Raw genomic sequence first — 72,089 nt, forward strand, 5'->3', positions numbered from 1 at the left:
GGCTTCAAATAAGAGAAGGCATTTCTGTCCAGTGAAGAGGGGAACACTCCTCTTTCAACAACCTAGGGCTGGCTCTTAAGAGGCAGCACTGAGAGCAAAGGAATGAAAATCAATCTCTAGAGTCCCCTGGTTCTCCCTGCTTTTTCTATTTTTCTGATCAAGAAGCACAGATCTTGACCACTGTGTGACCCAGTCAGTTGCTTGTTTTACCTGTGAACTTGGGCCCAAGCTTGATCTTCCATAGTCCCAGGCACTGAGAAAGCTGTTTAAATTGTAACTTGAAACATAGAGAGGTTAACCGTGTTGCTACACACATCAAAACTGGCCCCCACCCTGAGCCAAATTCCTAATCCCTATATGAACTCCATACCCAGGCCCTGCCCGGGCAGACATATTTAGGCAGAATATCCCCACAGGGACAGCTGAAGGACTCCATCTCATGGTGTCCTAAGGAGTGCTTTCCATGGGTCATTCTAGAACTGAGTACATCTTTCTTTGGAACCCCCAAAAAAGTCCCTTTCAGGAGCTGCCTGGCCACCACTTTTGAGGCAACTCCAGGCATGGAGTTGAGTGGATAGAGTATGACTGCCTCTGGCTGGCGAGGACCATATTGCTGCCATTCCTCCTGGGGACTCTCAGAGTCATCAAAGGAGCACAGAAATGGCAGTACTGACACTGTCTCATCAGGGAGACGGGGAAGGGTAAAAGAAAGACAGGAGGAAGTTGATCAGAAAGTTTTGGGGAACAAAACAATGAGAATTTACATATACACATATATATTATATATAGTGTATGCGTATAGAGTGTGCCAAAAATTTGTCCACACACTTCAGCAGGTCGCCGTACTAATAAATATCTGAAAACTAATGGCCAGCATTAGCACCTCTCATAAATGCAGAGGCCAAAGGTAACTTGTATCAATCTCATGATATCTCCACATATTTAATATTAAAATATTTATATAAGTTTTGCTTTTCCTGATGTATACATTGGGGAAAGTTATTCAGTGTTCATAGTGCTTAATTTCAAAGGGTGCCCAATTGCCAGTGATGTTCTGGGCACCTACTCAGGTTCATGAGTCATTAACAGAGGTCAGAAACCAGGGGCCATGAACCATGAACTTTATAAATAAAGTTGAATGGAACGTAGCCTCGCCTCTTCATTTATGTACTGTGTCCGTTTGTGTGCCTCAACATCAGGACTGAGTAGTTGCCTTGGAGATGGTATGGTCACAAAACCTAAAATATTTACTCTAGCCCTTTACTGAAAACATTGTTGACACTTGATTTAAAACCTGGCAAATGGCCTGACTGTTGCTAAATATATATTAAGTAATTGAAGGCATGGATGAGTAAATGGACCCTGAGCTTGAAAGAATGACCAGAGATCAGACAGTCAGGTCATCAGGTTCAAAGCAAAGCAGAGAATGAAGCAAACATCAGGTCAAAAAATTGAAGTTCTGGAAGTTCAAGACCAGAATGAGTACTGGTAGAAGACAGAGCTAAGCTGTGTGTGTAAGGTGGCAGTCAGGAAATCCTGAGGCCAAGGCTGGAGTGCAGATACCATGATTAAGCTAGATGAGCCTTTTGGGCCTGGGGCCATGACAACAAGAAGAGCTGCCATTGCTGCCGTGGTCAGCTCCTCCTGGCTGAGTGGGTGCCTCCTAAGCTAATCTGAATCAGTTCTAGCCAAGCAACCAGTCTCAAATTTGGGACCCCAAGGAGAAACTAGGTCATCAGGAGGGAGGTCTGGGTCACCTGAAGAAGACTGAGCAGGACAACAGCTATGTGCTCCATGTCCCAGACTAGACACTGGCTCTGGAGGAAAGTCAGGAAAAGAGACAAAGGCGTGAGGCAGAACAAGAAAGAAATCAGGGGAAAGGAAACCCATAAAGACAATAGGGAGACAGGACATTGCTTGGGAGAAAATAATCAGATCTTTTCTCCTTGCTAAATAAGATGAGCCACTCTGGAAAAGGTTCAATAATATGACAGAGAACAAATAGAATGCATTCTTTTCCATTATTCATTATTTCATTGCATGCCTACTGTGTCTGGTTCTATGATATGCCTTAAGGGTAAATACAATTTCCCTAGGAGCTAATTTTCTGGTATGGGGCAGGCAGAAATGGAAGCTATATACCCTACAGTCTAAGCTATGAAGGGCCAGCACAGAGGGGGAGGGAATTAGGTAGGGACAAGAGGGCTTCTGAGGGCCTAATGAAGTTAACCCGATGGGGAAGAGGGAGAAGACAAAGGTTGTTCCAGGCAGGGGTAGAGCATGTACAAATCAAACAGGTGTGGAGGGAGACACAGAGAGAGAGAGGGAGAGAGAGAGGGCGAGGGAGAGAGGGGGAAGGAGAGAAAAAGAGGTGGGGGTGCTGAGCTCTTAGGGGTGGGAGTATTTCTAGATCTCTGAGCCTTTTAGCACTGGTAGATAACTGCAAAATGACAAAAGTTGTGTATCTTTGGGGCCACATCCTAAAGAGTTTTGAATGTCATGCCAAAAGGTGTTTGGTTTTATTTAGAAAAATACCCGTGAAAGGATCTTTAAGTGGATAAGTGAGCTGATACTACTAGCATTTCAGAAAGAGTATTAATATAAGGAGCCCGAGGGTAGAGGAGGACAGCCGGAACCGGACAGGGTGCCCTCTTTACACCTCTGCCTACTGCCCCTCCTGGAAGAGCCTTTCTACTTTAGACCTGTCAGAACTCCAGTAGTTCCCGTCCCCTCTAGCCAGTTTTCTATTTCCCCATACCTTTATTCCTATCTGATGTTGCATCTCTCTATATATATTTTTCTGTTTGTTTCCTCTCTCTAAAACTTATATTTTGTTCCCTAACACCTAGAAGAACATCTGGCACATAATAAGCTCTCAAATTTTACTGAAAAGATGAAGGGAAAATAATAAAACTCTTGTCTTTCTAAGAAATAGAAAACCTGGCTGTGGGCCTTGGGTCCAAAATCACAGAAGACGTGTTGCGCACCTTCTCTGAGCTGGGCACAGTGTACAGCATTCCACATGTGTCAGCGGTACAAAGCAGGCATTCCCATTTCACAGATGAACTACTGAAGCTCAAAGTGACTAGGGGACTACACCAACATCACGAAGTAGGAACATCAGAGTCAGGACATTGGAACCTAAATTTAACTCTGGTGCCTATGCTCTGCTCTACTCAGCCACTGAGACTGACATTTCTAATCCCAAAGAAGACCCACTACCCCAGCTTCCCTGGCATCACCACCCATCCAGTTTCTTCCCCTGTGACACGCAGCTCTTCAGTCCCTCATCCGAAGATGCCTCCTGACTCCTGAGGAACTGCCAAGGACCCAGGGTGGGCAGGGCCCTCTTGGCAAATGAAATAGAGCCGTAAGAGGCCCCGCTTGGTGGTGAAATGAGGCAACATTTCAGGAAATGCAGAAGGATATGGTGTCTAGATTCTGGAAATGCTGAAAAGTGACCAGGGAATTGTACTGATAGGTGAAACTAACGTGGAGAACCTGACTCTGTGGAAATGACGCTAAGGTTTTTCATTTTGATTTGTTGTTACTTATTTATTGAGTTGAAGGGCTGTGAGAAAGCTGGATACACTGGACATGAGCTCTGTGCGGCAAGTGAAGTGACGCTGTGCCCTTAGTGACGCTGATCACCTTCTGATTTCGAAGTTCCAGCGCTGGCATAATGCAGCCTGTGCACTAAATCGTTCCCAGGAGCAGCTTCCCAGGGTGCACAGCAGGAGAGTGGATGGTCTCACGGAGACTCAGCACACCTCTAGGTTGGTCCAGCCCACCTTGTCCTGCTGTTCTGTGAGCCCCAGAGCCACTGATTCTGCTGTGGCTTATGAATTGGCTTAATTGTCCCTTCTCAAGGGACTTTGCTTAGATCAGTTCATCAGAATTGGCCAACTCTGAAGCTTTACCTATTGTTACACCCTGTTGAATTCCTTCAGAGCTCTTATCAAAAAATCTTTGATATCTTTAATACTTTCAGTTTTTGGCAGATTTCCAGAAGCTGACGGCTGCTGGTGACTGGGCAACTCAGGAGAAAAGGTTGGGGGCGAAAAAGAAACAAAGCATGGGGGGAAGAGAGGGTGGGTGGAGGCGTCCGTGGATTCTCACACTGTGGGAGTCTGGCTGAGTCTCAGGAGAAGTGCGAGATTCCAGGGCTCAGCAAAGATTTCTGTTGTTGTAGACACTGAATTTTCTGAGAACTTGAAGTGAGAAACTCCTGAGAAGGCAGGAGGCCAGCCCTTGGCTCCTCCTCCAGGCAGGATTTATTCCTGACTCCGTGGCTGCCACAGGTGTCCCCTAAGCACCCAGCCCCTGCCCTGTCTCCCCTGCCCTCCTGGTCATTTGGCTATTTCCTTCCTATCCCCCAGGAATTGGCTTAACTGTCCCTTCTCAAGGGACTTTGCTTAGATCAGTTCATCAGAGCTGGCCAACTCTGAACTTTACCTATTGTTACACCCTGTTGAATTCCTTCAGAGCTCTTATCACAAGTTGTAGTTAAATATGTGCTTTTACTTAAATATAGGCTGTTTCACCTCTAAGCTATAAGCCACAAAGGAAGGACCAGGTGTGATGGCAGCCACAACATCTTTCCAGCAGCACTTAGCACCATGCCGGGTAAGGGGTACGGGGTGAGATGGAGAAAAGGAACTGTCCTCTGGAGAACTGCGGGGCTTGGGGATTTACTAGACAACAGTTTTAAACCTGTTAGGTGGCTTCAGTCAAAGGTGTCATTTCAGCAAAGCTAGTGGGAGACTAATAATATATTCCTAGCTGTGTGACTTCCAAAATTAGTGACTTCTCAAAATGTCAGCTAAGAGCAAGTGATGCTGGAGGGTTTGGGTTTTACCTTGGTAACCCAATAAGGTCTAATAAGAGCAATGGGTGTGCTAATAATGCAGGTAACTCTGAGTCCTGAGACCTGGGTTGCAGCTTTTTCTGGCCCTACTCTGGGGTAGCAGCTGTGTGATGCTGGTGCTGCTTCATCATCTACCAAGTGAAAATTTAAAAAAACAAGCCCTGCTTGCTTCACAAGATTATTATACTCTTCAAAGAAGATAAGGCACATGTACAGTAAAAAGCTCTGAAAACTGTAAAATATATGAACATATAATATTGCTATGGCTTCTTAGTATTCTGTGTGCATCATGATGAAGGAACAAACCAAGACACACTGAATCACCCTGTCCTTTGTTTTTCTGGGACACGCTCTCAGAGGGTGTGAGGCCATGTGGTGTAGGAGGTAGGTACTGGGGTGAGTAATGTGGGGGCAGCTATGTTCATAACTCAGCATCCCGAAATACCACTAACCTGGTAACCTGAGACTAGCGGTCAGAGTTGAAACTAAATGGCTTTGATGGTGTGGAGGTTGCCAGGAGCTCTGGAGCTAAGGAATAAGGCGACTGGGCAAAAAGAACATCATTTCCCCAGAAAACTTCAATCTGAGAATTTCTTAGGTGGATCCAAAAGAAATCTAAGAAAACCCTGACACTAAAAGGAAGCATTGTTTGAAACTGAAGATAAAGCCTCTTAACATACCTACTTTATTATCTTTAGATCTGGCCTGAGTGGGCCCCCAGGTACAATCAGCCCATCAACATGTTCACTGATTATCCACATAGTGATACAAGCCCCAGGCAGTGAAAGTACCAACAATCTAATTAGAAGATTAAAATATTAGATAGATAAATAGGTAGATATACACAGGACATACACACATGGAAAGAGGCACACATAGATACATACATAAATTCAGGGCTGAATAGATACGTCCAAGCAAGAGAAGGAATTAACAATACCTGAGGAAAAGAACAACTGAGCATCTACAGTGTGCCAGGTATGATGTGCCAGATAATTTCAGACCTGGTACCACACTGCCACTGCTGAATTCTTTTTTTTTTTTCTTGGTTTTTTTCCGGTACCGGGAACTGAACTCACGACCTTGCGCTTGCCGTGCAGGCGCTGTGCTGCTGAACTAAATCCCCAGCCCCACTGCTGAATTCTTGCAGCGACACGGAGGAATTCTCATTCCCACGTGTTGGGTAAGGGACAGATCCAGAGCGACTGAGCAACTTACCCAGAGCCAGCCAGCCAGACCCTGTCCCTTTATCTGAGTCTCACTGTTCTGGAGTTACAGAGCACCCCTTAGGCCCCGCCTCCCACTCCCCACCCCAACCCAGCCTCTCAGCTCTGAATTGTCTTTGTTATCCATGAGCCTTTGTTTTATGTGAGAACAGGCTTGGAAATTCTGAGAATATCCCCAAACTACCCTCCATTCATTAAAAACCGAAACTGGCTCCTCAACCATTCCTGTTCTGCCCGCCTTCAAGATTCCCAGGTGAAAGTGGGGCCTTTCAGGAGGAATGAAAGAGCTTGCTCTTCAGGTGCCCACTCCCTACTGGCCAACCAGCACAGAAATATTTTCGACATTGGCCAGGCTCCAGAGGTACACTAAGGAAGCTGGTTTGGGGCCAAAGACATCTATGGTGCATTGTAAACTGAGGTCCTCCCCTCCTGCCCACTTCTTTTTACTGCCTACAGCTGCATCCGGGCTCTTTCCCTGTCTCCCACCTCCCCGCCTCTAGGACCAGCAGAAGGTTATGCAGAAGGTTAGTTAATATTGCGAGGGAAGGCGGCACCTCTGGACATCTTGCCACAGGTTTATCTCCCTCCCTGCCCTTCCAGTTGACTCCTTTCCTGGCCCCCAGCTCTCTTGCGTGTAAAGCCAAGTGTCAGGGAGTTCTACCAAGAGACTACAGCCAAGAGTGAGTTTCAGGGCTACACGGCTATGATGAGGGTTCAGGGCCAGAGGAATGCTACTGAATCACTTCTGCTAGGAAGTTCAGCTGGTCGTGAAGGACAAAGACCCCTGTATCTAAGATGCTTCTAATGGGGCTTTGTGGGGGAGTTTAAACACCCTCGGTGAGAGGTTTGGGATGCAAAAAAGAAGAAAGGTGGAGAAATCTAGTCAAATTTCTGCCAGAGTCTCTCTCACCTCTTCCTGGGCTGATCTGTTGAGATTCTACCCACTACCCTATTGCCCTCTATGTCTGTCTTTGAAACTCACCAGTCTGGAAATCACTAGGTCCTGACAGAAAGTCTTGTTTCACTAGATCAGGCTTTCTGTTGATTCACAAAAATGTTTTTAAATGCATATGTAGGAACCAGAGTTTTAAAAATGGTCAAGTTCCTGTTTTACAGATGGGAAGCTGAGGACTAAAGAGGCAAACCCACTTGCCCAAGGTCGCACTGCCAACTCCTATTCTACTGCCCCAGGATGGAGAGGCGCTGTCCAAAAGCAGAAAGAAGCTGGCATAGTGGGTGAGGTCATGCACTTTACTTGGCTCTCATGAGTCATAGACTCAGGAGCCTTTCTTGGCAAGGGTCCAGGATCGAGTCAGGGATGTGAACTAAGAATCAAAACTCTTGGCAGGTAGTTGCCATAGCAGGAGCTGGATCATTCCCAGGGTCACCCAGGACCAGTCAGAGCTCTACTCAGGGAGGATCTACAGGAGGCTCCACCCAGCTGTTTCTGCCCAGCTGGTTCAGCAGCTCTGTCTTCCCCAAAGAGTGAGCCACTCCACCACAGAGTGGCTGCGTGCTCACATCCAAGGGGTCAGAACTGACATGAGGAGGATCCCGGGGACCCAGAAAAGTATGCCCTGCCTGAAAGTCCTGCCTGGAGAGCCCAAGCACCAGCTCTAAAAGAGCTCCAACCGCTGCCTGGTAAGGGAACTCCTGGCCCCTCGTGGTGCATGGAGGGAGGGGAAGGAAGTTTATCCAAATATAAGCCCTCCCTGGGACTGAGGAAGGGAAAGGGGCCAGGCCTGGAATTTGCTGACCCCTTACTCTGTCCCTAGTCCTATTATAGAGTGATCCCCTTTTTAAATGGAGGAAGCTAAGCTTCAGGGAAAAGTTATACCGCCTCAAAAGAAGTGGCAGAGCCAAAATTAGAGTTCCTCCCATCCGACGCTCTGGCTTCAGCGCTTGCCTCTGTGCTGCCAGCCAGCCTAACCAGCAGACATGGGTCTCGCCTTGCACTTTACCTTCTGTAATTTTCTTGGGGAGGTCCCATGCTACCAAGTCCCTTTCTTACCTCAGCCTACTTCAGGCTCCACTCATGCTTTCCAAATGGCCTCTGTCTCTGTTGAAGTGACTGACGACCAGGAAACTGCCCAAGGAGGAAGCAGACTAGGGTGTGATATGTTTGGGCTTCACAATATTTATGCAATGCTAATTCTAGAACAGGAGCAGAAACTGCACATACTGGAGTTACTTCTGTTTCTTAGAGCCAGTCCAGGAGGAAAGTGCTATTAGCCCAGGTGATCCTGGTGACCCTAATGTCCTACGTTTGATCCTGTCTTCCTTGAGGCGATGCTAGTTAGTTCACACTCTGGGTTAGCAGCACGAGTCTATTACAAAGAACTTGATCTTAGAGTTCTCTCAGTCAGGGTGGGATTAGTGAGCTCCCCGTGGAAGACATGGAAAAGAGGAGAATGGAAAGTAATGTTTATGTAGTATTTTTTATTCCCATTTGTCAGATGGGAAAATAAAGGTCTAAAAGGTTATATGTGACTTGGATGTGTCTGAATCCAAAACACAAGCAAGTACAGAAGATATTTTAGCCCCAGGGAGACTCCTGGAATCTCTGCCTATGGTGTGCTCAGCAGATGCAGCCAGCCAGATGATTCCAGGCAGAACCTGAGGCGCTGCCCTGTCAATAACCTTTGAGGACGCTGCCCTCTTGTGGCTCTCTACTAAAAGATATTTGCAACACCTGTGTCAAAGCTGGCAGCCTGAGCCTCCACTTAGACTGGCGGATACATAAAGCTCCACTTAATGACTGGCTCCTTGGCTGCACGGTGAGATGGCACCAACCCCCAATTACCACCTGGGACTTAGAATGGGTGCAGCACTCCATCCCAGAAACAGGTTTGGCTTAAGGAGCAGGACCAAGTGTAGTTTAGCTTAGTTTGGGGAGCTAAGCATCTCCTCCAAGAAGCAGTACAAAGAATAGGGACCTGGGAAACATAGATTCAAGACATGCCCACTTAATAACTGTGTGGCCTCCACCGCATCCCCTCCTAAATCTGAGATTCCACTCCTGGACCAGATGACCGTGAAATTAACTGGCATCTAGCATCTAGCAGGCATGTAGAAGGCTTCTCACCTCTTTTCCTTTGTAATAAAGTGAGACGTGCTTGGCAGCCTAACAGAGCATGCAGGGCAGGAAGGCAATCACACTTTCCCTTCTAGCCTGGGAAAATCTTCCCAGAGTTTGAAGCCTCTTGGAAGCTTCATAGAATCAGTGGCCCATGCCTCAAAAATTTTCTCTTCTTAAGCCACTGGGAATACTCTACTCAATAGGATGCTTGGAGCTAAAACCTAGATGGTTCTCCAACTTACTTGATCAAAGACAGTTTCCTATAAGATGTGGGGAAATTAAGCAATATCCCTAAAAGAGGAGACAAGTTAGGACAGACTAGGAAGAAGCTGCAGATACCAAAAACTGGGGGAAGAGACTGAGTGGGAGTGCGTTAGAGAGTGGTGTAGATAACGTCCACTTCTCTGCCTTACAGCTAGAGGGTCTCTGACCGCCTATGTATGGCTGCCAAGTACAACACACCCCAAGAATCAAATGACTGTCTCTGTGACTTCTATCTTAGCACTGTCCCTTCCTCCCCCAGTAGAGTGGATCACTCACTTCCTAAATATGCTCCTACCTCTACTTCTGGTATAGAATGAATATATGACATAGGATGCCTCAAGTCACTACTTGCCTATCTTCTGCCCCACAAGGCAGGACCTATGGGGGTGCCTTGTGTGTCAGGTTCATGGGAGGAGCCTTTCAACTCATGAAACTTGTGCAGGGTCCATGGGAGCCACTCCATGGACCCTCTGCAACTTGAAGCTTGGGACAAAGGAAAGAACAAGGACTGGGTGAGGACTAAGGAAAGTAGGAATGTGATCACTGGTGGATTGATGCTACTAGTTTTTTATCCTGATATTTTTAAAATGAACTTCAAGCTGGGCTAGTTAGACCTCACTAGCCACATTGAATTTATAAGAAACTTTTTAAATTTTACTTTTTGTGGCACTGGGAATCAAATCCAGAGCCTTATGCAGGTCAGACAAGTGCTCTACCACCAGGCTGCATCCCTGCCATTAGCTAGTATTTTTGATGAGCAAGAAGGAAAGACCTGAGATGGAAAAACAGGACAGAGTGCAGAATTCTAGAAGTTTACATATGTGCAGCATTTTCCTTACTGATTTTGTAACAGTAAAAACTTTGGAAATAATTTAGTCTTTATAATTAACACACTGAAGGTATGCAAATACTAGCATGTTTAAATTATGAGATACCTCAAGGCCATTGGAAAGAATGAAGCCAATCTGGAAGAGCTGACTTGGAAAGGTGCTGCTAATTTTTGAGAAAAAGCATGTTCCTTGGTGCAGTGACTAAGGACTAAGGTCACCACGCTTGGATTCAACTCTGCCCTGCCCTTGTTAGATAACTCTGGGAATGTGTCCTGTCCCCTCAGAGCTTCAGTTTTCCTTTTTGTAAAATGAGAATAATAGTAACCACTTCAAAGAAGGGCAAAGATTTTAGAGGTGTTTAGCACAGGTAAATATGTATTAAGTATTCGATAAATGTATGATATGTGGGAAAGAATACATAATAAAAAACTGAATACTATCATCCTAATTTTTTCTTTATGTAAATATATATATATATATGTATGTATCCAGATAAAATAATTGTTAACGATAGATATCTTTGAGCTATGAGATTAGAGAGGAGAAATGGGGGAGGGACTTACATTTCCTTTGTTTTGTTTTTGTCTTTTTAAGTACATTTTATTTTTTTAAAGCAATTGTAGAGTCCCAGTAAAACTGAGCCCCTGCCCCCGCACACACATACAACTGTCTCACTGTTAACATCCCACATCAGAATGCTCCATCTGTTGCAGTCTGTGAACTCACACTGAGATATCATTGGGATTTACACTTTCATGTTTATTCATTTCTGTCTTGTTTTCTTGTTTTCATTTCTGTTGTGAGCAGGTACTGGTTTCGTAAGTAGCAGAATATTATTTAATGAATGGCTGGATCTGACCAAAGCTCTAGAATTTTCTAGATTCTAGTAAGTGGCCTGGTTTCCTGAGGTTACCAGGGAATGGCCCAGTTAGGGCGTGTCTAGAAGGGCATCTGAGCCTGAGAACCCCTGTTCTGCTGCCAGAAGCATAACCAGCCAGAGGCTGGCCTTCCTGGCTGCCTCCTGCTCTCTCAGCGGGACATTTGACAGTAGTTGCCGCATCTGAGGAGGCCAGGCCCTGACCATGCCTATCCCTATGTACCCATCAGTACAGGCCAGCCATGTGGTTGCAGCGCTCCCAGAATCAGGTCAGAAAGGTCATGAGGGCGGTGAATGCCTTCAGGCCAACAAAGGCTCAGTCCTGAAGCCAGTACTGAAAGAAAAGAGTACCTAGGAGAGTAAGGCAGCCCTCTCTGGGTTCAAAGTCACCTCTAGTATTCACTAGTATAGGATCCTCTCCATGACCCCCTGTTTCGTCTTCAGAAGACAGGACTAACCTGCCCACTGCACAAGGGAGCTATGAGGATAAAGCTAGAACACAACCTATTTCCTAGGCCTCAACTCTGAGATCAATAAAGAACAATGGGCTGGGGCTGGATGAATGTACAGTTAAGGGTGTCAAGACAAGATGCATGTAAGAACAGTCCTGAGGTTCTGCAATATGCAGGCCAGGCTACATTTCCTGGCTACAGGGCACCATTGTCTAATTAATGGCTCAGCCTTTATTTGGGGTGCATTTAAACAAACCTTATCCTCCATAATGATGTACTACATTCCTGAATGGCAGGCAGGGGGCAGAGGTTGTACTAAAAAGTGTGGAAGGATGGGGATTGTTCCCCGTGCATGTTGGGAAAATGTTGCTCCTGAGGACCCCAGGAAACAGTGGCCAGGCTGGCCGTAGGCGAGCACACGGTTTCTCTCCTGACTCCATGCCCCGTCTGTCTCCCCAGGTTGTTCTTACACGAGCCCCTCTTTGTGAACAGATCCTCAACATGAGCTACAGTCTCCACTTGATCTTCATGTGTCTGAGTCTCTTTACACAGAGGTGAGCGTTCCTACTTTCAAACGACCTTGGTCAAATCGCTTCGTGTATAACCACGGGGTGGGAGAGGTGGCAGCATTTCCTACTCACTTATGACCCAGTCGCTTCACTTCCCTAAGCACTGAACAATTATCACCTCCCTCATTTATTCCATGTACAGAGTGAACATTCCCAAAATTATAGGTAGATGAATCTCCTGTGTTTTCTGAGAAGACGCTTGCAGATTTCCCAAATTATTATGACATTTTGATTTATTTCAAATGGATAAAGCACAGAGATGCTAATTTACCAGCTGAAAATTAAGGTGTTCCCCTAGGAAAGTCACTGGGGGTAGACAGGCACAACACACATGCAAAGACAAGTTCAGTTTATGTCTACACATGTTTATTCACACATAAATGCAACAAAAACTATCTTCTTTTTCAGGATGTGTATCCAAGGGAACAAGTTAAACATGGAGGCCAGCAGAAATGACAAGCTCTCCCTGCCTGGCTTTGACAACCTCACAGCAGGATACAACAAATTCCTCAGGCCCAACTTTGGTGGTAGGTTATGCCTTGTGACCAACACGTTAATTCAAAAGGACAGGAGCAGAGACAAAATGCAGCAGAAGTTTCAGAGACTTCGGGAGGTTTTGGTTGATTCTATGCTGGTGATGATAATTAATGTCAATGATTTTTCATATTACTTTGAAGAAAGCACTTTGCCTCTCCACTTGCAAGATAAAAGCATACTCTCCCTGCTTGATGAGGTTGCAAGAGCTCCCAGCAATTTCTCACGGTCTTTCTTCTGCCCCACTGCCAGAGTCATTATTCATGAAACTCACTGTGCACCACTAGCACTACCTTGCCTGGTCTTCCAGCTTGCCCCCTCCCAGCTAACTCCCCTCAGTGCCACCTGGATGGCCCTTCTGGGTCTTTGGCCTGCTCAGAACACTTGCATGTGCCCCAGCATCCTTACCTAGAGTCCAAGTGTGTCGCGTGCTTCCCAGCCCAGCCCCTATTTGTCTGCCATTTTGCTCTTCCCCACCCCTCCCCCTCCGGTCCACAGTGTGCCTTGACTGGTCCCTGGCATTGCCCTTACAGAGGTTTGAATTCCTTTTTCAACTTGAGTTCCTGGGAAAATGGCCAATTTCCCTTCATGTCTCAGAGCAACAGCGATCTCCTCCAAGAAGTTCTCCCTGGTTCCTCCAGGACCCACCCTTTTCATCACACTTTATTTGGATCACACCTCCAAATCACTGTACTTTGTTTTATGATGGTCTCTGCTCTGGGCAGCAGACCTTGGAGGAATCTTGCTTCATTTACCTCACTCACCCAAGCAGAAGCTTCCTGCTTGACATACCAAGGTGTTAACTAATATTTGTTTAAAGAATGAGGCAAAGTTAAAGGGAATAAGCCCAGCTATCTACTTCATAACAGAAAGCAATAGAAAGAACTTTAGAATAAACCTGAGCTGGCTCCAGGTTCAATTGCTTGGCAAGTGCCTTAGGCTTGCTGAGCCTCAGTTTACCTTTCTGTAAATACGGAATCCCACCTCCCTCACAGGAAAGACCAAATGGTGTAAAGAGTGTAGGCACAAAGCACAGTGCCTGCCACGTCAGCAGGAGGCCTTCTACTTTCATCCCTTCTCCTTCCTGGCCCTCCCTACAGATGAGAAAATTCTCCCATCAGATCAAGGATTAGTGTCAGCCCAGGGCCACTGCAGGGCAGATGCTAGGAGGGTAACCTCTTCAAGATAGTTACTGGGATATGACGTCAAGAGTGAGGGAGGAGAGGTAAGCTGGGGAGCTCTCAGACCACAGTTTAGGTCTGACCTGTAGGGAAGGAGAGAGGGAAGAAAGGAAGGCTGAGTGGAAGTGTCATACACAGCAGTGCAGCTCTAGGAGAAAGTGTTCTTGGAAAGGCCACCTTGGGCCAAAGTGGCCCATCAGAGGACTCTAAGCTCTGTGCCTCTGGGAACAGGACTGCTTTAGTGTCCCTGCTGTGCTCAGGACATTCGTTGGCTGAGCCCATGGGGCAGCATGGCCTCAGAGCAAGGGTGCTGATAGATTCCAGAGCAGTTACACTACCTGGAGATCTGGGAGATGCATGGCCACAGAGTTAGGATTTGAGTTCTTAGGTCAAGAAATCCAGAGAACTTCCACAATCCCTCAGTTTCCCAGGCCCTGCTCAACACTAATGTCAAGCGGTGAATAACTGGGTTAGGTCCACTCGGCAATTGCTGTTGCCTCCCAAGCCTCAAACAATTAAGTCAGGACCCTGCTCTCTTTGTTTCTAGCCTCTTTAGCCAACAAGACACAGTCCTTGGGCAAGGAGGTCATGCTGAGAGCAGGGAGCCTGGAGTAGACCTAAGGGAATGTGAGGCCCAGGCCCGCCCTGGGGCAAAAACTGGGGCCCAGGGTCTTCAGTCTTGCTTGGTGCCTTTTTGGTACTCTACCTCCTAAAAGACCTCACATTTGCTTGGCAGCCAGGAGGCCCACAGAGGCACCATTACTCCCAAAACTGTACATTCAGCTTCTGGAGTGCCAAGCTCCTAAACACGCAAGACTTCTGTGGGATTATTAAGAGATCAGGTGGCACAGAACAAAGATTTGTAAGCAGGCAGTAAGGAACATGACCCAGGAGCTGATCTGACCTTCTTCCTAGGAAGAAGCTGCCCCCTGGTGGCACAGCTTACTTTCTAATGCCAGAAGAAAGGGCTAGCTCTGGTCAGAAAAAAACACCACCATAGTCAAGCCTGCATTAGACTATCTAGAAACACTCACACATGCACGCATACACGCATGTGCACACATGCACACAGTGGGACAGGGATCTTTTGTGTTTTCTCCTCTGTATTCTTCAGGGAGGCAACTGATTGAAAATGCATTGTATTCCAGGCACTTAAAATAGTTGCTATAGCTTCCAAAATCATGCCATCACAACAGGCCCTTATTTGAGTCTGTTTTGTTCTACTATAACAAGAATATAAGAACACTGGGAAATTTATGATGAATGAACATGTATTGGTTTGCAGTTCTAGAAGCTGAGAAGTCTGAGGTCAAGGTGCCAGCACCTGGCAACTGCCCTCTTGCTACACCATCACATGGCAGCCAGTGCCAAGGAAGAAAGTCAGAGACAGTAAGAGGGGGTAAACTCACCCTTTTGCAATGGTACCAGTCCTACCCATGAGGGAGGAGCCTTCACAATCTAATCACCTCTTTATACTGTTATAATGGCAACTAAATTTCAACCCAAGTTTGGGAGGAAACACACACTCAAACCATAGCAGCACAGGTAAGAAACTAGCACAGAGAGGTATAACAATCTGTTCAAGGTCACAAGGCTGTTCCGTAGGCAGCATGGGATTCAAACACCCATCTCAGACTCCAGCTCTGATTTGTAATGCTGCACATTGATGCTTAGAGGGGCAGAAAGCCTTTCAACACCTTGCAGTCTCTGACTGCTCTCGAAGAACCCCTCTTTCCCACCAAAGATTAGCAGTCAAATATCTTGTACAGTGATATTGGCTCTAAAACTCCATTTCCAAATTCCTACCTACATTCTATGGCTTGAGTTCTTTAGATTAACAATGAACTTGCTTTGTCCAATTCCTATCAAGCGGATGTTTCCAAACTTCCCTTGGTGGCCCACCTCTCCTCTTCCCACTTAATACATTGCCACAGTCCCCTGAGCACTGAGCGCTGTTGACCACAAGGGCATGCTATTGCATGTATTAATAGGGTAAGCAGAATAATGGCAAGGTTTATGAAAGACAGGGAGAATGCAAGGGAGATACGCTGACGGTAGGATACTGGAAGCCACATACTGGAAGGTAACATTTCGGAGCACTTTCTGGAGATGCTTCTGATACATTCCCGCTTGCTGCCACTCTGCAAAGATACTGTCACTCTCCTAGCCTCATTTCACCCTCTTTTTGATCCTATGATATCTTTACTATCATTCTCACTTGCAGGTGAGAAAACTGCTGCTCTGGAAGATTCGGTAATTTTTCCCGAATCACAGAGCCAAGGTGTGGCAGAGCTGTGCCTAAATTCACATGGTTCACACTCTGTGGCCTTTCTTCCATATCTTTGACCTAAAGAGGGACAAATGATCCTGGGCTGGCCTTGCTGAGCATCTGAGAATGGTGGCCATCACACTTTCATCTCCAGAGCTAAGACTGGTTCTCTGGAGTTTGATCCATTGACCAAGACTCAAGTGTTGAGGCCTAATAGTCTGTACACAGGCAGAGTTTCTGAAATTCTCAATGGTTTAGGGTTCCTGGAGAGTAAAGGAGGAGGAGGGAAGTGTCAGGAAGTCCACGAGAGCTCAACCATGAACAGCCTTCAAAATTTTCTTGTGGTAAATTTCCTTAGTCAAGGGGAGGGGAAAAAACATCTATCCACAATCATATTACCATATCTCAATCACAGGCAAGCATCACAGGAAATATTTTCCTTGGAAGAAGTAGCAAATACTTTATCATTGCATTCTTGAAAAAATGCACTAATTAATACTGGTGTGGTCTCTCTTCTGTATTATGACAACTTTGTATTTGTGCATATTTTTTCGTACAAAAAGGAGGCACACTCATGATTGCTCCTGAGAGGGGGAAACTAGAAATTAACCTTACTTTTTATAGTTTAGATTGTTTTCTAACAAGCAACTGTTACTTTCTAAAATTTTTCCCGACTGGGGATTGAACCCAGAGCTTTCACACTGAGCTACACCCCTAATGCTCTTTTATTTTTTATTTTGCAATAGAACCTTTCTGAGTCACTAATTTGCCTGGGCTGAGCTCAAACCTGAAGTCCTCCTGCTTCACCCTCCCAGAATGCTGCCATTACAAGTGTGTGCCACTGTGCCTGGGCTTACTTTTGCAATATTTAAGAGATTTGTTTTCCCAGTGTCCTGATGTATGCAGTGGCTGTGTGGTCCTAAGGGGAGGCAGAGGATTAAAATGGATGGGTGGGAAGAGAAAGACAGGTTTGTGTTTCTAGGTTGTCTTTCTGGTTTTTCTTCATTCTTAGGAGCACCGGTTCAGATAGCACTGACTCTGGACATCGCAAGTATTTCTAGTATTTCAGAGAGTAACATGGTATGTGTTGTCCTTTTGTCTCTCTCCTTGTGTTGAATGGGGATATACTTCATATCTACCCCCAAACAGAAAAGACTTACAGCCCTTCCCTAACTGAAGTAACAGAAGCTGGAGGCCCCTCCCCCAAATCAAGACAGTGGAAGATTCTTATAGAACAGGTTTTCTGCAACAAAGAAAACAAGGAAGAAAATAGACTCAAAGGCGGGGAGGCAAGAAACCAAAGAATGAAGTAGGGACATTTAGTGAGGACTAAAATCTGGGAAAACAGTAAAGATGTAGTGGGGAAGCCTGGTTCTCAGAGGGTCCTTTGAAGAGGGGAGGACACAAGAGGGGAAGACGAGCTGATGAAAGCTGTGATCCAGAGACTGCCTTGAGTGGTCCTCACTCATAAGACAACATATGGAAGATAAGGTCACACTGAAGGCCACTGGCAAAGAAGGCCCACTGTCCACTTCCAGTAAATTCTGGCTAAATGCACGTGAACCTCAGCAATTTTCTGTGGCCTTTGTGATCTCAGGCACCATGAGCTTGCATGGCTTGTAGGTCAAGGTCATGAACATGGGGCTGTCTTTGGGAAGTAGGAATTACTACCCATAATAAATAGAGCAGTCTATGCTCTTATTGCCATAGGCAACTACCCCAAGACTTAACTTTGTCTCTGTCTACAGTCACCCTTGTCTGTGTACCCCTGGCCTAAGTAGAAGTGGGGAGGGAAGTAACACATGGCTCTTTCTCTTCTACTTTTTGAGCCCCACCATCACCACCACTCATTCACTTCCACTCCCTTGCCTCCCCTTTAGGACTACACCGCCACCATATACCTCCGGCAACGCTGGACAGACCAGCGGCTGGTGTTTGAAGGCAACAAGAGCTTCACTCTGGATGCACGCCTTGTGGAGTTCCTGTGGGTGCCAGATACTTACATTGTGGAGTCAAAGAAGTCTTTCCTCCATGAAGTCACAGTTGGAAATAGGCTCATCCGCCTCTTCTCCAATGGCACGGTCCTATATGCACTCAGGTAAGCAGGTACCTGTGACTTTACGGCTGGAGGGGAAGCAGCTGGAATAAAAAGCATAGCTTGACTAGTTCTGACCCACACTAAAATCACCACTCTGAAGTCCATACTCATGCTCCTGCCCTTTTAGATCTTGTTCCCGTAACAGAAGGGCCCTGTTTCTATCCAGCCCAGCTCCATAGCATTCACTGTGCCAGGCACTGTGCTGAACTTTGAAGATACAGAGCTGAATAAAATGCATGCTGTCCTCAAGCACGTAGACATGTCATCAAAGGAAGTGCTGAGTGCTGGGGCCCAAGTTGGAAAGCAGGTTAGAGCTCTAGGGGTGATGTTATAAGATACTTCCACAAGATTCTGAGTCCGAAAGAATAGAAGGAAGTGATCAAGGGAAAAAGGAAGGGCACAGAGGATGAATGCAAAGAATTTTTCTTTCACGGAGCCCAGTGGATGGGATAACTCCAGAATGCACCTCTACTTATCTGAGTCATATTTGCACAAATCAAGGTGCGGTGCACTCACAGCCATAGGCTCCCTTGTACCCATCACCAAAGCCCTGAGGGCTAAAGTTCCTTCCATCTAATTGTTTATAGGGCCCATAGTTGGCTGGAACAGGAAAAGTGCTCCCTAGGTGCTACATGAGGCAGCCCACAGTGGAGCACTCATCCTGACAAAGGGAAACGCAAGCAGTGTGTACACTCATGCTCCCAGAGGCTAGGAGCCATTGATCTTTAATCCCAAGTAAAAGCCTGAAGTTACAAAGCAAGGGCAGAGCTAAGAATAAACAAAACTTCTGGACATAACACAGCAGCACTGGAGTTTGTAAAGAACAGTTCAGACCCCAAATCCTCTTTCAAGAAAGCTCCCTAGACCTCTCCTTTGACCCCCAACTCCAGCCAACATTAGTGTCCCCCTTCCCCATGTCCCAACAGCACATATGTGTATATGTGTGTACATGTGTGTCTGTCTGCATTACAGCACACAGTACAGTCAGTCGTGTGTAAAGGTTATGAATGATAGGTAACAGTTAACAGCCTGGCTCTGGAGTCAGATTTGGGTACAAATGCCTGCTGTGTCCTTAGAAGTTCTGTGGCTTTATACAAGGTCCTTGGCCCTCTGGGCCTCAATGTCTTCAGCAGTAAAATGGGAATAATAATATTTCATACCTTGTAGAGCTGTTCAAAGGTTTATGCATGTGACACACTTAGCCGAGAAACTGACTCACAGCAAATACTTAATAAAGTATCTCTGACATTTAGTTGAGCATACCTAGGTATTGAGCACTGTATTGTTCAGCTTTACTGTTGCTGAGACAAAATACCTGACAGCTGCAATTTATGAGAGAGGTTTACTTTGGCTTACAGTTTCAGTGGGTCTAGTCTATGGCTGGCTGGCCCCAACACAGAAATGACGTGGCAGTAGAGCATGGCAGAGAACAGCTGCTCACCTCAGGGCAGCTAGGAAGCAGAGAAAGAAAGAGGGAACTGGGCACAAGAATACACCTTTCCAGGTCATGCCACCAGTGAACTGCCCCCTCCAACCAGGCAGGACCCACCTCTATCTTAGTTACTTTTTCATTGCTGAGACAAAATACCCAACACCCACAGTTAAAGGAGCCAAGGTTATTTTACCTCAGAATTTGTAGAGGTTTCAGTTCATAGTCAGCTGGCTCCAACGCAGGGAAATTTTGCCTCTGAGTTGCCAGGCTTCCAATTTCCACCACTCTGGACCCAGCTTTTAACTGAGTCTCAGTGGTTTGTTGAGCATAGAAAACCTCTAAAATGCTTTGAATCTGGGCTCTAAGCTATGTATTTCTTTTTAAAAAAAATTTTAAAGAGAAAAAACATAACAAAATAACAACAAAGACGCAAACAAAACAACACAATAAAAATGATACAGAATTTCAAAACAAGATAATAGGAAATTAATAATGGTTATTATATTATATATTGTTATCTTCAACAAAGTTGCTCAGATAACCAGATGTAAGAATGCAAGACTAATCAAACAATTAAAGAGAATAAAAAATAACTTTAAAAAACATTAGAAACAATACAGAGCTTCACTAAACAAGATGGTAGGAATTCAACAATGGTTGTTATAGTGCATATTGTTGTCTTCAAATTAGTCGTTCAGATTACCAGATATAAGCATGCAAAATTGGTCAAAAAAAAAAAAAAGAGTCCAGGTGAAAATCCTTTTGGAGTGGTCCTTGGAAGATGATATATACTTTTGATAGTGTTCTTGTAATACCCTTTCTGAGCCCATTTTTTCTTTTCTTAGAATCACAACAACTGTTTCATGTAACATGGATCTGTCCAAATATCCCATGGACACACAGACATGCAAGTTGCAGCTGGAGAGCTGTGAGTATATATCCTACAGGTCCCTAGAAGTGATTTCCCAAGTGACTTGGATTTACGTATTCACTGAGTGTTCGATACCTTGTGATTTCTCTTTTTTAGTATTAATTCACAATGGATTCAGCCTTTCTGGCTGTACTTCAACACAAATTTAGATTTCTCTTGAAAAAGAACTTTCTAAGATTAGACCTTTTGGGACAGCCCATTATGCATTAGTATTAAATATACGTACCTACAAGTAGACAAGACAATCAAAGGAAATGATTAAAAGCAGTTAATGGTCTAGTCTAGGGGTCAGAAAACCACAGCTATGTACCAAATCCAGCCCATCACGTTTCTGTAAGTGAAGTTTTATTGGAGCGCCATCATGCCCACTGATTTACATACTGTCAGTGACTGCTGAAACACTGTAATTGCAGAGGTGAGTGACAGAGACTGTATGGCCCGTAAAGCCTAAAATATTAACTCTCTTTGCTGCACAGCTTTTAAAAATCTCTAATAAGCTAATTCCAGGTGAAATTCCAAGAAAGAATGATAGCATTTCCCAAACATATGTAACTATGGAATCTTGTTTTATGACTATTTCTATTTTATAGAAAACATCTTGATGAAAATGGATCTATATTTTGAAAGGGAAAGAAACTGCTAGGGAAAGGAGAAAAGAAAAAACAAAGGAAAAAATTATATATATACACAAGATAGCTAAGATAATTATACTACTAATTTCTATTGGTTTATTGAAAGAAACAGTTAATGCTTAATTTTTGACCAATTTTACATGCTTATATCTGGTAATCTGAACAACTACTTTGAAGAGAATAATATGCAATATAACAACCATTGTTAATTTCCTATCATCTTGTTTTAAAATTCTGTGTTGTTTTTAATGTTGTTTTCTTATTTTTTTATTCTCTGTAAAATATAGAAAAGAAAAAAAAAAAGAAAATGGATCTAGACTAGCACCTAATATTTAAACTTGTAATATTTTATTTATGCCATCTATCTGGCTACTCATCCTCAAAGGGTCTTTGATTCCAGGTGAGTTATTCATGAATCTATGAAGATATACTTATCTTCACCCACTGTCTTGGTTACTTTTCTCTCGTTGCTGAGACAAAATACCCAATACCCAAAATTAAAGAAGGAAAGGTTTACTTAACTCACAGTTTGTGGAAGTTTCAGTCCATACTCAGCTAGCTCCAAGACAGAGTGGCATATGGCACAGGGCAACAGTTCATGGTGGCGGAAAACAGCAAAGGCAGCAAGAGCAAAACAAGGAAAGAGTCGCAACTAGCAGGCTCTTTCCCTCTCTTTATATTGTATGCAAGCTATCCTCCCCAGAGTGGGTGTAGCACTCACACCCATAATCCCAGCATTGAACCATGGATAAATCATAAACTCTAGAAGCCTACCCCATGACTGCATGAGGCTTTGCGGGGACATCCAGACACAAACCATAACACCCACCCAGTCTTGCTCTACCAAAGTCAAATCAAACACAGGTCCCTACAAAAGCTGATGAAGAGGTCATGGACCTTTCGTCAGTGCCCTTTCCATTTGTCAACAGATGCACTCAAGGTTATCCTTTGAGTTCTAGAAAGCTTCAGAAGTGTTTGTCTTTTTTCCAGTGTAAGAACACTGTGGTTGCTGGGAAAACTTGCCTATTTATGACAGAGGAATTAGGGAAGCTAGTAGGGAAAAATTTCTAATAGTAGGTAACAAAATGTATTATAGCCTCTGTATGCTGTGGATCCAGTATCCTTAAACAGATGACCTTTCCTTTATCAACAGTGATGACAGCAACAGCACGTGTTCTTTTCCTGTAAATACTATGGCATCCATCTACCAGTTGCTTACTACCAGAGATGACTGAAAATCACACTGAATGTTTAAATTCTTTAAAAGTGTTACAGTAAGAAACACAGTGCCATTAATTGCCCTCAAAATACTTTCCCTCACTTTTAATATACTTATTCCATCATTCTTGCTGCTTTCTGAAGCAATTTCAGAAGTCTTCTTTTGTGAGCATCTTTACAAGGTGCGATGAAAAAGTAGGGTAAGAATGGCTTCTGAGTGCCATCCAACAGAAAGACGGTCTCACAAAAACATTACAGTGTGTCTTCATTCACCTTATGTACCACATCCAGTACCATGTGACTCCTGGCTCTTCCCTAAAGTCAAGATGACCATGAAGGGTAAACATTTTGAATTGATTTAGGACATGAATGTAGCTATCACAGCACAACTAAAGATATTCACTGAAAGAGCTTCTAGAACTGCTTCTGAAAGTGGCAAGACTTACTGAATAAATATGTTTGAGATGACAAAGGCTCTTTTGATGGGGATTAATGGCACTACATCTTCTACTGTAATAAAGTTTTGAAAATGTGAACATTCACTGTATTTTTAGATCACACCCCATGCTAGCCACTCCACTGGATGCTTTCCAAATACTCCTGAGATAATTTATGGTTATAAAAACTGATACTCATATGATTTACTTCGCACTTTCTCAAAGGGACCCAGTAAGTAAATAGCAACACTGGAACTGACATTCAAAGTAGTGCAAAGTTCAAAGATTCCCTAACTCAGCCCTTCCACTGGGCTGGAAAGTCATGCAAGGATTTTGTTTCAGTGGCTTGTTCGTGTTCTGAGCTATATATTTTTCCTGAGTATACTATAAAGACATTTTAAAGAGTAATATGGGGATAATGAAAAGCTTTTAATAACTACTTTCCAGTTTCTCTAGTGCCCATTTGTTATTATTTTCCCCAAATTGAGTAACTACATGATGCCTGGTTTGGATTTCCTAAATCCTGCCAGAATGTTAAACTGAATCACCATGTGATTTTTTTTACACAGTAGTCCCAAACATATTTGCATGTCAGTTCCTTTCCATCACTGAGGATCACAGCCAATGTTTTTTCCCTCATTTGTGTCCTAAGAAAAATATTTTGATTCATTCTAATAATCTGATTCTACATATTTTCCCACTAGAGTCTCTAGCAAGTCTGGGTGGGTAGTTGAGTTCCATCTCTCTGCCCCACTATTTGCATTCAATTTACCCATTTAATAACTGGGTGACTACTCTGTGTTGGATGCTGTGGAAGATGCTTGCAACACAAAGACAAAGATGATGTGCCAATCATCAAGAAGTCTCACGTCCCATAGAGGGTACAGGACTTAAATAATTATGAAAGAATAAGTGGGAACTTTAAAAAGTGACGGCCCTATGGAAGCTTAAGGGAGTTAGAGGTTTCCTAGAGGAAGCATCACTTGAGATCAGACATGAGGGATCAGTGGAAGTTGGCTGAGGGGACAAGAATAGAATGCAACTGGCTAAGGCATAGGAGCAAGAAGGAACACAGTAGAGATTAGAAAAGGCAAATAGAGGCTGAGAGTGTAGTTCAGTGATAGAGCACTTGCCTAGCAAGTGCCTTGAGTTCAATCCCTAGCACTACAATAAAAAAGATTGGAGAGTTGCGCACAAAGTAATCATTGATATCACAAACCTTCTAATCCTTAAAAGAAATCACTTGATAAATATAGTTTAGTACACCAATGCCAATATTTAGATAGTTTATGATGTGGAATTAAGGTTTACTCTAAATTGATGTGTGTCAATTAATTTCCTGGCATTGTTAAATAATCTCCTCTGTTTCTTACTAAGCCACTCTGAAATGTCCTTTATAGTTGGGCACCTCTAATAGGAAATAACAGCATAGATATAATTTGTTAACGTATCAAAGCATGGTTTGTTGGGGGGCTGCTGAGTCAAGCTCTGGAGATGATGGCACCCTGTACAAAAGGACACAAGTGAGAAACAGCAGAAAAGCGTGATATTATGAGGCAGAAACCATTTTTCAGAAGCAGGCATTTAATTAAAGATTCAGAAAGATTAATCATCTTATTCATTAAATGCACGCAGAAGCTTCTTGAAGCAATGCAGCTGTTTGGTGGCAGAATAAAAGTTGAGGTTATCAAAATAGAACTCATTTGAATCCCGCATAAAAAAAGTAATTGCCCTCCATGTGTTGTGACTGGGCTCATCTCAAATCCCAGGAGCAAGATTCTCCTGGAAACTTCAGCACTCTGCTTGCACAAATGTCATCCCAAATGAGCAGAAGAAGCTTTCACTGACTGTATATTAGCAGATATTTGGGTACAGAAACCTCACTAAGGGTTTTTCCACATGCCATCTCTAAAATAGAACTGATACTTTACTACAATTTCCTATATTCATTCACGGACAGAGGTTAGTAATGTAACAGTTGTGAGTCTCTACTAGTTGTAAAAACCAAGTATCCAAATAGAACATGTATGCCTAATTTTAATAGAGAATCTTCATTTATTTGGGATCCTGGCCCAGTTTAGACAGTAGCTTTGTACATTCTTGCATGCTTCCAAGGGAAAGGAGAGCTCACAATTTTTCCCTGAAAGTCCTCTAACAGCTTCTGCTTTATAGAAGGGGAAGATAACCCCTACTAGACCTTGGCTACCACAGACTGAAGCAGATGCTTAATTATATTTCTCAATAGCCATTGAAAATGAAAGCAGTATATTTTTCTATTTAGTATTACATATACTGTTGCCCATCCTTAGCTGTGTAACCTTGGATAACTAATCTCTCTGGACTTCAGTTTTCTTATCAGTGAAGTGGGAAACATAACAGCCTCTGGCTCAGTGAGTTGCTTTTTAAAAGAGGTTATTGAGGTATGGTTTACATATTACAAAATTCAGCCATTTGAAATATACAATTCAAAGACTTTTAGTAGACATACTGAGTTGTGAAGTCGTTTCCATGCTGCTGTAACATTCTCATCACCCCAGAGAAATCCCTTGTGCGTACTTACTATCACCCTCCTTCCCCCTCATCAGCTCCCAGGCACCACTAACGTACTTTTTGTCTGTGTTTGTCATTTCTGGACATTTCCTATAAATGCAATCAATACTGTGATCCTTTGCATCTAGATTTTCTCACTTACTAAAACATTTTCCAAGTTCATACATGGTGTAACATGACTTCATTCCTTTTTATTGCAATGTTATATTCCTTTGTGTGAAGACATACACACTTGTGCATCTGTGTATGTGTGTGTGTGTGTGTGTGTGTGGGTGGGTGTGTTCATGTTGATGAACAATTGATCTGTTAGTACTTTTTGGCTATTAGAGATAAAGCTGCTATGAAAACATTTAATGTGTACAAGTGTTTATATGATAAGGCTTTATTTCTTTTGGGCAGAAACATGAATGTGGAATTCTGGGTCAAATGGTAAATTTACGTTTCAGTTTGTAAGGAGCTGCCACACTGTCTTCCAGTGTGACTGTACCATTTCACATTCTTACCAGTGAAGTTCCACCTTCTCCATGTCCTCCCCACCAGTTACTGTCTGCCTTTTTTATAGCTATTCTGGTGAGTGTGAAGTGGTATCTTATTGTGGTTTTACTTTGACTTTTCCTAATGACTGATGATATTGAACATCTTTGTGTGTGCTGATGAACCATTCATATATCTTTTCAAAGAGATAGCTGAGAATTAAATGAAACGATAATGTTGTAAAGCACTTAGGAAGCAATTGCTTACTAAATGATAGATATTAAAATTGTTATCATCATTATCCATGGGCTTTGAGATTAAACTTTCCTAAGGAACCATGCTAGCTTTCTTACTTGCTTGTTATCCTGAGGAAAATATGCAATCCCTCTGAATCTGAGAGTTTTCGTGTGTGAAATGAGAAAGATATTATAGTTCCTCAATTCTAAGCACAGTATTTATTGAAAAATTACATTTAAGGAAAAAAATGCAAGGTCTTTTTTTATAGAGAGACTGTAAGATCTATCCCAATTTCAGAAAAAAAAATATCTATTTTAGACTTGAAGAAATACAGAAATGTCTACCTTGCAGATTTGCATACATAATAATGTAATGGGCAGTATGAAGGTTTCAGAAAAGGTAACTATTATTACTATTATCAACTACATTGTTAAAAATATTCAGAGATCTATCCAGCATGTATTTTGATAGATGTCAGTAGAGTGACTGCAGGATTTTTGTTTTGGTTTTTTATTTATACTAATGTGAGCATACTAATCCTAAACTCCCTGAAAACTCCGTCAAAGCTTACACTGCCCTGAGTACAGGCCTTTGTGTGTTCACTGGTATGTGTTCAAAGAATATCCCTTAAATAATGAAGGAGGCCACTTTTAAGGCTTATCACCCACCAACTTTAGACAATGTTTAACACACAACTAGTTCTCAATTGATGAACTAGGCAGGCAACTACACTCTGTATAGACATTGCAGTTGCACTTGAGAATTCATGCCAAGTTTTACATGGAATCACCTTTGCACTTAGCATTATCAGAGTAAAGCTCATACTACCTCCACATTGTAGCATGTTTCTGAACAATTCAATGTCCAACATCTTTGCACTTACCAGGGCACTGTTGTGTTTGTCAGGGGGGTATGATGGAAATGATGTAGAGTTCATCTGGCTGCGAGGGAATGACTCTGTGCGTGGGCTGGAAAACCTGAGACTTGCCCAGTACACCATACAACGCTATTTCACCCTAGTCACCAGGTCACAGCAAGAGACAGGTAACTTGTGTGACAAATTGTATAAAATTAAAGTAACTAAACCACGGTGGAGGGTCATACTCTGAATCAGAATTATCTCTTCATTTTACCTCTTTGTGGTCCAACAGCTCCTCAGTGGGGTGGAGTGGAGGGTAGGCCTGGGGTCTGCCCTTCTACCTACTCCACACCTGAGATTGAAATGGTCACCAAAGAGTAGACCTCTGGGACAGCTCTGGGCCTGCATTATTTCCTCCAGATAGTTGCTAATGACTATTCAAATTCTGCACCTCCTCTTGCACAAAATTCACTCACATTTCTAACTAGCACACTTGCTCTCTGCCACTGTGGAATCAAAATAAGAACAGAGCTCATGGTGAAGAAGACAGCATCAATTCCCAACAGGAGCATGAACACCTAATTACTGTAAGCTTGGCAGGAAGAATTACTTGTTCATGTTTTTTACCAGAGTTGGATCTTTTAGTCTTTAGTGGTTTTAGACAGGTATTTTGTAAATGATAAAGTTTCATAGAGAAGCAGTTGGCATTTTCTTCCCATTTCTCATGATAATATTTAAAGAATGCTTATCCTCAACAATATTTTTAGCCTGAAAAATTATCATGTATGTTAGTTGATCCTAGATGACATTAAAAGTCATACATATACCAAGATCATGAATAAAAATTAGAAACTGAAGACTATACATTGAAAAAGATCAAAAAGAAATGTGATTGTTTCTCCTTTTGTTATTTTCCTAAGTTTAAGCAATAAGTGTGTATTACACACTTATTTTACAATGGATGGATGAAGGAATACACTTTATTTTTAAAAAAAAAAAACAAGTTTGCAAATTGGATTTATGTTGCCATCGTTTACCAAATCTGAATTCCTAATTTTGATTTATGCAAAAAATTGCTTCAGATTACCAAATTATGTAATTGCAGGTAGCTCATACTTACTTTAGATACAAATGAGAGTTGTTATTTAATCAAATATTGGTTCTAAGTGTTTTGTGCAAAACTGAATTTTTCTTTTTGGTTTTTTGAGACAGGGTCTTACTATGTAGTTCAGGCTGGTCTTGAACTCACTGTGTAACCTGGGCTGATCTTGAACTCACAGCAATTCTCCTGCCTCAGCCTCCTGAGTGCTTGGATTATAGGCCTGAGCCACCATGCTCAGCTGAAAATTGACTTTCAAAATCAAAGTATTAAAGCAGAGACTATAGACCAGTAGAACATACCTGGACCAAAGAACAAAAGATATGGTTTTTAGTCTTGCTTCTAACATCAACTACAGGTCCTTATTCAAGTCATTAGGAACTCTCTGTGTCTCCATTTCTTCACCAATGGAGTAAAATCATAAGCGATCTCTGTGGAATCCCATCCAGCCCTGAAATTACACACTTTTGTTTTATATTTCTCTAGTAATGTTTCTGTAGATATTTAATGATATCCTAGCTTCCTTTACTCTTCTATTGTTCCCCTTCTCCCCCGAGCCAGGCTTCTGTTCCCAGAGGACGACCCCTTCACCATTCCACCCAGCCAGACAATGGCCACTACTGCTCTGTCTGCTGCCAGCTCACCTCCCGCTCCCAGAAACTCTGTGGGACCAGAGCTTGGCACTTGAAGCCATGGCACATGTTTGTGCTACAGTAGCCTATTTATCATGCACAATTATATTATCAATAAACCTCCATCACTTACATTATCCACATCTAGGATACATTGGTAGTTTCCCAAGGATGGCCCTAAAGTACCATAAAATCTGGTATACCTCTGAAATCATCAAAAATTAAGTTATATTTAATATGTCTACTAGGTCCATTCCACAATAATCTTGAAAAATGAAGAGTCTCAGGTAATCTTCATTAAGTAGATATTTATTACACAATTATTTTGTGAGTACAGAACTGTAAGATGCAGAGCTTGCCCCCACAAGTGAGACTCACTGTCTAGTGAGGCAGATACCAAGGAAATCCATGGATAACAAGGCTGTAGGAATCTTATGATAGGGAAGAACATGAAAAGAAGAACATGGATGAAGGGCAACACCCTGTAAATCCCATTCCATACAACAGCAAGGTCATCTGTGAAAACATAATGATAGACAGTTCCTATTTAACTAGATTTGGGGGGAATAACAGAGGGCTTAATATGAATATCGTACAGTTCAACATTCCATAGGAAACTACTATGCCACTGCGTGAACAGACATGATTTCACATGTCTTGTGTGTCCTCTCAGGAAATTATACACGATTGGTCTTGCAATTTGAGCTTCGAAGAAATGTCCTGTATTTCATTTTGGAAACCTATGTTCCTTCCACTTTCCTGGTGGTGCTATCCTGGATTTCATTTTGGATCTCTCTGGATTCAGTCCCTGCAAGAACCTGCATTGGTAAGCAGCTCAAATACGTGATTTCTAAGATCTGGGTTAGCAGGTGCTTATTTTATTTTTTTTTACACCATTATTTTCACGGATACCAACAGGAGGGCTCCAAGAGTTAGTTTCTTAAGAGATTCTTTTACAGAGAAAGCGAGACTACTTTAGGAGTAATGCATCTTAAAACTTGTTTTACTGTGGCACATAAAGGAGAATTTGGGACTGTATGGTCCATTGTGTTGTTTCCTCTATTGACTTCTCTAAGAAGAAGATAGAAGGTGAAACATTTAGAAAACTACATCGCCCATAACTATACAAAGTGGACAAATCAATCCTGGTCATTGATTTTTCAAAATGGGAGATTTTCCATCTCTGAGCCCTGTCTTTACCTTGTCAACTTCTGAATGGAGACACTTTGCCAGGTATTAGAGAAGGGTTAACTAGCCACTGATGTGTGAACATTTCCTGCCTGTCTTCCCAGGAGTGACCACTGTGTTATCGATGACTACCCTGATGATTGGGTCCCGCACCTCTCTTCCCAACACCAACTGCTTCATAAAGGCCATTGACGTGTACCTGGGGATCTGCTTTAGCTTCGTGTTTGGAGCCTTGTTGGAATACGCAGTTGCTCACTACAGTTCCTTACAGCAGATGGCAGCCAAAGATAGGGTAAGAATGTTTAGGACCCTGTCTGTCATTCATCACTTGTGCTAGGTGCTGAACGTGCTAGGTGCTGAATCACCGTTCCCCCAGTGATTCACTTTGTTCTGGGGAGTCTCATCTTTGTTCAGCTGGGTACATCTGGAAGCCATGGTATCCCTTGAAAAAGGCCATTTTTTTTCACCAAATACAATGAAAATTAATACATTTAATTTTCTGGCAGAAAATAGCTGTTACCTACATAAAAGTATAACCACATGAATAAGTATCCATGAAAAATCCACTATTAAATCAAACATGATCGGCTGTTTACAAGTTTCAGATTAATACATAATTTCTATTTAATTCTTTTGTTACATTCTATATTCTTCATAAAGATTTATCAAAAACTGTATGAAAAAAATTAAATTGTGAAGTTTCTCAACCAGCACATTCCTTCACTTGTTGGGAGACTCTCATTATGTAAAGGTGAAGCATCATGGTCCAGCTTTCTGACCAAGATAGTGGTTATTATTTGTTGAGCATTTACATGCACCAGACATAGTAACAAGTCTTTTACAAATATTATGCCCATTTTAGATGCTCATAACAACCCAGTGAAGTTATTTCCATTTTCTCAGTTGTAGAATTTGAGGAACAAGAGGGTAAGTAAGATAGATCCAGGCATGGTGGCACATGCCTGTAATCCCAGCACTCAGGAGGCTGAGGCAGGAGGACTGTTATGAGTTTAAGGCCAGCCTGGGATACAAAGTGAGCTCAAGACCAGCCTGAACTGCATAGCGAGAACCTGTCTTAAAAAGACAAAAAAAAAAAAAGAGAGAGAGAGAGAGATAGTTCTGGGATTCCAACCTAAAACTTCTTGGCTCCAAACCCTGAAACTTTATTCCTTCTTACAAGGACCAATGGGCCATCCTCTTACCCATTACACTTTGTAGCCCTGGGGTTACTTGGAAGCCAAATGTGATAGATATTAGCACACTAAAGCTCAAACTAACAAGGAAGAAAATGATAGGGACTCAATGCCGGATAGGTTCCCAGTTTTAGCAACGTGCTGGGACTATACTGGGTCTAATAGCAAGGAAATAAGAGATCAGAATGGTCTAAAACGTTGCTTTTTCCCTTGTGCTTGGCTGTTGTGAACAATGTTTCACACAGTCTTATTACCCAAGCACCAAAGGCATGTGACCATGTGAACCAGCTGAAAAAGAAAATGGATTTTATTTATTTACTCCCTATAGGCTCCCTTAGGCAGAAGAAAGAAGTTTAATTACACCCCAAATCTATATTTACTATATTGTCAAGAGGGGGTTTAGAGAACTGCTAAGATCCTCTGCTGAAGACTCCAAGAAACCCTTATCTTGCTGTGTGTAGAATAGTTGGGGGACTGTGGAGTACTTGCCATATCCTAAATACCTACCAAAGTCTGTTTTAGTCCACCCAACAGCAGAATGAAATGGGTACAATTATTATCCTCATTTAACTATTCGGAGAAGCAAACTAAGTCATCCAACACCCCATTCCTGATAAATAGCCTGACCAAAAGTCTGAACCACATTCTTTCCAACTTTATCACACTTTCCACATTGTGTGTCGCCTCCATCATGCTGGAGAATGGCAACTCCCTAGAATCCCAGGGATATCCCTATGCCTATTTGTGAGTCAAAGCCCTCAAGACACAGCTGATTTCTATTCTCTCTCATAATCAGTTACTCCCTTCTTTCTGGAATGGAATAGAGCGTCACCAAATACCTACTAAATGCTTTATATAATTTATACCACTTACTCTTTTCATCAATCTCTTGAGGTGGGTATTAATATCATCATTTTGCAGGCAAGGAAAGCAATTGTTAAAAGGATTAAGGTGACTTGATTTTCACAAAAGTGAGACCAGGTAGGATTAAAGCCAACTTTGCAACCTGAGCATTTGCTATTTAGCACACTGTTCTGCAGGGAGGGCGGTAGTTATTCTCTCCATCTTACTTGCTGGGGCCTTACAGATAGGTGCCTACAAACAGCATAACAGGACTCCTAAGTATGACTTACTAGGTTGTTCTTGAGATTCTCAATGTTACCCTTTATTAAACCTAATTACTCAATACTTAGGCCTCTAAACTTTTCATTAGCTCATTACATAGTTATTTATTTTGCCAAGTCAAGTCTTCCAAGCTAATTACACTGTCTACGGACTAGGGGAAAGTGAAAGAAGCAGAAGAAGTCAATATTACTAACATCATCAACAGCTCCATCTCCAGCTTTAAACGGAAGATCAGCTTTGCCACCATTGAAATTTCTGGTGATAACGTTGACTATAGCAACTTGACAATGAAAACCAGTGACAAGTTCAAGTTTGTCTTCAGAGAAAAAATGGGCAGGATTGTTGACTACTTCACAATTCAAAACCCCAGCAATGTTGATCGATATTCTAAACTCCTGTTTCCTTTGATTTTTATGTTAGCCAATGTATTTTACTGGGCATACTACATGTACTTTTGAAGTGATATTGGACTTTTGCATGCCATAGATCTTCAGCACAACAAGGTAATTATGTAAATTGTATTTTAGGTCAAGTGTACACTACAGACTAATGGTGCTACCAGTGGCTAAAATAATATCAAAGCATTTTTCCACAAAGAATGAACTTGCAACCATTAGAAATTCTAAGTTTGTGTAGAAGTCTTAGCACTATAGAGTTTTGTAATAGAAGCATCAGCCTAATCCTCTTTCACCTTTATGAAGGACATCCTCATGGATCCCAGGGCTACAAATATACTCCGGGGCGACTGTCTGCTCAGTGGGGCTCCCTGGTCAGCATTTATTTCACATAAAATATGAGAAGGAGGACACTACATCTATTGAGTATTCCTCATGTGTCAAAGGTTATTTCTAAATCATACATGAGCCACTCAAAGTAGTCATACAAATTATTTACTGAAACTCTAGAGTGCTTATAAAATTCATTATTGTCTATTTAGGGAGCAACATTTCTAGTTTTTGTTTTTAATTAAAATGGGATGTGTGTTTGTGTCAATTCACTGACACTCAGCTCAATACCAGAATGAGTTTTTAATAAGGAGCATTATTTAACACCACAGCAGAATTGCCTTCAAGTTCCAATCAGTCCTATCACTGACAAATCAAATGTAAGTGAATAAAAAGTTAGTGGACCAATAATTATTCTAAAACATAAATCCCTTGTTTCTAATATATAATAGATTCCCAAGACTGGAAGGACTCTGAGACTTTATTTCTCTTTGCTATTATGTGTACATTAGTAGTAAACAATGAAAAATCCTTTTTCCCACATCAGGAATGGGAATGGAAGAATTTTTTTCATTTATTCTAAGAGTCATAATATGGACTGCTGCCATGAAGACTTACAGGATCGCATTCATTTTCTACCTTTACTCACATACTGGTGAGGTACTAAAGGAACCAGGTGGACACAGCCAAGGGTCCGGTGCTATTCTGCCATTTCAGATATTCTAACACAGAGAAACTTTTGTCCAGCAGCAAATTCCCTGCATCCTTGGAACTTTAATTGGAACTTTAATCCTATGCCCTAATGACCAAGAATGATGCCTATTAGAGAACAAGCTGCAGGTCCCAGGTAAAAGTGGCTTAACTCAAGTAGATTTGGCCTTTCTCAGATGCTCAGTTCTTCTGACTGGACGACTACTCTAACTGCCTCATCTTGCATGAGGAGGAGAATACTGGCCCCGAGCGCTAATGTTCTGAATAATAGTGGGACAGAACCTATGCACAGGCTGCCCATGAGCTGCCTTCTGTAAATCTAGCAGTTTCATCCTAATAGGAGTTTGTCTCTCCCTCTGCTTCATGGCCAACCTCAGCCAAAAGCACCAGAAGTGGTAATTTGTGAGTGTGCCAGGGAAAGGCTTCTTTTTCAGCCTCAATTATTTTAAAGGATATCACTCTCTTCAATTCTTTGTTTCCTTTTCTAATAGATTCCCCGGTTTACCCTTCCTTTCAGAAGTAAGCCACAGCTTTAAAAGATCATTTATTTTCCTTAATTTCCCATATCCATGGGCCCTCATCCTTTTTGCCATTATATTTATCACAATTCAGTTTCTGTGGGTTTGATCACTTGACCTTTTAACACAATGTTTATAATGGGAAGTGGGATTAAAAGAGGTGGAATGTGGTTGAATGGTTCAATTATATTTGTGATTTTTTTTAAAGTTTAAAAATATGCATGCTATGAAACCTCATTTAAGCTATCATGTAAGGATAACTATGAAGTTATAAAACTGTGAAATAAATACACCCTTATTAGCTATTCATTATATCAAGTAATCATCTATTGTAACATGTGTAATAATGGCTCAGTAGAAAAGTATGCACTATGTGCAAACTTCTCCATCCTCATGTTCCTTCATCCCAGACAACACACACACACACACACACACACATACATACACGAACTCATTTATTCGCTCTTGTTTCCTACACAGGAAATAGTAAATACAGAAGACACAGGTAATGTTTTTCTTTGATAGCTCTGCATTGCCTTGCAGTTAAACAACTGAGCCTGGTAATGTAAAAAAATAGAGTCTCTCCTAAACTATCTGTATTATTGTGGAATTCCTTTTTGCTTTTAGTGAATGATAGTGTTATAGAATAAGCTTTTGAGAGAAAACAATCTTTAGACTTCTTTATCTCTCTGCTTTTTATGCAGGCTACTACAATATTAGAGTTCTCAGTCAGAACTCCTAGTATTCTAGATTTGTTCCGCATATCCTACCTATCCAGAACTAAGATTCATTTTATTCAAAATATATGTTTCTTGTGTGAAAATATAACTCATTGAATTTTCCAAAGGCAGAAAACTAGGTAGGGATCAAGAATATTCTAACTCATGGAAATATAATTTTTAATTACCTTGGCATTCATAATAGTAATAGTCTCAATATAGGAAATTATACAAACATAAGAAGGCATCAACAACAAGTAAATAACCAAATTTTCATTTCAAATAGCAGAAAAGAGCTGGATATTATAGTTGACCACAAGCTGAAAATGAGTAGGCAATGTAGGAAAATACCAGTAGAAGAAGGATACTATATGGGCTTTCATTGCCAGACAAGTATAATGACAAATATAGTGATGTGTATATGGGGAGTCCAACATTCAGGATCAAAACCTGGTCCCTCCTCAGTGTTGTGTATTACTCTTACATAGAGCCATTTTTCTCACCTGCTAGCCCACAGCGACTTTTTGTCTCTGCATGATACATTTACTGCTGAAGATCCTTGCTTTTTAAAGCATACATTTTCAAAATTTACTCAATGTACAGAGAACTACACTCTAATACATTATCAATATAATTTATATCATATTAGTGACTTAACAAGAAAGACCAAATTAAATACTTGTTTTACCTAATTTTATTTTAAAATATACAGTTTGCAACTTTAAAATATACAATTATGTATAATTTAGTTTTTTGTAAGGAGTTTAGATATATAATAGAGTGTAATATATTTGGGCTGAGAAATCATTGAGGCCAATATTGGCTTTCACTTTTAAGAAGGATATACAGAAAAAGGAAAAGAGAGAAGAATGACAGAGGTGATTACAACAGTGGAAATGTTTTGCACGTGGAAAAGGAAGGCTAAGAAATAGTGGCCATCCTTATTAGGTTCAAAGAAGATTTTGTACAAGGGACATGCTGTTTCACTGTTCATCTATTCGCCTGAAGCCGTGAACTCAGTAAATGTAAATAGGCATAAATGAACTTGGGAAAAAGTAATTATTTAGAACAAAGAAAAAATACGGGTTGAATAAAGAAATATTCAGATCCTCCATCTGGAAATTTCCCATTTTACAATCTCTTCCTGCTGATTTTGCCATTATTTCTCTAAAAGCAGATGGTTTTATTCTAGTAGGTAAAATTGAGAGGTTGCAATTGGAAGGAGATGCCTCTGGATGCAAAAAGTTAAAGTACTGTAAAAATATCCTAACATATAAGTGAATGCTTAAGAATATTCTCAGTGGCCTAAGAAATTTAGCTTCAAAATTACCTCTTCTTAGGGACTTGAACTGGAATCATGTCATCCACAATTTTCAATGATTTGGATGTACTACAGGCCTTAACTATTCAATTTCTTTATTTTTAATCATATCTTTCCAAAAATTAGAGGAAAACAAATTCCATTTGGAAAACTGGAAAAGGAAATAGAACGTTAAAAGTAAATTAATAATTACATGTTTGTCCAATATCTGTGTGATGTTTGAGAACATAGGAATTTGCAAGCAAGTTACTTCTTCACTAAGTGAAAACTAACACCATTTGCCAAAAGGTCTTGGAGAGCTAAGTGAGCCATATCCATTATTCATGGCATGTTTTTATTCAAACAAGGCCAGGTAAATGTTATTATTAAGATCAAGAAATAGGATTTTATATTTCATCACTTGAATCTCCATATTCATCTAGAAATTTCTCTTCCTACCCAAAACCAAAATGTAGCTAACATTCTTTGAAGCTAAAAAAAAGGGTTATATTTTATCCTTTATAAACAATTGTGTAGGAAAATAGATACTATCACAGGTTGGAAATTGCTATCCATAGCCATTTTATAAGTTGGCCCCATCTAAGAATTTGGATTTTGGGAAGGTTCCCATCCTTCCCAAACTGATACAATGATCTAATGTGCCTAAAATATTTGAGCATACAAGGTGGTTTATACTGAACACCAGCTTTCTTTCTGGAGTCTAGAATTTTGGTACTTTGTAGGTGGAGAGTGCCTATATGACTATTCCTCAATAAAGTCTTGGGCACTGAGTTCCAGTGGGCTTCTTGACAGACATCAACCCATATGTGTTGTCATGTGCTGGAGAAATTAAGCACATGCTGGGTGGCTATGAGGGGAAAGACTCTTGGACTCTTAAGCTCTCTTTCCTCCGAACTTCACCCCATATTCTTTTTCCTTTTCCTGATTTTGTTGTGGATCCTTTCTCTGTAACAAGTCACAGCCCTATCTATAACTATATGCTGTGCCCTGTGAATCCACCCAGAAAATCATCCAGCATTGGGGTTGTCTTGAGGACCTGTACACACATGCTTTGGAGGAGTGGTTCCCAAACCTAGCTGATCATCAGACTCACTGGTACTGCTTTGGAACAACAGACCCTGGAGTCTCACCTCAGACCTGTGGGCTCAAGATTGTATTCTTCAAAACTGTTCAGATGTTTCTGGAGGAAAACTAGCTGGGAAGACAGATGCCAAATACCTTGGTAGAAAGCAAAACAGCTGCATAAAACTATATATTTTCAAAGGGAAAAGGTAATATTATATGTCTAACACATGCAAGAGTCCAGTTGAATACGATTACTGAATATGAATAATGTATAAAGCAGACAGAACACAAAATTTTTCCTTTGTTCCGTTGAATCTTCTATGTTAGTGCCAAGAAGGAACAGAAAAATGTCCATTTCTGATTTGGCTGAAATATAGCAAAAAGGCATCCAGTGATAAATGTGAGGTTGAGGAGTGAAGCAGGTGTAAGAGGTACAGGAGTTCTTCACTGCAACTCCCAGTATGAGGCACACTAAACCTTAATAGTCATGCAAATGAACAAAAAACTGTTTCAGGTAAGCAAAACATTAGACTCCATGCATTCAGAGTTTGGCTTAAACATGCCTTATACTACTCTCAAAGTCAAGTGTGACTCCAAAGTTTCATTAAGAATGCTTACAGGAAAGAGTGGGGAGGACTTGGCTGAGAAATGAGATCACCAAAGTTGTGACATAAAAGGGAATCTCTAGATTCAGACTCCTTTCTTGTTTGTACAGCTTCTTTTGCTCTGACCCACCAACTTATTCTGTGTCTGCACCATAGGCAAAGCCTTCTGAATCTAGATTGTATTATGCATATTGCATTGTAGATTAAGACACTTGTTTAATTTTCAAATATTAGAGAAAATCTCGAAGCTGGCTTTTTAGGGTAAACTGTCCTTATGGACATACTGAACAACATGGATATGTCCTTGTAAAAAAATAGAAATGTGGCATGACTGATCAATAAAGAGTTGGTTTCTAAAAGAGATTTCTCTTTAGAGAAAGTAGGTAAATATATCCCTGATGGATTTTGCTTTTCAATAACAAGTTATTGAACTAATTCACCAAAATATATTTTGAAGAATCAGAAAGTTCTCATTCATAAATCAAATCCTATCTATGGAACAAAACAAAGGAAATGGGAGAGGATGACAGTAGAAAGTGATAACCACAAATATCACCAATAAAAGTTAGACTTATATGCTGTGGCATTTAAAGCCACAAACCTTAGAATGTAATAATAAAGTGAATTTTCAGAATGTAAAGAAGTCCCAAGAGAAATTATTCATTTAAAAGAATATGAGATGTACCTTTTCTGGGTTCGTATATTGCTTACATCCTAACAAAACATTCTAATCCATTTCACAGTGGGATTCAAAGGCAAATTCTCAACAAGGGAAATAGAACTTTGTTTTTTATCTACTCCTGTAGTAATTTAGTATAATTTATTAAGTTATTTTTTTCATAAAGAATCCAGTTGCATACCCTTTCACACTTATCCCAAAAGACTAATCCAGTTTAATTTAGTGTAGGAGTTCAGAAATGAGAGTCAAGAGACCTAGACTCTGCCATTACCTTAATCTCTATTTGCCTAAGTTTCCTAATATGTCAAGTGGAACAAAAATATTTACCTTTTCTCTCTCACAGGTTTGTGATTGGGTTAAAAATTAAATTATAAACATGAAAGTACCTTGGAAACATGTTTTATAAGTCACACAAATGTGTCCTAATTCATTTGATACATGATTATGTATGCATTACATACCCCCTGAAAATTACAGAATTGGGAGGTAGCTGGTACATCATTAATTCCAGCCAGAATATGTAACATACTGGTAGGTAAGAGTCAGAGGCATCACAAGATATGTCCAAGATCAAGCACAGTACACGGGCAGGACTAGAAGCCGACATTCTGCATGAACACGCTATCTTGGTATAACAAAAAGCCACATCCTCATCAAGACTTAATGGCATATCTGTGGCCTGTGTCTCAACAATCTCTCTCAATCTCCCAGCACTGCTCTCCAAAAATTCAATCCAGAAATATTCTTCATATCTTTGTTACCAAATTGGATCATTCTTCCCCAAACAGGACTTTGAAAGACAGGACTTTGAAAGACAATTTTTTAGCCCAAATAACCCAGTTTTTAACTCTGTAACTTCCAAAAGCCCTTGCAGAGGAAGTCACAAAAGCTGACATCTTGCTCCCGTGCGCGCGCACACACACACACACACACACACACACACACTTTTAGTATCATGCTGCAAGAACATCCTATTTCATTTTTGCAAAGGTAAAAGGCCTCAGTACATGATCCCTCTCAGCACTATACAAGTGATTGTTTTCAAAATGTGTTTATATGTACACACAATGCCTTCCACAGCAATGAATCGTTTGCATCTTTAAAGGTAAGTTGTATGTCCTGACACTATAAATGGTGGTAAAGGTATTTCAAATTATCTCCCATTTGCTTACTGTATTAACCAAGAGAGTACATAAAGGGCAATAAAGTTATATCTTTATCAGAAAAGCATACAGTGCTTTGGTAAGCACTATGCTATCATACACTGTTGTCTGCTCAAAGTTTTATAATGTTTTCCAAATAGAACATAGGCATAAAATAACTTTTATGCAGTTTGCCGGAGTAAAATATTAAGAATAATCACCACAATGCAGTCAACATTGGTTTTCTCATTTTGCTGCTTCCCAGATATTTTAGATACACTTGGTATTATGAGTCACATAAAAGAACAGAAGTCTATGGTGCATAAATGCTGGTCAATAGCTACAATTTATTAAGTGGCAACCACATGCTAAGTATCTCATCTGCTCTATCTCTTGTCCTGACTATATGCTCATATGAGAATAATCCCATAAGGCAAATATTATTAACTATTTTGTAAATGAGGAAACAGTGACTCAGTGAGATTAAGTGGGTGGCTCACTGTTATACAGTTAGGAAGTGGCAGGACCAGGATTTAAACATAGGTATATTTACCCTCAGGATCCATGCTCATCCATAACACCGTTCTGCCTCATTCTTGCAAGTTGTTAGAAGTCTCCAGTATCTGGACCCAACACAGACAATATTACAGAAGGGCAAAAAATAATGAGAACATGCCTCCTTCATTTTTCTACCTTAGAAATGTCCACTGAACTTTCCATCTTCAAAGCCAGTAACTTACAGACTTCATTAAACGAAGCAAATTGAACCTTTGAGGAATTCAAGGAATGTACTGGAGAGGTGAGGCGCTATAGCTTTGGCCGAGTCCACTTGGCTTGAAGCCTTGGCTCTGCCCATGGCCAGTTAATTGTGTGACCAGATTTAACCTCTTTGGACCTTATTTCCCTCTCCGTAAAACAGGAAAAACATCCTCAGGGGCTTCGATGATGTAATATGTGCAGCGCACACAATGATGCAAAGTGTGCAGAACACCTGACAGTTCCAAGCATATTGTTGCATGCTCAATAAATGTTATGTCTTTTTTATTGGAAGTTTTGCTGTGAGGTTGCAGTATAAAAATAAAAGACACATTATCGGTAAAACAGAACAAAACTCACAGTTTCTGGTTTAACTGGTTTTTGTCGGCACCTAATGGCTCTACATCTCTTGATTTAAGAGAGCCTTAAAAACAAAAAGTGGATATCAAGCACCGGGTTTATATTTTCAAAAACAGATGCTCTTTTTTATTGAGCTTAGTTAACACTAAAGTGTAGTCAGGCAGCCTAAAGTAAAGCCTATTTGGTTTCTGCTGCCAGTTTAAGGAGAAAATTAGTGCTGCTAAGAGTGTGAAGCTTTTCTAGCATTTCTCATAAATATGTTAGGCCTTAAACTGTACATCCCAAACTTTCTTATTTTTACATAATAAATTTTAACCCTCATTTACACCATTCAAGTCTGTTTTTAAAATTCCCAAAAAGATTGCTGAAAATAAAATAATACCCTGGCTACATGCAGAGCCCAAATGAGAACCACCTCTGGGTGGGTTGTCTACCCAAGGAAACCCTAGCAGAACTTCAGTTGTTTTGCTTCTAGTTTAGTCCTAGAGAAAAATGCAGGTGTGTTCACTTTCTAAAGAAAGGAGGTTTATTGTTTCACAGTTTTGGATGCTGAAAGTCCAAATAGCACGGCTCCAACAATGGCGTCCTATGGCTGTATTACGTCATGGTGTGTGGCATGGTGGGTGCTCATGTGAGAAGGTAAGATTACATCAAAAAACCGGAAGCAAGAGTGATTTTGGGAGTTGGGTTCACTCTTCCAACAGCTTGTGGGAGCACAGAAGTCCCGTGGGAGCTACTTTAGTCCCTTCCAAAGCACTTTTTTTAATTAATCCAAGGATGTCCCACCAGGCTCTACCTCTGAAAGATTCCACTTGCCAACACTACCACACTCAGGACCAAGCCTCCAACACATAATCTTTCGGGAGACATACTTAAGCTGTACATGAACAAGAGCGGCACTTTAAAACATTTACCTAGAGATAAATGAAGAATGGCAGACATTTGGGAAGGGGAACGTGGTTATTGGTTTTAGGCATCCAATATAGTTTTGACTTAAAAGTTAAAATCCATAGTTTCAGATAAGCCAAACTAAAATAAGTTTTTATGAGAGTTTTCACCAAGTATCACCCACAGAGGTGGGTCTTAAAAGAATTGTTTTTAGGCTGAATTTTCCCTTCCTAAGGAAGCTTTTCTTTCTTTTATCTCTCAACGGTTTGAGTTTCAATGTGTCACAGACTATAGCAATTATTGTAAAGAACCTTATGTAGATTTTACCACTTGCTGAGTCAGATTCTTTGGTAGAAACATCAACATGAATTTGGGTACAAATATGTCTTGGTGACTTTTCTCTGGTTGCTGACACAAAATGCCCGACACTCAAAATTAAGGAAGGAAAGGTTTATGTAGCTCACAGTTTGTGGAGATTTTGGTCAATAATCAGCTGGCTCCAAAGCAAGGAGGGATGGCACAGGGGCAACAGTCCAAGGTGGCAGAAGACAGCAAAAACAGCAAGAACAAAAGAGGGAGAGAACAAGCCTCTTTTCCTCCTTTAGGTTGTAAGCAGGCTATCCTGCCGTCCCCCAAGGGCGGGTGTAGCACTCACACAATCTCTATGCCCTCCTCTTGCACAGGATGAGGATGTTTACAAAGTAAGGACCCTGGCTCCCTGCTGAGTTTCTTGGTAGACTTCCAAACTTCTCAAGTTGACACAATGTGTCAACCATTACAAAATATTTTTTGAAATCAGGGATATTGAAAAAATGCTGCCTATAATAGCAAAGTAATGTGTTTACACAAATAGTGTAAACACTATTTAGTGTAAATAACACTGTTATTTAGTGTTAACACTGTTAAATAACAGTGTTATTTACACTAAATAGTGTAATAGTGTAATAGTGTCAAATAGTGTTTCTTAAAATATAATTAACAAGACAAAAAGTACTTGAAAACTAAAAGATCTACTCTTTAATTTTTACATTCCCTAACAGACACTGTAGCAGGATATGACAAGAGTTTACAGGTGAAACCTGATGCAGCTTATAGAATAGTCCAGGTCAAAACAAGACAGAACTCCACACTTAGTGGTTCATGCTTTGAAAAGAAATACCAGGGGCTGGGGATTTAGCTCAGCGGCAAAGCACCGGCCTGGCAAGCGCAAGGTCGTGAGTTCAGTTCCCGGTACCGGAGAAAAACCAAAAAAAAAAAAAAGAAAAGAAAAGAAATACCAATTATCATGGTGACATGCAAGTTATACATCAGAGTCCCCATCCCCATGAACAATAATTTAAGTAGGTACATTAGTTTGTGAGGGCTGCCATAACAAAGACTGGGGGACTTAAACAACAGAAATATATTGTCTCACAATTCTAAAGGTTAAAAGTCCAAGATCAAGAGGTTGGTTTCTTCTTGGTTTGTTTTTTTTTTTTCTTCTTCTTCTTTTGAACTAAGAATCAAGCTCAGGACCTTGCACTTTCCAGGCAGGCACTTATGCCACTGAGCTGTATCCCCAGCCCCAGAATTTGTTTCTTCTAGACATCCCTCCTTTCCTTTCAGATGGCTGTCCTCTCCCAACCTTTTCATATGATCTTCTCTGTGTTTGTGTCCAAATCTCCTCGTTTGATAAGGACGCCAGTGATATTAGACAAGGGCCCACCCAATTGATCTCACTTTAACTTCATTACCTCTTTAAAGACTCTATCTCCAAACTGGGGCACATTCTGAGGTAGCCAGGATAAATAAGGATTTCAACATATGAATTTGAGGCAAGGGAAGCGGAGGACTGGAAATGACACCATTCACCCCTCAACACCAGTATAATTCCTCTCATTGGCCTGCCAAAAGAGTGAGGGTTTACTCTGCTCTATTCAACTTTCTGCATTATGAAAATAAACCATAAAAATTAAACCTTCTGCTATCTGCCCATCCTCATTTTTGTGCTTGACTTTTTTCCAACCAATTTAGTTCTTGCTCTATCTCTCCCAATCTAAGAGAACCTCTCTGACTCAGGTATTTTTATGCCATAAACCTTCTTTTGATGACAGCTGCATCACCACGATGCTTTCCTGCTACTTCCCAGCACCCACACTGAAAGAGTCTTTGTAATACCTTACCTTCCTCCTTTCTAGTAACTTACCTGGCTGTCGAGGATCTCCTATCACATTAAAAAGGTTTAAAACCCACAGAATTCCAAAGATCTCTCCCACTGGGGTTTGAACAGGGATAGTTTTCTTTTAAGACAAAGGAAGGCCTCTTACAATTTGGTGGCAGTTTACACGGCTGAGGACAGCAATTTGTTAGTAGACCCTGGCACCTAACATGGCCAGAACTATTGTGTTTAGACTGTGAAGAATGGACTTTGCAGCTTGCCTCAAAATTGTGACCTGGCTGGAAGGTATAGGAAGGTGTTGGGTTTCTCTGATGGAAAACAGGGGACTTTGTTTTCTTTTTAATTACCTTGTTATGTGATAGAAGTCATAAGGTGAAAGAAAAGTCTGAACAGTTGCTTTTTTATATACCTGACCTTCTGATAGCCTATATGTTTTAGAAACAGATCATTTTCTAATGAGACTTTTCATAATAAAGCTTTCATTGCTTTGAAAAAATATTAACTTTTGCAGTTCTTCCGGGTAGATCCAACTGACCCTGCAGTTATAGTTACAATATCCTAAAGATTTAGCTTCTCAGTAATAATGGGTAAGAGCCTTAGCATTGCCACGGGCCAAAACTATATTATTTGAAATGAAACCTCTCATAAATATCCAACTATGAAGTCACTATCTATCAACTGCTATTATATAAACAGGACAGAGTTAAATCTCCCTCCCATCTGCCAATATCAGAGCTGCCACAAAGAATGATATTGTGTCCAGTACCCACAAATTAAACAAGATCTTGCTCTATGAGCCAACTCTCGAAAGCCAGGTTTGGTGTGGGTAGCCATAGTGCATGAGATGTTCAAGGAAGGTGACCCAGTAGGGCCTGAATTCTTCAGACCTTTCCTTTTGCCGAAACTGTACACCTCCTTCAGTCTCAGTAGCTTTTTTCTGGATGGTATAAGACATGACTGTTTATGAAGAACCCTGCAACACAGAGCAGGCCACTCCTACTTCTTGTCCACAGCATTCTCCATGCCCTTGCAACAGAGTCAAACCCTGGTCTTCCACTGCCAAACAGAACCCTTATCATTCCTGAGAAGTTTCCCTGCTTTGCCCTCATTCTACTCAGCACTGATTCACTGTGGTTCTGTTTAATGCTGTTGGGAGGTGGATGGGCCACACTTTGAGAAACACTTCTCTAAACACTGTGAAACTATCAATAGAATGTGCTTCTAAGAGCGAGGCGTGGTGGCGCACACCTGTAATTCCAGCACTTGGGATGCTGAGGTGGGAGGATCACAGTGAGTCTGAGGCAGCTTGGACTACATAGAGAGTTCAGGGCCAGCCTGAACTATCTCAGAAAACAAAAAGCGAAAGCAACAATTTTAAAAATGTGCCTCTAAGAGCAAACATCACCTATTATTTATCTTTTTATCTTTAGTCTTCTTTTTCAGGGTCTGGTATGTGACAGTTATGTAATATAATGTGATCATCTGAACTCAAGCCATGATCCTTTTTTTGAGTTTAAGATTTTTAAGTAGGGAAGTACCATGATTTTGATTTTTGAAAGTGAATACAATTGTCACCCTGGGGAATATGTATTCCAAGACCCCCATAAGATGCCTAAAACCATGGATACTACCAAACCTGATATATACTAATTTTTCCTATACATACACATCTATGATAAAGTTTATGGACTTGATTTTGGTCTTCAAGTCTCCAGAATTGTAAGAAAATCAATTTCTTTTATTTAAACAACCTAGTCTATGTTCCTGTGATAGAACAGCCTCAGCAGACTAATATATTTAGCATCTTTGTGACACACTTATTTCATATCAAATAACTACATTATTTTTAGCTTCTCACCTGTGGTGCTGAGCTCAGTGGCAGGCACTTAGCAAACTCTCAATAGGTATTTGCTAAATAAATGGAAGACTGAATGGACCACTTACTCTGCTTGAGCACAGGGCATCTTCCATACAACAACACGTTTGCAAACTGGAAAGTAGGCTAGACTGGCATAGCCATGCCAGAGAAAGTTTACCTCCTTCCCACAGGAGGTAAAAGGACCCCAACACTATGGCTCCCTCTGCGGCAATCAGGATTTGGAAAAACAAGGTTACTAAGGCAATTCCCTCAGCACAGATCTGTGGTATTTCCCAGATCTTTCAAACACATTTAATTCTGCACATGGAAAATAATGGCATCATTATTTAATCCAAAATACAATAACAACAATAGATTGCTCGTGTGGGTGCATAAGTCCCCTGCAGAGAATTTAATGTGCGTTTTGCCTTTACCCACATATACAGACAAGGCTGTGTGAATGGGAGCCAGTGCATGCTCCTGGCCTGGGAGGAGAAAATGTGGCCGCCCAGTACTAAAAGAGGGGAAGACAAAGAAAGCCCAAGGGTATAGCTGTGACTCCACTTAAGACTAATGCATATCTTCATTTCAGTCCTCAGCAATAATCCAAAGAAATATCTGATGCTGCTGAAAGACTGCTGTCATCCCTGGTAGATGCTCATCAATTATTATTAAGTATTGCACAGTTCAGGTCAAGATGTAATATGTCTGAGAAAAACTGTGGCACCTCCTTTTAATCTTGTGTAGAAAACAATTAAAGTATATAAAGCACATTATTAAAATATGTAAAATTTATAATTTAATTATAAGATTGCATAGCTTTATGATCTAATAGTTCTGCTGTATTTTGCATATTAGTGAACAATTGCTTTCTTAAAGCACACAGTAGAATCATTTACTTGATGCTGGAGAATAAGTTAATTATGGATTCCCTGTATATGACTAATGGATTTAATAATCACTTTACTGTAGAATTAACTTATACTTCCCTGTGCTTATAGCACTAATGATGATATTCATAAAAGTTATATTTTTAAAAAATGTAAGATTGGCACAAAAAGAGAAACCAATGTACAACTTGGTTTTAGAGCCAGCAGTTCTAAATAGATAGTTCAAAGCCATCAAGGCCCTCTCCTTGCTCTGTAATAAATCATACGCATCCTCTCTAGCCCCCACCCCCGCCACCAACCCTGCCTCCATTGGCTTTATTAAGGGAATTTATTTTATTTAAGGGAAGACGAAATGCTTGCCAGATGCATTTAGTGAAGCTCCTGATTTTTTAACCGCAGTTGTGGATTACAATGAGGATTCTTCACTTACATTCACTTCATGGAGCTCTGGGAAGCCCCATATGTGCTCAGATCACGTTGGAATGCTCCAGTCCTTCTGTGTGTCCTAGTTGCAGTCTGTTGAAGCCACTCACTTTTCTCCTTCTGCCAGAACAAACAACACTAGTGGAAGAATTAGCAGGATGTTCTTTTTTAAGGAGAGTCTCTGGCACTGTCTTTCCCATCATGTACCCTTCCTCTCCACCATCCCCACCATCACAAGTACAGTGACTGTCATCACCATCGTCGTCACCACCATCATCTAAGTCATGTTCCTTATGGAATTTAGTAATGGAAGCTTAGACTTTATTTCCAGCTCTACTAATTTACTAGAAAGGGGTGACCTTGGGTGGATCATTAAATCTCTCCAAACCTATTTTTCTAGTTCTAAAATGAGAAAACTCCCTCTAGCTCTGAATGTGCTCACCCACTATCAAGTACTAAATACAGTTAGTGTACTGTTATGGTATCCTTCTTATCCCAACAGACATCACTGAGCACCCCCTAAAATATTCTTCTGTTTCTGGCACGGAGGTTTAAGAAACTAAGGCTTACACTTTGGTAAATTACATGGAAATGTTCACAAAGCATATGCGTATTAAATACATGCTGAATTTATCTGTTTGTCTCTTGTGCTGGGGAGTCAAACTTGAGACCTCACACATGCCAGGCAAGCACACTATCACTCTATAGAGCTACAACCCTATCTCTGAAAGACTATGAAATTGTTAATTTACTCCCTGAGGACCTGAGGCGTTATCATTTCCATTAGATCAGAAACCTGTAGCAGTATCTGCACCCTTAAATACTTTTATCTCTGACTCACACTGCCATCAATGGCTCCCAGAAAAAGGCACTGTTGAGTGTGAAAAGGTCACAATTGGTAAAGAAGGGCCTCAAGGAGATGCCTACTAGCCACCAGCAGGGACTGAGAAAACCTAAGGCCACCATCACTAACCTTTCTGCCATTTTCTCCAAGGTGCAGGATACTTGTCCCCCTTCCTGATTATACTGCAGGATAAAATAATTTTTTTAATAAGTAAAATACTGAATTGCTTTGACAAGAAGGAATCTACATGATTTTGCCTTTGTTTTATTCATAACCTATAGAATATATTAAAAGGAATTTCCTAAGCTAAATTTTCAAAATTTCGTTCAAGTCCTCTTGGTTAATTAAAAGCTCCTAGGTCTAAATGTTCCGATCCCTTTTAATATTTAAGTTTTCTCTATTTCTTAATTTACTTTATTTATGGTATATATTTTCCCCACAGTGCCACTCTTGGACCATCATCCAGCCACTCTGTAGCAATTGGGTTGATTTGTTAACAGTCGGCCTATTCATTTAAAAAATACTCAGGATACTTTCTGAAATTCATTTTTCTTATTAAAAGTACATAACCTCACAAACCCTTTACCTAACTATATTTCCTTTTCTCTTTATTCACGACCTCTAGCTTTCAGCCTGAAACAAGATTTCTGTGACCACAATGTGCATATAGTCACCTGGGGATTTGTGTTCAAGGGCACATCCTCCAACTTCATTTGTCTAAATTTCATTCTATTTCAACCTCATATTTCCTTCTCCTTTTCCAAGTTGTTCCTCGAGCAGCAGACTAAATACATTAAATGTTACATGAGTATCACTGCTCCTCTGATTTTTCAGGTGTCTTTTGCTTTTCAAATGTTAATACCTAAAATGTCTCAGATTTATATACTCCATTACACCTTACAAAAGGGCCTGTGTGCACTTATTTCATAAAAATGAGTCATGTCTGGAAAAAGAGAGAGTGATAGAGTGGAAAAAGTAGATGGACTTTGAAGTGAGATTCACTTCAAAATGAAGTGGGCACAACTCCTGACTCTGCTAAGAATGCAATGTTGGGCAAATTATTATTTACTCCCTTTGTTTATATTTTTCACCTGTCATGAGGAGTGTAAATAGCTACATCATGAGCTGCCTATTCAAGTTAAGCTTGGGGTTGTGAGATTTCAAAGGAAACTGACTAGCCAAGACTTGGCACCCAGAAGATACTTAGTGTGGGTTCCCCCAGGCTCACAACTAGCTGTTTCCTCTCATCCTACTGCACTATGCCTAAATCAGTGCACTCTGCCCTGTGATCACTGTCTTTTTGCAAGATGGCAAATGACATCAAACACTACCTTTTCTTCTCTATCTCCAAACCTTTCTAACTTTTCAATAAAATTTGCTGTTTTTGTGAAGCATGAAGTGGCATTTGACACCTAGATTTCAAGTGATCAAACAAGACATGATGACAAATCTAAGAAAAATGATACCAGCCTCTTAAAGAAAACCAAAATCAATTCCCTTTCCCCTCTTCCTTGGGCTTCTCTTTTCCCTCTGTTATCTTACTCCATCTATCATACTTAGACAGAAATCCATATGTCTAGCTTAAATCACTGTTTCTCAAGCAACCGCCAGGCCACTTAGCAAGAGTCTGAAGCAAGCCAATATAATATTCTGCTCAGAGTAATACTTGGCCAAAGGTTACTGTGCCAAAGTAAGTTAATTATTCCAAGAGGACTTACTTTTACTATGATTATTGATTGCCATGAACTAATAAAAAAAGCTGCTATTTATTAAGTATCTCTTTCTCCCCCTAGAAGCTTTTACATATGTATCTCATTTCAATCTCATCACAACTTCTATGGCTAATATCTAGATGTTCCCCCAAAGCCTCATGCACTCATAGGTAGGGTGTTTGGGAGTGACTGGATTATGAGTGTGTGATACTGGACCAGTCCACTGATTGGTTTAATATAGTTCTGGGTGTGGAAAACGGATTTACGGAGGAGGGACGATCCACCCAGTGTGTGGGTAGCACCAACCAATAGGCTTGTAGCCTGGATGGAATCAAAAGGGAAAGAAGAAGGAAGTCTTCCTGCTTCCTGCCTGCCATGCCCATCTGTTTATGCTGCCCTGCCTTGGAGCCAGCCGCCTATAAACTGAAATCTCTACAAACGGTGAGCTAAAATAACCTTTCCTCCTTTAACTTGTGGGTGTCAGGTATTTTGTTGGTGCCAGGTGTTTTGTCATAGTAAGGAGAAAACAACAAAGACAACAATGTTGCAATATATTTTCCAATTTTAAGGGAAAGATTATTTCAGTGCAATCACCAAAGTTCAAGTAATAGCAAATGGTTCTGTTTATATATTTCATAACAATAATAGGATTTTCTGTACCTTTTCTACAATTATCAGGCAAAATCAGTTAAACTTTAATGATATCTAAATGGAATTAAATGTAATAAAAAAATACAAGGTTAGAGCCTCAACAAATATGAATTATATCTGTTCTGAATTTACATTTTAAAAATTACAGATACTGTACATAATTAATTGAATGAAATTTTGCTTTTTTAAATCTCACATCCTTTGAATGAACTACATGGATATAGGTTGTAAATCTACATTACTTGATAAGTGAGTGAAGAGAAAAGACTTGATGTGTCAATGGGAAATAATTTACACTTATTTTGGTGCACTAAAAAGCTATAACAAGACAGAATAAAGTTCTTGTAAGACTGCATTTTCTTTGACAGGATAAAGCAGCCAGAGTAAACATAAAACTACTATACTCATTGGGAAAGATGAAGAAAAATAAAGCAATTATACCAGTAACTTTCACACAAAGAGTTTTACAGCCCTGTATTAATATAATTCATTCTTCAAAACAAGTAGCTCCCATTTCTTATAGAAGTTCCAAAGCCATAATACATGCTCTGTGAAGTTCTAAACTGCTTATTAAACACTTCAGAAATTGTTCGGGAGATCACTGTTAATGGATAGGGTAAGCTCAACAGTTAGCTCAGTCCCTAGACTTCACTAAGTGTTATCACATGTACACAATCTAAGGCATACACCTTTCAGAATAAGGTCATTGCATTTAGTGTTCAAAAGTTCATTGGTGCAATTTTCCTTACTGTATTTCTTTTGACAAGTAAAAATTTGAGATTTGAGATCTCAGGAATGAGCTAAGACTTCACCAGCAATTTCCTACTATAATAACACCAGCCCATTTTAATACAATGTTAGAATTCCATGACGAGGAATACAGATTTTGCAAAGGATTGAGGTACTGATGTACTAAAATTCAAGTCTCTTGAGAATTATACACTTTACAAACAAGAATGTTTGTGCTTAAGATTCATGTTTTCACAACATTTCCAATCATTATTGTATTATTATGATTGTATTCTGTTGTAAATGAGAAATGAGTTATTTTCTTCAGAGTAATAGAATGTGACACTTACAATCCAGTGACCCTGGTATTATTGTCATATTTATTATAGATGATTACTTACAGCACTAAGTTCTCCCTCCAGTGTCCACTTTTTCTTTAATTTTTAAACTTATTGTAGCTTTTCTATTATCAACTTAAAAATCAATGCTAGCCAGGCATGGTAGCACATACCTGTAATCCCAGCACTCAGGAGGCTGAGGCAGGAGGACTGTTGTGAGTTTGAGGCCAGCCTGAACTACAAAGTGAGCTCAAGGCCAGCCTGAACTGCATAGCGAGACCCTGTCTCAAAAAGACCAAAAAAATCAATACTAGTTTTCAGAAATCCTTTATATCATTTATGTCCATTGATTCATAACTCCTCAGTACAATTTTTCATTTCCTTGGGCTGAAAAGATAGGTCTAAACGATGGGTGGATATCAGTTATTTACAAAAAAAGAATCTTAACATTCTTGATTTGGTTAACTTCACACTTTCACTTCTACATGGAAGATTATAGCATCATTTGAAGTTAAAGTAGAAGAAAATGAATGCAGTGAATAGGATTTTTTCCAGAATCTTGTGATAAGCCTTTAAAAAATTGCCACATTTACAAAAACGTAGTTAACCATTACTCTGATAATGTATGTTAATACCACCCTGTAATGGTCTGGGTTCACATTCTTTGCAAAATGATCAATTTACTAATGTAATTATAATTTTCCTGCATTCACATGAAATAATTTACAGTTAAATGCGCACACATCAAGCAACAAGGTAAAATCCTTAAAAAATACTTTCAAGGCTGCATTTTACTTAAATATGGCTCAGTGTCTTGAGATAATAGCACAAACATAACGTAGTTTAACAGTCCAGTGTGTTTTATTTTCTTTGGGGTTTTGGCAGGTATGTAATAAGATGGATGGAGTCTAAACTTTTTTATGCTGAGGCTACAGAAAGTCTGTGAAACCTTTTGTGGGCAAGTCAGGTAGATTTATCATGAGGGATTTGAACACAGTTTTTGATGAGTATATTAAGTTTGTAAGATACAGAGAAATTAAAGGACCAGCCCCACAGATTATTATGCGATATGAGCTAGAACAATGAAGTCAGTAACAGTTTCCTCTATCCTAGAATAGAGTGAGTGATTTGTAGGGAATTCAGAATACAAAGAAATAGCTTGATTCATTTAAGCTGAAGAAAAGGCTATTATTTTTAGGCCTCATAAAATATCCACAAAAGAGGGAAAACAAACAAAAGAAAACTATTTCCAAATATTTGGAACTTTTAGGACCAGTGAAGACAGAAAATTTTGTGAGTTGGAGAGCTAAGCTGACATGTGTCCCTTATGAGTTTCTTGATATAAACTAGTTCCCAACACTGAGAAGCAACAATTTAACACCAGTCTACTTTTGTTTTATTTAGTACCCCATTTATTTCTAATTGGATATGGACAGCTTAATATGTTCAAGGACCAAATATAGTAGTTTTTCCAGTAAAAAGGAAAATTTATGTGATTCCTAGTTTTTCATTTGTGCCCTTGGCCTAGAAATTCCTGTTTTCCCATGGCAAAAAGAAAGATAACTGTTAAATTGACTGGTGCCCCATTCTGATGCTCTGAGATTACTACTAATATAATGAAAAACTATTTAATAAGAAGTAGAAGCTATGGAATATAAAATTTATAAAAGAAATCTGCCTTCATAGGATCATAGCAATCATGAAATAATTATAGAATGTCATTTTGTATCACTTGCTGTGTAGATTATAACAAACAAATAGTTATATAAGCAGGCAAGACAATTCACGTAGTTGAATTAAATACAGCTTGTTTTTTTTAACCCTGGGCCATCACAAAGTCAATTTCCAAGACATTGTATCACTTGAGAAAAAATTGAGCTATGTAGCATTGATATTGCATTATTTTCAGAAAGAATTTTTAGTATACATAATTAAATATTAATTAAATACATGCACATGCATATATTTTGAATTTTATCCTCTAAATGGATAAAAATGTGCTCTAAGGCAAATGATAGATGTTTAGGGCATTTTTAATGTGATTCTTTAAAGTAAAAATAACACTGAAATAGAATTCACTGCATTTTTCATTGTATCTCTTTTCTGAATAAAGCATCTGCTTTAGATTTAGTTCCATTATTGAAATGAGATTATAAACCTACTTGTAATACAGGGACCAAATGGTATAATGGAAAAATATTTTCTGTGTAGATGGACAAACCTTGTTTAAATTTGGACTCTGCCACTTAAGACACAGCTGACTGAGGCAAGGGGCTTAACTTCTTTGAAGTCACCTGTAAAATTAGAAAATAGTTACCTTGCCAGCTGGGAGTGTTAAATAAGAATTGCACAAAGCTTAATGCATAAGTATTCAAACATACTTTTCCTTTCTCTCATCCACATAGTGAAAATGAGATCCTAGAGTAGTGACTATTTTTATCCTATATATTATGTTATAAAGAACATCCTGAATTTTTTATATGATTGTCTTTACAACAGCTTTCTTGAGATAAAATTCACACACCATGCAGCTCACTCATTTAAAGTGTACAAAACAATGACTTGGAATATATTCATAGGGTTAGGTGTCCATTCCAACAATCAAATTTATACTTATGACCTCCTAAAGAAACTTTTCTCCTATTAGCCATTGCCCTCTAATCCTCTCATCTTGACCAAAACCAGACAATCACTAATCTACTCTCTGTCCGAAGGTTTTCCTGTTCCAAACAAATCAGGTTTGCATGTGGTTTGAATATGTGCCCCAGAGCTTCATGATGTGGAAGCTTGTTTCCCAGTGTGATGATGTGGAGAGGTGGTAAAACTTTCAAGAGGTTGGGCCTAGTGTCTGGCACTTAGGTCATAAGGGGCATTGCCCTCAGAAGGGATTAGTGCTGGTCTCAATAACAGTGAGAATGAGTTGTTATAAAAATAGACAGGCTGACTCCTCTCCCTTCTCTGACTTGCCATGTGAATTTTCTCTCCCTTTCACACACAAGATCCATCAGGACAACACCTACCGTTTTGTGATGTAGCTAAGAAGGCCCTCACCAAGGGTTGAACCAATGAAGCCACCCAATCTTAGAATTCCAGTCTCAGAAACAATGAGTTAATGAAATCGTTGTTCTTTATAAAGCATTGGGTGTTTTGTGATAGCAATGAAAAATGAACTAATACATGCACATTTCATATAAGTGGAATACTATAAAATGTAATCCTCTGTGAATGACTAATTACACTTAATATATTTTCATGTATTTATAACACGTGTCAGTGCTTCATTCCTTTTTATTGCTGAATAATACTGTGTTAAATGGACATCGCACATTTTATTTATTCGTCTATTGGTCAATGGATATTAAGAATTTCTTCCATTTTTGTCTACTAGAAATAATTCTGCTATGAATGCTCATGTTCAATTTTTTGCCAGGACATATTTTCATTACTTTTGGGCATATATCTGTAGGTAGAACTGGTGTGTTGTGTGGTCAATGTTCTTAATCATTTGGGAAATTTCTGGGCTTTTTCTTATGCAATATTTTACATTTATATCAGCTACATGAGGATTTTAGTTTCTTGACATCCTCATCACCACCTGCTATCTCTGTTTTTGTTTTGTTTTTAAGATCTTTCCTGCAGATCTTTTCGTTTCAAATCCTGTCTGAAAGCTATCTCATTGTAGATTTGATTTGCCTTTTCTTGATGACTGACAAAATTGGGCATCTTTTTATGTGGTTGGTTATTGGTCATTTGTACATTTTCTTGGGTGAAAGATGTGTTTAGACCCTTTGTCCATTTTTAATTAGATCATTTATCCTTTTATTCCTGAATTACAATCGTGCTTTACATGTTCTAGATCAAAGTCCCTTAACAGATACATGATTTATTTTTTTGCCATCATTTTCCTGGTTTTGCCCCTCTTCAACTTCCCCTACACAATTTGCTGCAACATTCTTCATAGCCTCAATTTTAAAAGGTCTTTTGGAAATTTGAACCAAAAAATGCCATTTGAAATCATCCATATTCAATTAAATGATAGCACCTTGGTTAAAATTTATAATGTAAAGTTTCATTGTTTCCCTCTCTTTTTCATATGTATATGTGCTGCCGAAGCAAGCACTCCCTCTCTTTTTCATGCCACATAAATAGCACGCTCTTTCTGGTAACAGTTTTGGCTAAAAACCTACTATTTGTATGAGTATTGAAAAAAAGCCCCAAATTACTTGTGCCAATTAAATCTATGAATACACAAATTGTCTTTGGATATATTTCTTTAGACATGAGAACCATGTTTGACATAAGTCTATCTTGAAGCTCCTGTTATTTCTTTGCCTAATCAAAACACAGAGAACTTCACCGGAAGGTCGGTCACATTTGTTTGGTTGTGATGTTTCTGCCCATTCAAACCACATCTGGAGTGGAAGGAAAAGAGACAAAACATTCCTTCTTGATGACACTAGGTGTATTTCAAAGCACGTACATGAATCATTCGCAGAACATGCAGGGGTATTCATTGTACTTATTAATGATGCTAATGAAATCTCTCTGTTAGACATTTTATAAAGCAAGTTTGAAATATTAAAATGCTTCCATTGTAGTTATGTTGAACAATATTATAAATACCTTCCATATTTAAATAGAAGATCTACAAGATTTATTTTTGAGACAAGGTCTCTCTATGCAGTTCAGGCTGAGCTTACTATGTAGCACAGACCAGCCTTGAACTTGCAGCCATCCTCCTGCCTCAGCCTCCCGAGTGCTGGGATTATAGGCATGTGCCACCACATTGAGTGACAAAATAATTTCTCACATATAATCTCACCAATGTAACATAGAGATCTCCAGGTGATAAAACACAAAAAGTATGAAAGAAGTTATTGGTTGGTATGGTACTGTGTTTCTCAGAGTGTAGCTCAAAGACTGCAAGTCCCATGATCCAATCCCTTTAATATCTTGGTAAAAAATACAAAACAAAACAGCCCCAAAAGCAGCCCCAAGGGATCCAGACTCAGAGAGCATGCCTCAGGTATCACCATGTTAAAATAACTTCCAGATAACTTCAGTTTACACTGAAATGTGACAACCACTGGTAAAAACAGAGAGCATAAATTTCTCAATGTTGAATATGCTGTGAGAAAATTATCTTACCCCTCTGATTTCATTTTCTCATCTTAGAAATATCACAAGATTATTGAATAATTAGTATATGCCAATTACCTAACACATTTTCTTGCAAGATTAGGCACTCAAAGAATTGTAGTTGTTAGTATCAGTGTTTTTAACTGTGGGTCTGGTTTGTTCTCAGAATAATGGTTGAAGAGGACATATACATGGAGGAAGCATGTAGGCAAAACAGGAAGGACAATTATGCTACACTAGTTACTATAACCATGTAAAGTACGCATGAGCAGAAATCTTAATAGGTAAAACTGGAAAAGTAAGATTAGGCTGGATAAGAAGTTTTCTTGTAGTATAGAGTTTGGATTTTTCACACTGAGTTATGTAGCCACCAAACACTTATTTTTATCCTAAGAGTTGTCAGGCCTCCTCAATGATAGAAAAGTACCACGAGACACTCTACATCCATCAGCCAAAAGATTATTTCTTTTTTTTTTTTTTTTTTTTTTTTTACCAGGAATCAAACTCAGGACCTTGCATTTGCCAGGTAGGCACTGTGGGGCTGAGCTATCTCCCTGGCCCCCATAAGATTACTTCTGATCTGACTTCCTCTACAGCCTCATGGATTTGTTTCTTTACTTCTGTTGCTATCATTTCAGAAATTTCAGGTGTGTGTCCTCCATTTTCCTCTATCTCATTGTCTCCTGGACTTGTTCTGGGTGGGCTGGAGGTCTGGGGTTCCATTTTGCTTCTGCATTTTGTCATTTTCTATTTTTTTAATTTTTATTTTGTTTTCTGTGTTGATTCTTATAAGTTTTTATAGTAGATAGCTTTCTCATTAGTATCAAGGCCTTCCTAGGAAATGTCTGTTCTTCTGGGATGTCTTCTATGTATAGGAGGTTCTTGGTTTCTGTGTCTGTCCCAAGATCCTACCTTTCCAACTTAAGAAGGATGAGATGTTGGTATCTATGTGACTCAGTCCCCAGTCCTTTGGTACTAAACTATGGTGATGGTTATTACCCTAGACATTCCCAGTATTGTTATTGTTATACAAGGGAGAACAACTGATTACAACAAATATGACATCCTAGCTAAAGTAGCATACATTATTCCCAGCTGAACATAGAATATTCTCCAAAATAAACCACATAGCAGCCCATAGAACATGCATAAGTAAATGCAAAGCAATTAAGATTATCCCATGCATATTATCTGACCATACTGCAGTGAAACTGGAAATCAATGGCAAAAGAAACTGCAAAAACTCCATAAACACATGGAAATTAAATAACACCCTTCTGAACAACTAATGGGTCACAGATAAAATTAAAGAATAGCTATAATTAAATGAAAATGTCAATAGAACATATCAGAACTTATGTGGTACAATGAAAGAAGTCCTAAGAGGAAAATTTATAGTGGTGAATTCTTATATCAGGAAAATAGAAAGAGCTCAAATAGATAGCTAATGAGCAAATCAAGCCCCAAACTCACACAAGGGAGGAAATTACAAAGATCAGAGCAAAAATTAATGCAATTGAGACTAAGAAAATAATACAAAGAATCAATGAATCAAAGAGTTTGTTCTTTGAAAGATTAAATAAAATTGCTAAACCGTTAGCCAACCTTATCAAAAAAGGAAAAAAATTCAAATTCATGCAATTAGTAATGAAAAGGGTGAAATCACTATGGATCCTGTGGAAATTCAGAAGATCATCAATACCTACTCCAAAAAACTTTCATAAAATGGAAAGCATAGAAGAAATGGACCGATTCTGAGATATTTACAAATTACCAAAGTTGAATCAAGAAGATATAAAAATTCTAAATAACCCAATAAGAGTTAATGAAATTGAAAATGTAACTCAAAACTTACCAACAAAGAAATGCCCAGGTCCTGCTGAATTCTACAAGAAATTTAGAGAAGATCTAATGCCATTACTCCTCAAACTTCTTAATGAAATTGAAAGGGAAGCAATACTCCCTAACTCATTCCCAGAGGAAAGCATTACCCTGATAACAAAACTAGAGAAAGTCCCAACCAAAAAAGAAAACTGCAGGCCAATCTCCCAAATGAATGTGCATGCATAAATCTTCAACAAGATGATAGCACACAGAATGCAGCAAATCATCAGAAAGGTTATACATTATGACAAGTAGGATTCATGCCAGGGATTCAGGAATGTTTCAACATACACAAATCAATAGATGTAATACATATATAACACCCTGGAAGTGTAAATGAGGACCAAAATGTATATCATATATTGAGAAATAGGAAGAAAATGTTCAAATGGGGTTGGGAACAAATGACTAGCTAAGTGGAAAGGAAAGAAGAAAAAAGTAAAAAAAAGTGAGAAAAGAAACAAAAATGGAAACAAAGCTTTTGTAAGTGGGGAGGAAAGGAGGGATTGAAGGGAGGGTAGGGGAATGGGAAAAATAATCAAGTTATATACAGGTACAAATTCACTATGATGAATGTGATCATTATGTGTATCTAAAATGCACCAACAAAATCAAATAAAAAACAAAAGCAAAATGAAAAATAAACAAATATAAAATGTGTTTTAATCAATTTTATTGCTTATCCCCCCCTTTCCTCTCATTTTTGCTTTTTTTTAAATTTAAGTTTATTGGTATAACTTAGGTGTGCAGAATGACCACAATCACTATAGAGAATTTGCATCTGTACATAATATATCTTGTTTCCTCTTTTTTTCCCCACTCCAATACCTTCATTTCAAAACCCCTTCCCTGCCCCATTCACAAAGTTCAGTTTTTATTTTATCCTTCTTTTCTCATTTTTTCTTTCCCATCCTTCCTTCCCCCTTCCTTATTTCCCTCTTCTTTTTTAATAGTTTTTTCCTATTTCAAAATACCTATTGTATACTTATGATCTTATTTACATTTTCAATTTCTCACACCAGAGAGATAATGTGATATTTATACCTGTGTGTCCAATTTATTTCACTTATGATTATGGTCTCAAGGTCCATCCATTTAGCTATAAATGTCTCAATTTTATCTTTCTCTATGGCTGAGTAACACTTCATTATATAAAAAAACTCATCTTTTTTACTCATTCATTGACTGATGGGCATTTTGGTTGCTTCCAAGATTTAACTATCACAAACTGTGCCCCTATAAACATGGTTGTGCATATATCTCTGTGGTATGATGCTTTCAATTTTTCTGGGAAGATACCCAGAGGGGAATAGCTGGGTCAAATAGGACTGCTAATCCTAGTTTTTTGAGGAATCTCCACACTGATTTCCACAGTGGTCCCACAACCTACACTCCCACTAATGGCGGAGAAGAGTTCCTTTTCCCTACAACCTTGCCAGAATTTGTTATTAGTTGTTTTCTTGATGATAGCCATTCTTTTGGGAGTGAGACAGAATCTCAGTGTAATTTTAATTTGCATTTCTCAAATGACAAATGATGTTGAACATTTTTTCATATATTTATTATTTATTCTTATTTTCTCCATCATCTCTTTTTTGCTTATTTTTGATTTAATAAAATTGCTTCTTCAGGTTTTTTTGAAAGAGCTGAAAGTAATATGACCACAAAAATCTTTTCAGATGATTCACCCAGCAGCAAGTCATGAGGAATTAAAGAAAGATCAGTTTATAGGCATGTGGGACAGCAAAGGCAGCTTCCTGAGACTTGAATAGAGGAAACAAGGCCCTAAACTCCAGGGTCAGCAGTATAAATGGAGAGAAGGTGGCTGATTCAGGAGGTATCAGAAATTGAAAAGACTTAGCAGCTAACAACATATTGGGGATGACATGACAGCAGAGTGTTTAGATGGAATGACCCAACAGAAACTAACAAGTTTGACTGAAACCTCTCTTTTTTTCTTGGTCAAACACTTTTAATCAAATTAATTACAAGCAATTAAAAAAGGAATTATATGGGAATCCCCCTATTTTGTATGTTGAAACTGGTCTTGTCAGGTATTGAAGGTATTCCTGAATCTCTTTCCAAGTGGTAGAATAAGGTACAAATTGTTGATTTTATAGTTTGTCAAGATGAATTCATAAGCAGTCAGTGGTTTTGTTGTTGGATGGTCATCAATAATGCCATTTAGGAAACATCATGCTTCTATCTACATTGCAGAATGTATTTTTGACCATTAATTTCAGTAGTATATATAATCCATCAAGGATGGCAAAAAAAAATGTGCTATCCTCATAGTGTTTGTTTCCATATTTGTCTTCCCCCACTCCTGTACCAACCTTCACATCATTGCCTTGAAGAAAATTAGTAGATAGCTGGAGAGACTGCCATGACCTCTGACCTGCTGAAGCCTGTACTTCAGCACCTGCAGCAACTCTATCTCTTCCTAGAAGCCAGAAATTAAGACCTCTTGAAAGATTCTGGGAGAGGAAATGAATGATAGCTCAGAAATAATAGCTGAAAAAAAATATAAGAAAAACAGAAAACGAGATCAAAGTTGGTTCCAGTAAAAAAAAAAAAAAGGATCAATAATTTTCTTGCATGGATTGAAACTTCTTGTGATTATCTAGCTATTTAATATATCTAGCTATTTAATATTGCTGTAGGGGAGTAATGTGTATAACATACTATTTTTAATCTGAATAAGGGAGTGAATAAAAAAGTAGTAGAAAGATAAACCTAAAATGACTGGGAATTTTGAGCTATAGGGTACTAGAAGTGGATTTTTTTAATATTCCTGGTTTCATAGTTTTGACTTTGTAATCCTATAAATGTTCAATAGAACAATAGAAACAAAAATAAAGTGAAAAGAGGGAAACAATCTTTAAAATTTGAAAACATAATGAAATAAATGACCCAACTGCATGCCAAGTTGGTAATTTAATAACATAAAGAATAGTTATTTCAAATGACTTTAAAATAATAATTTAACTATATCCTTAGTAGAACACATCACAAGGACAAAATGGCATAAATAAGCATTATATTATATTCAACAATCATATTGTTAGTAATATTACTAGTAATACAGTTTTGAATCATTAAATATATGTTGTATGGTGAGTCAAATAGTACTGTTATTGGAAATGAAGGAAAGAAACACCAACACAAAAGAGATGTGTTAAAAAAAAGTGTAACCTTAAATTTGAATTGGAAATATCAACATGAATTCATAATATGATTTTTATCTTTAAAATAAAACAAAAGTATTTCCTAGCACTGAGTAATGAAAAGCTCCAGAAGTAATGGCCATCTCTAGCATAATGCAAAATCCCACCTCCCAGATTGGAGTTTCTAAATATAATTTTCCACCAAAAGGAAGCAAGACTCTGGATAAATGACTGATTCCAGTTCTGGAATAGATAAAGAACAGGTTCAGTCTAAACATCTTGTCATTCCAGGAAGTAATGGAATTATTAGTCCAATAGAGTCTTTTCAATAGGACAAAGGAACTCACTCAATGGGCCTCACTGGCTGAAGATGCAACAATGTAAACACTAGAAAAAATAAGGTCTAGCATGCTCTATAATATAGCAAATAAGTTAAAAGTTCATGCACTCATAAAGATACTAATACAGGGAAGAGGGAAATATTTTAAATGATATCACAGGAATATAATCAGCCAAATAGGAAATGTGGGACATTTGAGGGCCAAACAATTATTGGATTTCTTCTATAATTAGAAAAAATGCTAGAAGTATTTTTAAAAAATAAGTGTTTGTGATTGAAAAGGAGTTCGCTAGTATAGACATTATCATTAGTGGACCTCCTGTAAGGTCCTTGGCATGACTTAACCTACTTGCCTTCTTTGACAGATACATTTATCCATTGTCAAGAGAAGCAAAAGCAGGAAAAACTAGAATACATTAAAAGAATCTTGAAAAACATATCAATAAAATGCAATCAGTAGATTTTGTTTGGATCTTGATTCAAATAAATCAGAGAAATATAAGCTAATTGAAGAAATTTAAATGTAACTAACCATTACACAAGATCAGGTGTGTTCAAGGGGGTATGGCCATAGACTAACTAACCATTAGATATTTAGGAGTTGTGAAAAAACTTAGGGGGTATAATAGGATTGTATTTTATGTTTTTTTAAAAAAATCTTTATCTTCTAGAGATCTATACTAAAGTATTTATAATGTCTTGGAACTGCTTTGCAGTAAGCCAGCAAAGACTAAGTCCTAGTGTGTTATCCAGATTTCCATTATTGTGTCACAATACCTGTTTTAGTTACTTTTCCCTTTTTGCTGAGGCAAAATACCTGACACCCAAAGTTAAAGAGGGAAAGATTTATTCAGCTCAAAGTTTGTAAAGGTTTCAGTCTATAATCAGCTGGCTCCAAGGCAAGGTGGCACACGGCAGAGGAGCAACAGTACATGGTGGTGGAGGACAACACAAGCAATAACTGAAAGAGCAAAAAGGACAAGACTCTTTCTTTCTCTTATATTGTGTGCAGGCTACCTGACCTAGGGCAGGTGTAGAACTTGTACACTTAATCCCAGCATTGTACTATGAATTAATCACGTACTGTAGATTCAGCTACCTCCGAAAAAGCCCCACTTAAAAGTGCACGAGGCTTTTGGGGGACATCTAGGCATGAACCATAAGAATAATGGAGAGAATCAACTTAAAAGGAGGAAAGGATTATTTTGACTTACACTTTCAGAATTTCAGTCCACAGTCAGTTGGCCCTGTTACTTTGGTCCTGTGATCCCATAGCACATCACTGCAAGAGTACATAGTAGAAGAAGTTATTCACTTCTCGGCAGCAGGGAAGGAAAGAGAGAAAGAAGAGAGTCTCAATATCAGAGTCTCAATATCCCTTCATGTGCACACCTCCATATGATTGGATCATTTCCAACTTGGTCCTCACCTCTTAAAGGTTCTACCACCTTCCAACAGTCCTATGGGCTAGGGAGATGCTTAACCAAACCATAGCACACACCCCAATTAGCCACCTGTGGATGCAGGCTATGTAACCAATTTACCAATTCTATTGCCAAATCCTCCTCTGCGTGAATAGCCTCTTCATCCTACCTGGGATCTGACACACCTTCTCACCCCATGCCCCTATACATGAATACCTTTTCCATACTTGTCAGCTGCTGACTCTGTAGGCCTAGCTAACTCTTATGTAACCCTGAATGGATGCTATTCTCATTCCTGTTGGCCTTCAAACTCCTGCATCAGGCCACTACTCTCTGCACCCATACTTAAATATACCCTTCATACCAATTTGGCTCCAAAAATCCACAAGAGGTCAAAGCACTACATAAACACTGCCCTGCCCTTCTGATACCCTAAGAAGAATCATTACTGTACATGGGAGCATTCCTCACCTTATTGAGACTCTGATATCCTTGCAAACTGGCCCTCCACAGATGTCCTCTTCCTTTGTTTGGGCCACAGTGTTTCCTTTAAACCTCTTTTGCCACAGCTGGCATTAGCGTACTGGATGGCTTTAGGACTAGATAAAATTATACATTGATAGCTTTCCTCTTTTGCAACTTTCAAGGCTTTCTTTCAAAAGTCTCCTTGGTGAAAAATAAATTAATCTGTGTATAAGCCTATACTTGAAGCCTTTTTAGAACCAGTTTTAAAAAGTATATTCCCTGTGAGTGAAACTTTTATCTTTTTCTGCCTCCTGTAGTTGTAGAGATGCTGGTAGTTTATTTAACGTTGAAGCTCTATGCCTTATGTATACCAGTGAAAAGAATCAGACAAATGTAAGTTTCCTTCGGTGGAGTATTGATTTAAAAATAAGTTATGGTATATCCATACAGTGGAATATAGTGGCATACTTAAAAGAGAACAAGGTAAGTCTATAATACTGATATGAAAAGATATTTAAAATATATTGTCAAGCAGAAAAGGTAAGGTATAAGGTAGTATTGTAGTATGATCAGTCTTTTTAAAAGAAAAAATTTGACCATGAATATATGTGCAGAGTTAAAGATCTGAAAGGAGAGATATTAAGATTTCTTATTTTTGAGGAGCTGCCTTTCTTGGTAACTTTTACTTCTGATTTTATACAATTCTGTACCACTATATTTTATACAAAAATCTTGGATTTCTTCTATAATTAGAAAAAATGTTAGAAGTATTTTTTAAAAATAAGTTTCTGCAATTGAAAAGGACTTGGTTAATATAGCCATTATCATTAGTGGACCTTCTGTAAGGTCCTTGGCATGACTTAACCTACTCTTGGGAAGGTGAGAGTATGTCTGGAGGCAGAAAAGTTTGGAAGGATGAGAGGAAAGGAGAAAGAAAAAGCTGAGAATATAAGTTTCTTTTTAAAAATTTTATGAAAAAAGTTAAAACAAAATTTTATAACAAAATAATAAGAGAACAACAATAGTTATATGTTGTTACTTTTAAAGTAGTTGCTCAGGGTACAAGATATGGGCATAAAAATTTCTCAAATCGATATTAAAACAAACCTTCCTTTTTAATGAACTAAGAAACACGAATAGTATAACTGACTTGCTTTTTTTCTCTTTTCTCTACTGTCCTTTCCCCTTTCACCCATCTAATTCCTTTTTCCTTAAGAACAATTTCTTCCCATTTCACAATATCTTCTGTACATTTTACACCTTATTTACTCCTTCATTTTCTCACTTCATGGAGACAATAAGATGTTTACATGTGTGTCTGATTTTTTTCACTTATGAGTACAGTCTCTAGTTGCCTCCATTTACCTTTAAAAGTCTCAAATTTACCTTTCTTTATAGCTGAGTAATAATCTATTATATAAAAATACCACCTCTGTTTTATCCATTCCTTGGTTGATGGGCATTAGGTTGTTTCCAACATTTAACTATTACAAACTGTGCTGTTGTAAACATGCGTGCACATATATTGCTGTGATATGATGGTTTTGATTCTTCTTGGAAGATACCCAGAAGGGGAATAGCTAGGTCGAATGGGACCTCTAATCCTAGTTTTTAAGGAACTTCCACACTGATTTCCACAGTGGTTGTACAGGTCTACACTCCCACTAACAATGGAAAAGTGTTCCTTTTTTCCCCACAACCTCTCCAGCATTTTTTATTGGCTGATTTCTTGATAATAGTAATTCTTTCTGGGGTGAGATGGAATTTCAGTGTTATTTCAATTTACATTTCTCAAATGACCAGTGATGCTGAACATATTTTCACACATTTATTTGCCATTTGTATTTCTTCTTCTCAGAAGTGTGTTTTCATCTCAGATGCCCATCTTCTTTATTGAGTCTTTGAATTTGAGGGGTCTGATTTTTTTCAATTCTTTATATGTCCTAGATAGAAACCCTTTGTCTGAGGGACAATTGGCTAAATTTTTTCCCACTCTGTGGTCTGTCTTTTCAATCTGTTGCTGATTTATTTTGCTCTGCAAAACCTTTTAATAAGATGAGATCCAAGATGTTGATTCTTTGAAGTATTTCCCGTAAGTCTGGGTTTTGTTCATGAACTCTCTGCCTAGACCTATGTTTTCAAGATTTCTACCTACTTTCTCTTCCAGTAGATTTAGTGTTTCTGTTTTAATATTTAGACATCTGATCCATTTCGATTTTAGTTTAGTGCATGGTGATAGACATAGGTCTAGTTTTAGTCTTTGGCATTTAGAGAGCCAGTTTATTTCCAGCAGCATTTATTAAAGAGGCTTTCTTCAGTGAACATGTTTGGTCCCTTTGTCAAAGATAAGGTGGCTGAGTATGTTTGGAGTTGTGTCTGCATCTTCTAATACATTCCACTGATCCTCAGATCTGGGCCTTTTTTTTTTTTTTTTTTTTCTTTGCCAGTACCATGCTGATTTTATCATAGTAGCTTGATAGTATAATTTCAAGTCAGGGATTATGATTTTTCCTGCCTTGCCTTTGTTGTCTATGTTTGCCTTGCTGTTTTAGATCTCTTCTGGTACTAAGTGAATTTTAGGAATGTTTTCTCTAGTTCTGCAAGTTGTGCTAAAGGTATTTTGATCAGGATTGCATTAAATCTGTATAACAATTTTGGAAGTATGGCCACTGTGACTATGTTGGTTCTTCCTATCAATGAGCAAGGGAAATCTTTCCATTTTCTGATACCCTCTTTGATCTCCATTTTCAGAGTACTGTAATTTTCAATATATAGATCTTTAAATGCCTTTGTTAGGTTGATTCCTAAGTATTTCATTTTGGGGGATGCTATTGTGAAGGGTGTGATTTCCCTAATTTCTTTCTCAGTGAGTTTGTTGTTTGTGTACAGAAATGCTATTGATTTTTGAGTGTTGACTTTGTATCAGCTATACTACTAAGTTTGGTTATTAAATCTAGAAGTCTCTTGGGGAGTTTTTGGAATGTTCTATGTAGAGTATAATGTTATCTGTGAATAATGATAATTTAACTTCTTCCTTTCCTATCCTTATTCCTTTTATTTCTCTCTTGTCTAATTACTCTGGCTAGTGTTTCTAGAACTATGTTGAATAGGAGTGGTGAGAGTGAACATTTTTGTCTTGTTCGTGATTTTGGAGTAAAAGCTTTTAAGTTTTTGTTCATTTAGTATGATGTCGACTGTTGGTTTTTCATACATGGCTTTTTTTTAGATTGCCATGAAGACCATCTATTCCCATTTTTTTCTATAGGGTTTTTATTGTGAATGAGTGTTGGACTTTGTCAAAAGCTTTTTCCTTTCTGGGCAAATGCACATTTTATATCATCCTGCTAGGCTCTTTGTTCTTCATTCTCATTTGTTCTTCATTTTCTGCATCTACTGTCAAAAGCTTTTTCTGCATCTACTGAGATAATTATATGATTTTTATCTTTGGTTCTGGCTTATTTTATCTGGTATAACATGAACACAATTCCTAATGGCGGTAAAGAATTCTGCCATGTGAAGCACTATATTGCTTAACCTTTTCAGCTTTTCTCTATTATAAATCAGATATGATAAAAATCTACACTTCCGGTGTGAGTTATGTTCTTAGTGTTGCTTTCTAGAAATCAGGTAAAGAGGATATACATTTTTAATGTTTTTGTACATATGATCAAATTGCTTTTCAGAAAGTTTGCTTGCCAGGCGTGGTGGCACACACCTATAATCCCAGCACTCAGGAAGCTGAGGCAGGAGGATTATTGTGAGTTCGAGACCAGCCTGGGCTACAAAGTGAGCTCAAGGCCAGTCTGAACTGCATAGCGAGACCCTGTCTCAAAAAGACAAAAAAAAAAAGTTTGCTCTGCTTTATTTTTCCAATAGGATTGCAGTAAAGTGATAATTTAGCCAAAATTAGCAGAAATTTTAAGGATGTGTATTTATCTTTCTTATACAATAAATGTATTAAACTATTATGTGCAGGAACTAATATGAAAATTATACGACACATGATAAAAATAAGGTGAATGTTAAATTTTTTTAAATTATTGCTATAGAAGACATAGTGTCATTAATTCCCCTCAAAATATTTCCCTTTGCTTCAAATACATTTATTCTCTCATTTTTGCCACTTCTCAAAGCAGTTCTGGAAGTTTTCCTTCATGTCTTTATATTGTTGTGGTTGCCTCAGTGTTCTGAATTGATTGAAAATATATACCTTTCCCGGTCATTTTGTTGTGTTGTGTTATGTTGTGTTTTGTTTTACTTTTTGTTTTTGTTTTCAGATGCGGTCTCACTATGCAGTTCAGGCTGGCCTTGAACTTGCAGCGATTCTTCTACCCTGACTTCCCAAGTGCTGATAGTCATTTTTGCTTTGGGAAAAAGCCAGAAGTGGCATGCCTGACTCTCCTGTTTTTCCCACACTGGCTGGAGGGGACTGTGTCTTGCCAACAGCTGTCATTTCCCCCTCCTTTGCTTCCCTTTGGTCCCCCTCACCGCCCCCCCCAAAAGACACGGAAAATTTGCTTGGAGTCCTCCCTGGCTCTCTAGGCCACTCACTCTTCTCCACTCCATTGCAACATGAGTGCAGCTCAACTGTCCACATGGCGCCTCTCCCCTGTTCCCAACATTTCAGACTGAACTGTCACCTCTTTGAAGAAGGGAGGGGGCACCCCACTCTGGCTAAGGTTAGAGAGGGAGGGATCTAACTGTACCCACTGTTAATATTCCCAGCCCCCACAGCTGGCCTTTCAGAAGATTCCCTGGTTTCATCCCTGCCTCCTCCCTGTATCACCACCATGATATAACAGAGGCTGTCCTGGAGCCCTGCACCAATCATGGGTCTGTACATGGACCAATCGTGGACCTGCAGCTGCTATATAAGCATCATTCCTTCCACCAACTTTTCAGGTTAGTCCAAGAGGATTTCTTCCAACGTATTGAAACCATTATGCTATACCATAAGCCCTGTTAAAGACTTAATTGGTGGTTCTGTAAAACTGCTTATATTTATTGCTTAGGTATATGGGCTCCAAAAGTCCTATAAATCTACTTGGGATTCTTACCCTGAGTAATTTGGACTGGGCAGTTAGGTCATGTCTTAGTTACTTTTCTCTTGTTGCTGAGACAAAATACCTGACACCCAATATTAAGGAAGGAAAGGTTTATTTAGCTCACAGTCTGTGGAAGTTTCAGTCCATCCTTGGCTGGCTCCAAGGTAGAGTGGTACATGGCACAGGGCAACTGCTCATGGTGGCAGGAAATGCAAAAGGAGTGAGCACAAGGGGAGGAGCACAGAAAGCAGCCTCTTTTCCACCCTTACGCTGTATGCAAACTACCTGCTCCAGGGCAGGTGTAGCACTCACATCCATAATCCCAGCATTGGACCATGAGAAAATTACAAACTCTACCACCCCAGGACTGCATGAAGCTTTGGGGGGATATCCAGGCACAAACCATAACATTCCACCTGTGGCCCCCTGCAGACTCATGTACAACCCTTTATGCAGAAGGAACTTAGTACATCTCTAAGAGTTGTCAAAGTCCTAACAGTTTCAGCATTGCTGAAGAGTCTTTGTCCCTAATCTCCTCTGAGATTTAAAGCAAATTCTTAGTTGTGAGTCCCTGTACAAATGAAAAGTTAAGCACTTCCAACATCCAATGGCACAAATAAATATTACCATTCCAAAAGCTACAAACAGAAGGATATAAAACACTGAGACCAAAGCAAGTCCAAAATCTAGCAGGGCAAACATTAAGTCCTATAGTTCCATGTCCAGCATTTGAAGTAATCTGTGGCACATTGTGAACTCCAAAGGGTTTGGTTGGCTCCGCCTCTGTGGTGCTTCTGGTGGTTACAGATCCCAGGCTTCTCTCTTGGGCCCCCTTTCCTCCCTCCTTGCAGCTTTCCTTAGACAATCAATGTTCCTGGCTTTTCCAAACTTCTGAGGTCTCCACTGAGCCTCTGGCTTCTCATACTCAGCTGTGAACCTCACAGCTTCACACACTGCCCTCTCAGGGGCACACTGCATGGCCTCCCAGGCCTTCTGAAATCGAAGTGGAAGTCTTCTTAACCTCAGAACTCTTGCTTTCTGTATGCATCTAAAACCAGTGCCACGTAGATGATGCCAAGGTCTGCTGTCACCTGGAGCAGTAGCCAGGCTTTCTTCTCTCTTAGTCATGGGGGTTGAGTGCCTGGATGGCTGAGGATTCTGAACCTGATTCTGAAGAAGAAATTCTCCATGCTGCCGCAATTCTAACAACTGATGTGGTTGCTGGTGCTATTCTGGAACATGGTGCTCTGCAGCTTTCTTCTCAAAGCAAAGTCTTTCACCTTTGCAGTATTGAAGGTGCAAAGGGTGGAGACTTGCTGCTTCTTGTGATGCCCTCAGGCCATCTTTTATATTCTCCTGTTCTTTCTCAGCAATTGAGATCCCCTCAATTCTATTTTTGTAGTCCACAACTTTACTGGAGCTTCCTTTCTGGGCAAATGCACATTTTATATCATCCTGCTAGGCTCTTTGTTCTTCATTCTCAGCATAAGCCTGGCTAAAAGCCCCCAACAATAGCCATGCCACTGCCCCAACATTTGACTGCCTTGAAATTTCTTTTGCCAGATTAATCAGTCCACTGCCCTTAATCTCAGTTTTAGGCAAAGTCCTCTGAACACAGCAAAATGCAGACAAACTTTCTGCCAAGCCATAACATAAGTCCTCTGGACTCCAACAACCAACACAGTCCTTCTTCTCAGCAGAAACCTCCCGAACCTGATCTTTACCAGCAAGATTTCTATCAGCCTTCTGGTCTTCTGAGCTCTGACCGGAATCTCTCATACAGAACCGCCAAAAGGCATCTAGCGTTTCTCTTTTAGATGAAATCTCTGAACCTTTCCAAACACTTTCCACAAGCCATTTCGAAAGGCTCTTGAACCACATGGTCAGGTACAGTTACAGCAACAACCCCACTTTTCTGGTACCAAATTCTGTCTTGGTTACTTTTCTCTCATTGCTGAGACAAAATACCTGATGCCCAGTATTAAGGAAGGAAAGGTTTATTTAGTTCACAGTCTGTGGAGGTTTCATTCCATACTTGGCTGGCTCCAAGGCAGGGTGGCACATGGCACAGGGCAACTGTTTATGGCAGCAAAAAACAGCAAAAGCAACAAGAGCACAAGGGGAGGAGCACAGCAAGCAGCCTTTTTTCCATCCTTACATTGTATGCAAACTACCTGCCCCAAGGCAGGTGTAGCACTCATACCCATAAACCCAGCGTTGGACCATGAATCAATCATAAACTCTACAAGCCCATCCCATTACTGCATGAAGCTTTGGGGAGATATCCAGACACAAACTGTAACAGTTCAAAAGAAAGAGCAATAAACAAGACAGACTATTAGCGTTGAAGAGCTTTGGGGCCCCAACAACCAAAACCAGCGCCTGGTAGTCTGCCTACAGTATCTGGCAGTGACTAGCAAGCGGCTGTGTCAGATGTTGGCACTCAGCATTATTCCATCTCATCTAGTGACTTGGAGACTGTTAGCAGAGTTGCACTTTGCTAATTCATGATTTCCAAGTCAACTGAGTAAAAGAACCAGAGGCTGATTGGCAACAGATACACAGTAAAGTTTTTATTTGACAGAAATTGCCACAAACTGTAAACTTGTTGAGAAAGATCAAGAATGAAGATATAAGTATGTTGAAAGTGAAGGGGACTATTTTGAAGAAGATTAATAGCAATATGTCTTTCAGGGTCATAATTTTTTTTAAATTTCCACATTCACCTTATATTTTGATCACACTGTGGAATATAAAGCAACATACAGAACAAGAAATGTATTTAATTTTTATTTGTCAAAATACTGGCATTATTATCACATAGTAGTATACCTTTACTATTGCTGGTAAGTTGAAAGTACAAAATCATCTAAAATATGGTTTTCTGTATATATGGAATACTTAAAATTGTGAAATAACTCTTATCTATATTATCAGTGGAAAATTTTTTGTTATTTTCTTTCTGCTAGAATTCCAAAACTTTCTGACATCTGAAGTAATCTTGTTAAATGTATTTAATAGGTTACATCTATAGAATATGTTAAGGAAATTTTGTGCTGATATCTGTGCTACTAATGTAAATGATTAATTGTAAGCTTTATATTTTAAGTATTGTTTTGTTTTTAACTTTTTGAGACAGGGTCTCGCTATGCAGTTCAGGCTGGCCTTGAGCTCACTTTGTAGCCCAGGCTGGTCTCAAACTCACAACAATCCTCCTGCCTCAGCTTCCCGAGTGCTGGGATTACAGGCATGCACCACCATGCCCGGCTATATTTTAAGT

The 72,089-nt window shown here is 39.5% G+C and overlaps 1 protein-coding gene and 1 pseudogene across 1 annotated transcript; one reads left to right on the plus strand and one right to left on the minus strand.

Moving 5' to 3' along the window:
- Positions 1-7,545: 7,545 nt before the first annotated feature.
- On the plus strand, positions 7,546-34,729 carry Gabrp (gamma-aminobutyric acid (GABA) A receptor, pi). The gene is made up of 10 exons (XM_005376322.2): positions 7,546-7,734; positions 12,055-12,149; positions 12,573-12,691; positions 17,161-17,228; positions 18,029-18,246; positions 20,524-20,606; positions 27,064-27,201; positions 29,421-29,573; positions 30,040-30,227; positions 32,409-34,729. The coding sequence occupies exons 2-10, from the start codon at positions 12,097-12,099 to the stop codon at positions 32,709-32,711; spliced, it is 1,323 nt and encodes a 440-aa protein (XP_005376379.1). The 5' UTR covers positions 7,546-7,734; positions 12,055-12,096; the 3' UTR covers positions 32,712-34,729.
- Positions 34,730-60,353: 25,624 nt separating this feature from the next.
- Positions 60,354-62,254, minus strand: LOC102023981 (annotated as a pseudogene).
- Positions 62,255-72,089: the final 9,835 nt, after the last annotated feature.

This window comes from Chinchilla lanigera, unplaced genomic scaffold, assembly GCF_000276665.1.
Source record: "Chinchilla lanigera isolate Chin_1 unplaced genomic scaffold, ChiLan1.0 scaffold00007, whole genome shotgun sequence".
Lineage (NCBI taxonomy): Eukaryota > Metazoa > Chordata > Mammalia > Rodentia > Chinchillidae > Chinchilla > Chinchilla lanigera.

What these genes read in the sequence shown, in the direction of transcription:
- Gabrp (XM_005376322.2), top strand. Translation starts at nt 12,097, where the DNA reads ATGAGCTACAGTCTCCACTTGATCTTCATGTGTCTGAGTCTCTTTACA. An exon ending in CCTCAGGCCCAACTTTGGTG is followed by an intron (nt 12,692 to 17,160) that starts GTAGGTTATGCC and finishes CTTCATTCTTAG; the next exon opens with GAGCACCGGTTCAGATAGCA. An exon ending in CAAGTTGCAGCTGGAGAGCT is followed by an intron (nt 20,607 to 27,063) that starts GTGAGTATATAT and finishes TGTGTTTGTCAG; the next exon opens with GGGGGTATGATGGAAATGAT.